This window comes from Molothrus aeneus, chromosome 30, assembly GCF_037042795.1.
Source record: "Molothrus aeneus isolate 106 chromosome 30, BPBGC_Maene_1.0, whole genome shotgun sequence".
In the NCBI taxonomy this organism is placed as follows: Eukaryota; Metazoa; Chordata; class Aves; order Passeriformes; family Icteridae; genus Molothrus; species Molothrus aeneus.
The window spans coordinates 2,999,812-3,068,946 of NC_089675.1; the positions used below are offsets into that span (position 1 = coordinate 2,999,812).

The 69,135-nt window shown below is 55.5% G+C and overlaps 3 protein-coding genes across 3 annotated transcripts in view; 2 read left to right on the top strand and 1 right to left on the bottom strand.

The window, feature by feature from the left end:
- The first annotated feature begins 1,034 nt into the window (after positions 1-1,034).
- FAIM2 (Fas apoptotic inhibitory molecule 2) lies at positions 1,035-28,627 on the top strand. Its single transcript, XM_066567590.1, has 12 exons — positions 1,035-1,820; positions 3,756-3,936; positions 7,985-8,088; positions 8,203-8,267; positions 8,883-8,936; positions 12,683-12,733; positions 14,159-14,198; positions 15,288-15,325; positions 16,720-16,807; positions 19,870-19,965; positions 22,501-22,554; positions 24,587-28,627. Exons 1-12 carry the CDS (start codon positions 1,806-1,808, stop codon positions 24,734-24,736), a joined length of 936 nt encoding a protein of 311 aa, XP_066423687.1. The 5' UTR covers positions 1,035-1,805; the 3' UTR covers positions 24,737-28,627.
- A 6,565-nt stretch (positions 28,628-35,192) lies between these two features.
- On the top strand, positions 35,193-39,565 carry BCDIN3D (BCDIN3 domain containing RNA methyltransferase). Its single transcript, XM_066567659.1, has 2 exons — positions 35,193-35,378; positions 37,623-39,565. The coding sequence occupies exons 1-2, from the start codon at positions 35,193-35,195 to the stop codon at positions 38,217-38,219; spliced, it is 783 nt and encodes a 260-aa protein (XP_066423756.1). The 3' UTR covers positions 38,220-39,565.
- A 26,833-nt stretch (positions 39,566-66,398) lies between these two features.
- Positions 66,399-69,135, bottom strand: part of KRT80 (keratin 80) — an 18,773-nt gene continuing 16,036 nt past the window's right edge. The window contains exons 6-9 of the mRNA XM_066567873.1: positions 69,038-69,135; positions 68,326-68,546; positions 67,833-67,888; positions 66,399-67,758 (exon numbers count right to left, since the gene is read on the bottom strand). The exon at positions 69,038-69,135 is cut by the window's right edge and continues 28 nt beyond it. Coding sequence (XP_066423970.1) covers positions 67,589-67,758; positions 67,833-67,888; positions 68,326-68,546; positions 69,038-69,135 — 545 coding nt within the window. The 3' untranslated portion in view covers positions 66,399-67,588. The remainder of the gene's footprint in view (positions 67,759-67,832; positions 67,889-68,325; positions 68,547-69,037) is intronic.

Consider the following 69,135-nt stretch of genomic DNA (forward strand, 5'->3'; position numbering starts at 1 on the left):
GACCTGGCAAACTCAGGAGTGACTCAAAGGGGCTGGGGAGGGCCAGGAGGGGGGATGGAGGCTCCCAGCCCCAAATTGTCTCATTTTGGGGGAACAGAGAGAGCAGCTGCTCTGCTGAGAGCTCCCATTCCTCTCCAGCCCCTCTCCTGGGCTCCAGGTGGAGCCTGGGCTGTGTTTCCTCTGTCCTGGGCCTGTGGGAACCACTTCACCCTTCAAAAGGGACAATTTCCCCCATGTCCTGTGGCACAAGAGCAGATGTCCCCATCTCCCTGTGCCCTGAGGTTGTATTTCCCCCCCAGGCTCTGTCAAAGCAGTGAAAACCCCGATTCCCTCAGCGCCCCTTTCCCTGGGCTGGGAGGTCCCCATTGTCCCCCTGCCCATGGGCTTGGATCAATAGCACTGATCAATGATCTGCTCCAGACCCTCCCTGTGCCCCCTGGGGCTGCAGAGAGGGGACAAGGGTGGGACCCAGGAGCTGTCCAGTGTGGGATTCCTCCCTCCTGCCCTCTGCCCCAGCCTGGCTCAGGCCGTCCCCTCTTGTCCCACTGGAGCCTCCAGCCCCCAGAGCACCCCCAGGATATTTGGGAGCTGCTGGGTTTGAGGCTGCAGCAGAGAAAGGCTCCTCAGAGCCTCCCTCCCTTTGTAAATCCCAGTGCCGAGGTTCAGAAGCTCTGGGGCATCTGATCCCAGCCCTGGAGTGGGACCCTGAATCCCCACATCCTCCCTAACCCTGGATTATCCCAATCCCCACATCCTCCTCATCCCTGCACCCTCCCCATTCCTGACCCCAACCCTTCACCCTCCTGGGTGCTGTGTCTGTCCATTCTCCCCATCCAACCCTGCATCCTCCCCATCCCTTTATCCTCCCAGGCTCTGCATCCCTGCATCCTCCCCATCCCATCCCATCCCATCCCATCCCATCCCATCCCATCCCATCCCATCCCATCCCATCCCATCCCATCCCATCCCATCCCTGCATGCTCCCCATCCCATTCTCCCAGGCTCTGCATTCCTGCATCCTCCCTAACCCTGCATCTTCCCCATCCCATCCCTGCATCCTCCTCATCACTCCAACTCTGTATCCTCTCCATCCCTAAGCCCATCCCTGCATCCCCCCCATCCTGGTCCTCTCTCCATCCCTCCCATCCTGATCCTTTCTCCATCCCGACCCTCTCTGCATCCCTCTCCCATCCCTCTCCCATCCCTCTCCCATCCCTCTCCCATCCCGACCCTCTCCCATCCCTCTCCCATCCCATCCCTCTCCCATCCCTCTCCCATCCCATCCCTCTCCCGTCCCGACCCTCTCCCATCCCTCTCCCATCCCTCTCCCATCCCTTTCCCATCCCTCTCTCCATCCTGACCCTCTCCCATCCCATCCCTCTCCCATCCCATCCCTCTCCCATCCCTCTCCCATCCCATCCCTCTCCCATCCCTCTCCCATCCCTCTCCCATCCCATCCCTCTCCCATCCCTCTCCCATCCCATCCCTCTCCCATCCCTCTCCCATCCCTCTCCCATCCCATCCCTCTCCCATCCCTCTCCCATCCCATCCCTCTCCCATCCCTCTCCCATCCCCGTCCCTGTCTCCCCTCGCGGCTCCCCTGCTCGGCGGGCTGGCAGTGGTACATCCCTGCCTCCCTGCCTCCCTCCCTCCCTGCCTGCATTGCCCGCTGCTCGGGGACGCTGCTGGCAGCGAGGGCAGCGCTGCGGGGGCTGCGGCGGCCGCGTGCAGCCCCACACCCGCGGGAGAAGGGCTGGAAGGGCCCCCAGATCCATCCCGATCCGTGCCCGGGGCAGGCAGCAGCCATGACCCAGGGGAAGGTACGAGCGAGGCCGGGCCGGGCAGGGCGAGCCCGTCCCTGTTGCGTAACGGCGCCTTCGGAGCGGAGAGAGCGGCGCAGGGAAGGGGTTTAGGAGCACCGAGGGATTTAGGAACAGAGCGATGGGTGCAAGGGGAGCGGGGCACCCGTGCACGGTGCCTGCCATGGGGGCGGAAGGGGCTGGGGGCTGGTTTGGGGGTTGGGGGCTGGTTTAGGGATGGTTTGGGGATTGGAGGCTGGTTTGGGGTTGGTTTGGGGATCGGGCTGGTTTAGGGGTGATGGATGCACAGCTCAAACCCCGTTGGACCGGACCTGTGGCCGTTTTACCCCCTGTGCCCCCCAAATCCCGGGTGTGGGGGGGCTCCGTGAGCTGTTTGTGCTGTCCCACCCCTGTCCCCATCTGGCAGCACCTCCTGCCCGGCCCGGGGGCTCAGGATTTTGGGGGTTTGGGGGATTTTGGGGCTCTCCAGTGCTCTCAGACCGAGGAGGGGGGGTTGTGGATCCTCTGCCAGCTCATGCACCATCGCCATGGCAACGCTCTGGATGCAGCTCCATCCCTCTGGATCTCCTTGGATATTCGGGGGGGTGGGGAGGGGGCTCGCAGGATCTCGGCCCCCTAAACCCAAGGGACAGGGAAGGACAGGGAAGGACAGTCCCTGGGGCTGCCAGGGGAGGTGGCATCTGCCCGTGGGACTCATCCCAGCCTGGCCCTGCTGTGTTTTCAGGGCCCGTGGCCCCTTCAGCTGGAGCTCTCCTCACTCTGCTCTGTTCAAGCCCCCCTGTTTTGGGGTTCATTGCCTCTGCAGCCCCCCCGAGCTGTGGAGCTGCTGCTCCTGGGCTGAGCTGGCTCCTCCGAGGGCAGCAGAGTTATCCTGGCAGTTCATCTACCCCAGCCCAGCTGGGAGGTTAAAGGGATCATGTTCCCAAGGAGAGGAGAGTGCTCAGGTGGCCCCAGGTTGGCTCCTTGCTGCAGCCCCGGGTCCTTGGAATGCTGGGAAGCAGCAGAGCTGAGCCTCCACACGGGCACAGGGGAGAAAATTCTGGAGGGCCAAACCAGAGCATTCCTGGGAGCAGCTGAGCCCAAATGAGGTAAACAGGAATGAAGAGTTCAGGATTTTCTGCCCAGGATCTGAAAGCTCTTTTTAAGGAGCAATGTAGGAAGTTTGATGAGAAGCAGAGAATTCCTTGGATGTTTTTGGTGTCACGTTGAGCCCGGAGCACTGCGGGGGCTCCGGGTCTCCCCTCAGACCTCCCTGCCTGGAACTTCTCATCCCAACGAGCACCTCCGGGGCTTTCCCATCGCCCCTCAGCCATGGGTGCCCTTCCCAGGGTGCAGGGATGGGCTCGTGCCCAGCCCCCAGGAATGGCTGGGGGGCTCCCAGTTCCCGTGGCTCCCAGTTCCTTTGGCTCCCAGTTCCCGTGGCTCCCAGTTCCTTTGGCTCCCAGTTCCCGTGGCTCCCAGTTCCCAGAGCTCCCAGTTCCCAGAGCTCCCAGTTCCCGTGGCTCCCAGTTCCCAGAGCTCCCAGTTCCCAGAGCTCCCAGTTCCCGTGGCTCCCAGTTCCCAGAGCTCCCAGTTCCCAGAGCTCCCAGTTCCTTTGGCTCCCAGTTCCCAGAGCTCCCAGTTTCCGTGGCTCCCAGTTCCTGGTGCTCCCAGTTCCTGGTGCTCCCAGTTCCCGTGGCTCCCAGTTCCCATGGCTCCCAGTTCCCAGGGCTCCCAGTTCCCAGAGCTCCCAGTTTCCATGGCTCCCAGTTTCTGGGGCTCCCAGTTCCCATCTCTCCCAGTTCCCATCTCTCCCAGTTCCCATCTCTCCCAGTTCCCATGGCTCCCAGTTCCTGACCCCTTTCCCAGAGCCCATCCGTGCCAGTTTCTCATCCAGGGCGGTTTCTGGGATGCTTTTACTCATCTCTCTCTCTCTCTTTGCCCCTCTCTGTGCAGCTCTCTGTGAACAGCAAACCCCCCAGCTCTGAGGGGCAGGGGGACAAGAAGGACAATGCCACAGCCCCCCCGGCTCCCCCGTCCTACGAGGAGGCCACAGCGGGGGAAGGGATCAAAGCCGGGGCTTTTCCTGCCCCGCCCGCGGCCCCGCTCCACCCCAGCTGGGCGTACGTGGATCCCAGTAAGTCCTTCCATGGATGGGCTGGGTGAGCCCTGGGAGAGGGGCAGAGATCCCCCAGCATGGAGAGGAGAGGGGGAACCAGGATAAGAGGGGGAGCAGGGATGAGAGCAGGAGCAGGGAGAAGAGGGGGAGCAGGATAAGAGGAGCAGGGATAAGATGGGGAGCAGGAGAAGAAGAGGAGCAGGGACAAGAGAGGGGACCAGGATAAGAGGAGCAGCAGGGATGAGAGGGGAACCAGGGATGTGCTGCTCAGTTTGGCCCAGGGCAGAGCTGCAGCCATGAGCTGTGAGCCTCTGTCTGCACAGGAGAGTCTCTATCTACGTGTAAAAGTCTCCATCTACACATAAAACTCTCCATCTGCAGATAAAAGTCCATATCTGTGAATAAAAGCCATTCCAGCCATCCCAGAGACCTCACGAGGGAGTAAACTCCTTCCCAGTGGGAGAAATCCCCATTCCCAGCTCGCTGCCCTGGGAGATCCCAGCTCCTGGGGCTAGAGAAAAGTCCTGGATCAGCTGCAGGGATCCCCCCACCCCCTCCTGCAGCTCCTGCTCAGCCCCAGCTCTCAGAGCAGCTGAGGTGGCACAATTGGTGTCACAAGTGGTGTCACAGCCCCCAGTGTGGCTGTTGGCAGCTGCTGGCAGAGCCAGGGAGGCTGGGACACGGCTGGGGCCAAAGGCTGGATTGTTCCAGCATCCTCGTGGCCATTCCTGGGCAAACCAGCGATTTTTCCAACACCCAGAAGCTCCCTGGAGCTGCTGCTGGGTTGTAGCAAAGGACAGAGCCCTGGCTGTGCCCAGGGAATGGCTGCAGGCTTGGAACCGGGGATGGAGCCTGGGAAGTGACCCTGGGGGTGGCCAAGTGCTCACTCAGCACAGTTCCAGCCAGAGAAAACACTGGGATTATGGGATTTAGGGACTCCTGAGCTCTTGGCCTGCTCCATCCTTTGCTGCCTGTTCTGTCCAGCTGCAGGGATGGGATGCTTGGGGAAGGGGAAGGAGTGAAAACCTCCCCTGCTGTGTCTGTGCTGCACATTCTGATGGTTTCTCAGCCTTTGCCCTGAGGAACAGGATAAATCCCCCAGGTGCCTCTGGGCATCATCTGGATTTTTCTGCTGTTGCAATGAATTAGGGGGGGTGAGGCCTAAATGGGGTGGGATGGGGTATTTGGGGTTTAGGGGGTGGGATGGGGTATTTGGGGTTTAGGGGTGGGATGGGTTATTTGGGGTTTATGGAGTGGGATGGGGTATTTGGGGTTTAGGGGGTGGGATGGGGTATTTGGGGTTTAGGGGGTGGGATGGGGTATTTGGGGTTTATGGAGTGGGATGGGGTGTTTGGGGTTTAGGGGGTGGGATGGGGTATTTGGGGTTTATGGAGTGGGATGGGGTATTTGGGGTTTAGGGGGTGGGATGGGGTATTTGGGGTTTAGGGGTGGGATGGGGTATTTGGGGTTTATGGAGTGGGATGGGGTATTTGGGGTTTAGGGGGTGGGATGGGGTATTTGGGGTTTAGGGGTGGGATGGGGTATTTTGAGGTTTAGGGGTGGGATGGGGTATTTGGGGTCTCCAGGTGGGAAGCCAAACCCACTCTATGGGATGTCTCACACCTGACTGGGAGCACCTGGAGAGAAGGGATGTGGGTTTGGGGCTGTTTTTGTGACCATGAGCTCAGGACACACCGTCCTGCTGTGGCCTTGGACGGGGGGACAGATGGGGGGACACCAGGAGGGAGGAGGATGGAACCCTCTGGATGCTGGCAGGGAGGGAGGGAGGGAGGGAGGGAGGAGGGTAAAACCCTTCAGTTCCTCAGGGCATTGAGGTGCCAGCTGGGGGTTTAGGGGCCAGCTGGGGGTTTAGGGGCCAATTTGGTGTTTAGGGGCCAATTTGGTGTTTAGGGGCCAGTTGGGTGTTTAGGGGCCAATTTGGTGTTTAGGGGCCAATTTGGTTTTAGAGAACAATTTGGTGTTTAGGGGCCAGCTGGGGGTTTAGGGGCCAATTTGGTGTTTAGGGGCCAGTTGGGTGTTTAGGGGCCAGTTGGGTGTTTAGAGGCCAGCTGGGGGTTTAGGGGCCAATTTGGTGTTTAGGGGCTGGGATTGCTTTGGTGCAGGAGGCCTCGAATTCCCAGGAATTCTCCCTGCCCAGGTACTCTGGGGTTGATGCAGGATCCAGGAGAACACGCAGGAGGTTCAGCTCCACTGGGGCAGGAAGGAAGGACCAAGGGATTTACTGACAACAGAACAGCACCAGGGACTTATTTCCTGATGGGAGCACCTAAGTGAAGCTCCTGCATTTTGAATGAGTAACTTTAACCAGGAAAACAGGAGAAAATCAGGATCAGGACCTTGAATTTGGCTCTCCCGGAGTTTGCTCTGAGATTGAGAGGGTCTTTGCTCCATCTCCTGAAGGATTTTGGTATCCCTGAGCTCAGAAGCTTTAGGAGGAGGGGAGGAATCTGTGGACCAGGCAGAGACAGGAATGTAAAGCAGGAAAATCACACAAAAATCCTTCTGTGAAACCCAGCAGGGGAGACTTAGGTGACACAGGAGAGGAGCACAGAGGGCACAGAATGGTCATGGAATCATGGAATGGTTTGGGTGGGATGGGAGCTTTAAGCCCATCCAGGGCCACCCCTGCCAAGGCTGCTCCAAGCCCTGTTCAGCCTGGCCTGGGACACTGCCAGGGATGGGGAAAGGAAAACCAGCAACAGCAGCTTCTGTTCCAGTTTTGGCCCAGCAGAGGTGACTTGTGTGGGGATTTGAGGGTTTGGGGGAAGGTTTTTCTCACTGGTAGCATTGGAGGTGTTTCCTCCTTTTTCAGGCTCGGTGCTTAACTGTTTCCTGAGTCCCTGCATGGAAATAGGTCTGTGGGATGGAGCTCAGGGAGCTGCCAGGAGCTGCTCTCAGAGCAGGGACGTTGTTGACAAAGCCAGGATGCAAACACAGCTCAGGAGAGCAGCGAGAGACTCCTCCTGTTCCCTGGGAATGCTGAGTCACAGCTGCTCCCCTGGGAATGCTGAGCACAGCTGCTCTGGGGGTGCTTTAGCATCCAGTGAAAGGAGAGCAAGGGATGATCCCAGCCCTCCCATTGCTGTGGAAGGTTTGGTGTTTGCTCAGACAAGGACTCAGCCTGGTGTTGGGATGGTTTGTGGGAATGTTCCCCCTCTGCTCCCAGGGATGGTCCTAAGGAGCAGCAGGAGTGGGAAGGGAGCAGAGGAACTTTTGTGTTTGCTGGGAAATGTCCCAACGAAGGCAGGAATGATGAATCTGACTCCATGTTCTCAGAAGGCTAATTTATTACTTTATTATACTATAGTATATTAAAGAATACTATAATATAATATGTAATATACTAAAGAATAATATATGTAACATTCTTTAATATTAATATTCTTATAATAATATTCTTTAATATATTATATTAAAGAATACTATACTTTAATATAATCTATAATATAACTATACTAAAGAATACAGAAAGGATACTTAATAAATGCTAAAAAGATTATAATGAAAACTCGTGACTCTTTCCAGAGCCCTGACACAGCTTGGGCCTGATTGGCCAAAGAGTGAAAACAATTCACATTAAACCACTGTAACAATCACCTGTGGGTAAACAATCTCCAAACACATTGCACATGAGCAAAACACAGGAGAAGCAAATGAGATAAGAATTGTTTTCCTTTTCTCTGAAGCTCCTCAGCTTCCCAGGAGAACAATCCTGGGCAAAGGGATTTTTTCAGAGAATGTGAATGGCACAAGGAACCTCTGGGGATTTGGGGCACCAGACTGAGCTGTGATGGCTCCCTGGGCTCAGGTCCCAAGGCTGGGGGGATTTGGGATTTGGCCACAAGGAACCTCTGGGGATTTGGGGCACCAGACTGAGCTGTGATGGCTCCCTGGGCTCAGGTCCCAAGGCTGGGGGGATTTGGGATTTGGCCACAAGGAACCTCTGGGGATTTGGGGCACCAGACTGAGCTGTGATGGCTCCCTGGGCTCAGGTCCCACAGCTGAGGGGGTTTGGGTGGCAGCTGCTCCTTTGGCCTCTCTGCAGGCACCAGCCCCAGCTACGGCAGCGCGGGGTACCCGGGGGACACGGAGCTGCTCACCACCTTCAGCTGGGACGACCGCAACGTGCGCAGGGTGTTCATCAGGAAGGTGAGGCCGGGACACGGCCCTCACCCTCGGGGCTGGCAGAGCTGGACCCCCGGCCCCTGGAGGGCCTGGCTCTGCTGGATTCTGGGATCCATGGATCACCACCTCTCCCTGCAGGTTTACGCCATCCTGATGGTCCAGCTCCTGGTCACCGTTGTCATCGTGGCTTTCTTCACCTTCTGGTGGGTGCTGGATGTGTCCTGGGCTATCTGGGAGCGGGCCCTGGGCAGGTTCCTGGGGCTTGTGTCACACCTGGATTCTTTCTGAGTATTCCAAGAGAAAAGCACAGCTGAGGGAACACTCAGAGGTCCCTCAGTCCTCTTTGCCCCCATTCCCACCCACGCTCAGGTTTGGATCCCCCATGCTGGATGATCCCCATGGCCGCTGCCCTTGGCAGTGGCTGCTGGGTTTTCCCTGTGGGAGTTACCAGATCCCAGCTCCAGGAGCTGCCTTCCCTCCCCTGCTCATCCCCCTCTCCAGCTCGGATGACCGAGCGCTCTGGGTGTGTGTGGCTCATGTTGCCTCCAGAATAAATAATGGATCAATGCCAGCCTGAGGATTTGGGCTCCCTAATCCCCTGTGGGAGCCATTCCCAGCCAGCTGCGGTGTGGAACTGGGGGAGCAGCGCCTCCCTTCCCACCTGGCAGCTGGAATTCCTCTCCACAGGCTCAGGCTGCCGAGAGGATTCACCCAGGGCTGGGTTTCAAATCCCCTGCTCGGGCTGTTGCCGGGTTCATTGAGCAGGGAGCTCGGAGGGACTGGGTTCGTCCTGCTCAGGATCTTTCCTTGTCTTGCAGTGAACCAGTCAAGGGCTACATCCAGACCCACTCTGCCTGGTACTGGGCTTCCTAGTGAGTATCCCTGGCTTTTCCTGCGGCCTTGTGTGCTCCAGACAGCCTGGGTGGGGATGTGGGGATGTGGGAAGAGCCTCCAACACTTCCCAAACACTGTCCTGCATGTGAAGCATCACTCTAAAGTGTCGAGGGGCAACCGGGGAAGGTCATGGAATGGGTTGGGTTGGGTTGGGTTGGGTTGGGAGGGACCTCAAAGCCCACCCAGTGCCACCTCTGCCATGGCAGGGACCCCTCCCACCATCCCAGGCTGGGCAGGGACCCCTCCCACCATCCCAGCTGCTCCCAGCCCCACTGTCCAGCCTGGCCTTGGGCACTGCCAGGGACCCAGGGGCAGCCCCAGCTGCTCTGGGCACCAATCCATGGGTGAGCCTGAGGTGAGCAGGTGGAAAATCTCACCTGAATGAGCAAGAGACCCCAAACACCTCCCCAAAAATGGCTCGAGAAACCAGGGTTGAAATAAATACCTGAGTATTTCCTGCAGAAAGCCAGAGAGAACTGGGGAGTTTCCAGGGAAACAGAAACTCCTAATGAGACCTAAAGGGATGTCCAGGGTACCTTAGAGGGTTGATTTTGGGAAGGTCCCCTGGGAAGCTCCAGAGGCCTCCTTGCAGAGCAATCAGGAAAACACTGCAGAGCCCCATGTCTGACACCTGGAAGGATGTTCAGGGCACCGTGGAGGCTGAACTTTGGGGTTTCCCCTTGGAAGCCAGGTGGTTGTTGTGGTTTCCATTACATAACATCCAGTGGGGTGGATTTGGAGGTGTTGGGATGTTCCTGGCCATGTCTGGGTGGGGCTGTCACTCCTGGGGCTCCATCCCAGAGCCCCAAAGTTGGGGTTCCGTTCCTTGGTTCCTCCAGCCAGCCCAGAATGGAGCTCCCAGGTGCTGGCATCTCCTGGCTCCATGGTTTCCAGGCTGCTGGCGGGGTCAGTGCTGCTCATTCAGTGTGAGGTGAACTCAGCTTTAATCAGTTCACACCCAAATCAGCAGATGAGACACCGGCTTTATGTAACCTGGGAGAACCCTGCAAACAGCAGCCATGGGAGCTCCGGGGCACCAGGAGGGAACCAGAGGTGCTCCAGAGGGCAGCTGGGCTTGGAGAGGCACTGTCACCTCCCAGGGGACAGGGGGAGGAGGCTCAGCCCTGCTCAGGTCCCCACCTTGGCCTCTGGGGTCACCTCTCCAGCTCCCTGCCCAGATGGGGTTTATTCCCTCCTGTTTCCCAGCTGGAACACCCTGGGACAGCTGGGGGGGTTCTGTCCTGGAGGGATTTCCCCCCTGGTCATTGTCCCCCTGTGCTCAGGTCAGACCCCACCTGCAGAGCTGCCCCAGCCCTGGGCTCCCGCACAGGGAGGATGAGGAGAGAGCCCAGAGGGGGCCCCGGAGCTGCTCCAGGGCTGGAGCCCCTCTGGAGCCAGGCTGGGAGAGCTGGGGGTGCTCAGCTCACTGCAGGGAGAGCTCAGAGCCCCTGCCAGGGCCCAAAGGGGCTCCAGGAGAGCTGGAGAGGGGCTGGGGCCAAGGGATGGAGGGACAGGACACAGGGAATGGCTTCCAGAGGGCAGGGATGGATGGGACATTGGGCAGGAATTGTTCCCTGGGAGGGTGGGGAGGCCCTGGAATGGATTTCCCAGAGCAGCTGAGGCAGCCCCTGGATCCCTGGCAGTGCCCAAGGCCAGGTTGGACAGGGCTTGGAGCAACCTAGGATAGTGGGAGGTGTCCCTGCCATGGCAGGGATGGGATGGGATGGGATGGGATGGATTTTAAGCTCCCTTCCCACCCAGGCCATTCCATGCCTTTAATTTTGTCTGTTTTTTCACTGCTCAGTGAGCCAAGCCCTTCCCTTCATTCCAGTGTCTCCAAATGTTTTTCCTGCTCTGTGCCTGGGTCTCCTTCCCAACCAGAGACCTCTGTAATAAAACCTGGGAGCCCCAGGATGTTTCCCACTGCTGGGATGGCCCTCCAGTGGGAATAAACCCAGAGCAGACAGGGGATGGAGGGCCCTGCTGGCTCTGTGCTCCCCACAGTCTCTTCCCAGCTGCTCAGCCGTGTCCAGGCTGCTCCCACTGGGCTTTCCTGGTTTCCCAGTGGGAGAGCTGGGCCTGGGTTTATCTCTGTGCCCTCGTGGCCCTGGGCTCTGCCATCACCTCCCTGCCCTGGCTGAGGGTCAGTGGCTATCGGGAGCCATCAGCACGCCCGGAACTGCTGCCCTGGGGGGAGCAGCTCCCAGAGCCTGGAAAAACACCCAGCTGAGGGCAGGAGAGCCTCCTGCAGCTCTGGGGCTGCTGGGCTTGCACAGGCTCAAATGCTGGGAGGTAAAACCTAAAACCTGCCAGGAGCTGGGTGGGGCTGGGCAGCCACTGCACCTTGGGCTCCTGTGAGCCAGGAGGATCCTCCTGGCCTGGGCTTGTCCCTGAGCCCTGTTCTGAATGGATCCTCCTGCCCTGAGCCCTTCCCTGAGCCCTGTTCTGAATGGATCCTCCTGCCCTGAGCCCTTCCCTGAGCCCTGTTCTGAATGGATCCTCCTGCCCTGAGCCCTTCCCTGAGCCCTGTTCTGAATGGATCCTCCTGCCCTGAGCCCTGTTCTGAATGGATCCTCCTGCCCTGAGCCCTGTTCTGAATGGATCCTCCTGCCCTGTGCTTGTCCCTGAGCCCTGTTCTGAATGGATCCTCCTGCCCTGAGCCCTTCCCTGCCCTGGGCTCTTCCTCAAGCACTCCAGGAGTGGAATCCAGGAATGGGTTGTGTTGGAGGAACCCTCAAGTCCACCCCGTGCCACCCCTGCCATGGGCAGGGACACTTTCCACTGTCCCAGGTCTCTCCAATCTCTGTCCAGCCTGGCCTTGCACACTTCCAGGAGTGGAAAGCCCAAAAATTCCCATTCCTGGTGGGATGTACCCCGGGAGCAGCTCCCTCCTCCAGCACAGCCCTTCCAGCCCTGCCTGAGCCCGGCCACTTTGCCAGCCCTTGGTTTAAGAACCTCCAGCCTTGACACCCCCAGGCTGGAAAGGGTTTGGAAACGAGGGGCAAAGCCTGGCACCTCCATGTGAGAAACTCCCAGAACCAAGGAATCCTGGAATAATGAAGGTGGGAAAAGCCCCTGGAGCCCAACCACCAAACCTCCCCTCACCACTGACCAAGTGTCCTGGGTTGATAAGTGAGTTTTTTGGGAGGTTGTGGTCAAACCAATCAGTGCTCAGATCTGAATGTCCCCCAGTGCCACTTCCAAAGGCTTTTGGACACTTCCAAGGATGGGATTCCACCACTGCCTGGGCAGCCCCTCCCAATGCCCGACCTCCCTTTCCATGAAGGAACATTTCCTCAGAGCCAACACAAACCCTGTTCTGCCCTGTTTGTCATTTGGGTGCTCTGCTCCAGATGCTGCCCTCAGCTTCTCCAGGGATGTTTTGTCCCACCCTGGGGACGGGCGCAGGCAGAGGAGGCTCCTGAGGGCAGGAAGGAGCTCGGTGAGAGGGACCAGGGGTGGGAACCACCCTGATCCAGCCTGCTGGGTGTTTGCATTTCCAACATCCCCATCCCAGGCTGCTTTTCCAGGCAATTCCATCCCAGGGAATTCCACCATGCCTGGCTGCTTTTCCAGGCAATTCCATCCCAGGCTGGTTCTCCAGGCAATTCCATCCCAGGCTGGCTTTCCAGGGAATTTCACCCCAGGGAATTCCCCCCTGCTCCACCCTCCCAGGCTGTTTTTCCCCCCTGAACTCTCCCTTTCTCTCTCTCTCTCCTTGCAGCGCCGTTTTCTTCGTCACCTACCTGATCCTGGCCTGCTGCTCCGGGCCCAGGTGAGGAGGGGATGCTTTGGGGTCTGGGACAGCCTGGGGAAGGCAGCAGGAATGTTTTCCTCAGGTTTCCAGCCCTGCTGTGGGGCAGGGATGCAGCTGCTGTGTTTCCATGGGATCATGGAATGGTTTGGGTTGGAAAGGGCCTTAAATCCCACCCAGTGCCATGGCAGGGACACCTCCCACCGTCCCAGGCTGCTCCCAGTCCCATCCAACCTGGCCTTGGGCACTGCCAGGGATCCAGGGGCAGCCACAGCTGTTCCAGATGCTGGAAACAGCTGTTCCAGGCCTGGGGTTGCTGCAGCTCAGGAGTCCAATTGCAGCTGGGACTTCCAGCAGGAACTGCCCTATGGCAATGCTGTGAGGGCCCCAACAAAGGAGGAATGATGCACCTGACTCCATGGATAGCAGAAGGCTAATTAATCACTTTATTATACTGTACTATGTAGATTTCATCTAAACTGAATCTGCCAAGCACTCACTCTGCACACCCTGCACAGAATCTTGTGACTGTCACAGTCACACACACACACACCTGGCCCTGGTAGGCCAAGGAAACAAAACATCCTCCCTTTGGGTAAACAATCCCCATGTTGCATTCTACACAGGCACAGCAAGTGAGAAGAGTTGTGTTTTCCCTTTCTCTGAGGTTCAGAGAATGCGAATCTCAGAAATCCTTGGGAAGAATTGTGCCTTGCTTTTCTCTGTGAAGAGAAATGTGGCAGCGCCTCCCCGTTTGCAGCTCTGGGTTCTGGGAATGAAACATCCCAGAGGATGCTCTTGCTGGGTTCTGGGAATGAAACATTCCAGAGGATGCTCTTGCTGGGTTCTGGGAATGAAACATCCCAGAGGATGCTCTTGCTGGGTTCTGGGAATGAAACATTCCAGAGGATGCTCTTGCTGGGTTCTGGGAATGAAACATCCCAGAGGATGCTCTTGCTGGATTCTGGGAATGAAACATCCCAGAGGATGCTCTTGCTAGATTCTGGGAATTAAACATCCCAGAGGATGCTCTTGCTGGATTCTGGGAATGAAACGTTCCAGAGGATGCTCTTGCTGGGTTCTGGGAATGAAACATTCCAGAGGATGCTCTTGCTGGGTTCTGGGAATGAAACATTCCAGAGGATGCTCTTGCTGGGTTCTGGGAATGAAATGTCCCAGAGGATGCTCTTGCTGGGTTCTGGGAATGAAATGTCCCAGAGGATGCTCTTGCCAGCTCCCAGGGGAGCAGGAATGTCCTGGGGATCTCTGTCCTGGGGCTCCCAGCAGGGTGACTGTGCCCTGCACTGCCCCAGCACTGGTGCACCGGGCACTAATTACCAGCAGGGTCATTAATGGCCATTAATTACCCTCACAGTCCCTAATAACCCTCATGGTCAGGGATTCCCTGGCACAGCCCTGGCTGACTGACCCCTGTTTGCTTTGCAGGAGATACTTCCCATGGAATCTGATCCTGCTCAGCATCTTTGTGAGTGGCACATCTGGCCAACATCTGCCCTGGGGGCAGAGTGGCTCCCAGGACAAGGCTGGAATTCCTGGGGAAAATTCCTTCTTGTCCTGGGCTTGGGCTGAGGAGCTGTGGTTGCACTGGGATGGGAAAAGGTGGAAAGAAAGGGAGCCTCTGTTTGTTAAAAAATTGCAAAAAATAATCTGTGAAGTGTGGTGGGAACTGGGATTGGAGCTGGGGGGAGAACTGGGATGGGAACTGGGATGGGAACCGGGATGGGAACTGGGATGGGAACCGGGATGGGAACCGGGATGGGACCTGGGATGGGAGCTGGGATGGGAACTGGGATGTGGGATGGGATGTGGGATGGGAGCTGGGATGTGGGATGGGAGCTGGGATGGGAGCTGGGGTGGGAACTGGAGTGTGGAACAGGAGCTGGGATGGGAGCTGAGATGGGAGCTGGGATGTGGGATGGGAGCTGGGATGGGAGCTGGAACAGGAGCTGGGATGGGAACTGGAGTGTGGAACAGGAGCTGGGATGGGAGCTGGAATTGGAGCTGGGGTGGGAACTGGAGTGTGGAACAGGAGCTGGGATGGGAGCTGGGATGGGAGCTGGAGTGTGGAACAGGAGCTGGGATGGGAGCTGGAGTGTGGAACAGGAGCTGGGATGGGAGCTGGAGTGTGGAACAGGAGCTGGGATGGGAGCTGGGGTGGGAACTGGAGTGTGGAACAGGAGATGGGATGGGAGCTGGGGTGGGAACTGGAGTGTGGAACAGGAGATGGGATGGGAACTGGAGTGTGGAACAGGAGCTGGGGTGGGAACTGGAGTGTGGAACAGGAGCTGGGATGGGAGCTGGAGTGTGGAACAGGAGCTGGGATGGGAGCTGGCTCCTGCGAGGGAGGGATGCAGGAGCAGCGACTCCTCCCGTGCTGTTTGCCCTCCCTCTGCCCTCTCCTGTGCCCATCAGTCCCTGGAGGGTTCCAAACGCTGCCCCAGCTCCTTCTCCTGAGAGTCTGGGGCCTCCCCTGCCCCTTTCTCTGGGACGGAGGGATTTCCTGTGGTGCCTGCTCGGGGCAGGGGGGCACTAACCAGGCTGTGTTTTCCCCCAGACCCTGTCCATGGCCTATCTCACTGCCATGCTCTCCAGGTGGGTTGGGCACTGCCCTGTGTCCTGTCTCTTCCTGAAAGCATTCCCTGTTCCTGAGGTACCTGAGCTGCCTGGGGCTCCCAGCAGCCACACAAAGCTCGAGCTTCCCTGGGGATACTTCCCAAGGAAAGGTTCCCAAGGCCTGTCCCTGTGCCAAGGGAGGCAGCACTGGGGGATTCCCACATCCCAAATCCTGCAGGAGAGCCCTGGAGGGGCAGCACCTGGAGGGGCTGGAGGTGACCACTCAGTGATCCCACACTTCTCACTGGGCAGGTCTCAGGCAGGTGGGGCTGCAGCGAGCCAAGGGATTTGTTCCAGCAGTTTCAGGAATTTGTATCCCAGCCTGTTCCCTTCTGCTCACGTGCACCAGGAAATCTGAAATCTGCTCCTGGCTCGTGTGGGAGCCTGGAGAGAGGGCCATGAGCCAGGCTGGGTGATGGATGGGGACAAAGAAATCCCTGGCCTCAGCAGCTCCAGGGGGAAAACTCCAGAGGCTCCACACAAATCCCCCAGGGAGAGCAGGACTGGCTTTTCCAAGGGCTGAGCCTGGCACTGCAGCCAAAATCCTGATCCAGCCTGGAAACCATTCCTGAGCCTGCAGCCCCCTGTCCCTGCTCCAACCCCTCCTTTTCCTAACGCCAGGCTGGGCAGGAGCCCGGGGCTGCTCCTTTGCTTTCCCCTCATGCTGTGGTGACTTTTGTCACCCTGGTTTTGTTACCTCCCAGTCAGGACCTTCCCCATTCCCTGTCTGTCCGTGGACACTGGGATTGATGGACTTGGAGCTGCTCTGGGAGGCCCAGATGGACCCTCCTGCCTTCCCTCCATCCTTCAAAACAGCAGGAAAACTGCGATGGTGTTCACAGGGGTTCTTGGATTGGGGAAGAGACGAGGATCTGACTCCATGTTTGATTTATTACTTTTTGATATATATTACACTAAAACTGTACTAAAAGAATAGAAGAAAAGGTTTTATCAGAAGGCTGGCTAAGAATAGAATAGGAAAAAATGATAACAAAGGCTTGTGGCTCGGGCTCTGTGTCCGAGCCAGCTGGGCTGTGATTGGCCATTAATTAGAAACATCCAACATGGACCAATCCCAGATGCACCTGTTGCATTCCACAGCAGCAGATAACCATTGGTTACATTTTGTTCCTGAGGCCTCTCAGCTTCTCAGGAGGAAAAATCTTAAGGAAAGGATTTTCCATAAAAGATGTCCATGACAGAAAACCCATCCAAGCTTTTTTCTATCCTTCCTTATCCAACATTAGTGTAGAATATTGGTAATTCCAGCGCTGTTTGTGCCCCTAGGATTCCTTGCCCAGCTCCTGCCTGTCCGAATCCCCTTTCCCATCCCTGGCAATGACCCTAATTTGATTTTCCTGGTCATTTTGCAGCTACTACAACACCAAGTCAGTGCTGCTGTGCCTGGGGATCACGGCCCTGGTCTGTCTGTCTGTCACCATCTTCAGCTTCCAGAGCAAGGTGGGGACGTCCCTCGGGAAGGGGACACTGGGGCAGGACAGGGGGGAACGGGGGCTGTCTGGAAACAGCACCAGCCCCAGGGATGTGGGGATGGCACGAGGAGGTCGGAGTGGATCAGGACACGTGCGAGGGAGGGACGTGGCTGGGATGGAAGTGGGGCTAGAAAATGGTGATAAATGGGAATAAAATGAGATTTTTTTGTGGATTGGGGGCTAGAAGATGCTGATATGTGGGAAAAAAAGATTTTTTGTAGATTGGGGTGAGGGCTAGAAGATGCTGATAAGTGGGAATAAAATGAGATTTTTTTTAATGGATTGGGATGGGGGCTAGAGGATAGTGATATATGGGAATAAAATGAGATTTTTTTTTGTGGTTTGGGGGCTAGAGGATAGTGATATATGGGAATAAAATGAGATTTTTTTGTGGTTTGGGGGCTAGAAGATGCTGATATATGGGAATTAAAGGAGATTTTTTTCTGGATTGGGGTGGGGGCTAGAAGATGCTGATATATGGGAATAAAATGAGATTTTTTGTAGATTGGGGTGGGGGCTTGAAGATGGTGATAAATGGGAATAAAATGTGATTTTTTTTTGTGGATTGGGGGCTAGAAGATGCTGATATATGGGAATAAAATGAGATCTTTTTTAATGGATTGGGGTGGGGGCTAGAAGATGCTGATAAATGGGAATAAAATGATATTTTTTTAATGGATTGAGATGGGGGCTAGAAGATGGTGATATATGGGAATAAAATGGGATTTTTTTGTGGATTGGAGTGGGGGCTAGAAGATGGTGATATATAGGAATAAAATGAGATTTTTTTGTGGATTAGGGTGGGGGCTAGAAGATGCTGGTATGTATATAATAAATTAAATGAGATTTTTTTGTGGATTGGGGTAAGGGCTAGAATATGGTGATATATGGGAATTAAATTAGGTTTTTTTTGTGGATTAGAGTGGGGGCTAGAAGATGCTGATACACTTGAATAAAATGAGATTTTTTTGTAGGTTGGGGCGAGGGCTAGAATATGCTGATATATGGGAATAAAATGAGATTTTTTATTGGATTGGGATGGGGGCTAGAGGATGGTAATATATGGGAATAAAATGAGATTTTTTGTGGATTGGGGGCTCGAAGATGCTGATTTATAGAAATAAAATGAGATTTTTTTTATTGGGGTGGGGGCAAGAAGATGCTGATTTTTTGTGGATTGGGGGCTAGAAGAAGCTGATATATGGGACTAAAATGAGATTTTGTTATAGATTGGGGTGAGGGCTAGAAGATGCTGATAAGTGGGAATAAAATGGGATTTTTTTGTGGATTGGAGTGTGCCACAGGTGCACGTGGTCCTGGAAGACGCTGATGTGTGGGAATAATCTGGGATTTTTGGAGGGCTGGGATGTGCCAGGGATGTCAGAGGGGCTGGCAGGGGCTGCAGGGTGGTAAACTGGGAGTTTCAGAGGGTTGTGCTGTGGGACACAGGAGGACACGGGTGTGTGGTGGGTTTGGGATTCCTTTGGCGGGACCCGAGCCCTTCCCTGTGGCACCGAGGGGATTTGGGGGCGCTGGCTCAGGGCAGGGGGTGCGGGCTGGGAGGGGGAGGCAGAACCAGCCCCGGGTGGGTCCTCGGGGGCTGCAGCAGCGTCAAAGCCAGCACTGAACCACGTCCCTGAAGTACCAAGGTCTGGGGCTCTGAGGCCTTGCAGGGTCCTGGGTTGTGTCAGCCTCAGTTTTGGAGAAATCCAGCAAAATTTGCCAATTTCTAGCTTGGCACCGTATTATTGGCAAGTACGAGTGGCACAAACAGAGGCCATTTTCCATGGGGAAAAGAAGTCATTTCCCCAGGATCCTGGGGTCAGATGAAAGGTGATAATTGGGGATCTAAGGCCTTGCAGGGTCCTAGCTGCTGGCATGTTTAGTTTTGGAGAAATCCAGCAAAAATTTGCCAATTTCTAGCTTGGCACCGTATTATTGGCAAGTACGAGTGGCACAAACAGAGGCCATTTTCCATGGGGAAAAGAAGTCATTTCCCCAAGGTCTGGGTATCAGATGAAAGGTGGTGTTTGGGGCTCTAAGGGTTTGCAGGGTCCTCCTTGATGGCAGCTTTAGTTTTGGAGAAACCCAGAAAAGTTTGCCAGTTTCCAGCTTGGCACCGCCGCCCTGTTGGCCAGGGCGAGTGGCCACAGAGGGAGACCATTTTCCATGGGGAAAAGAAGTCATTTCCCCAGGATCCTGGGGTCAGATGAAAGGTGATAATTGGGGATCTAAGGCCTTGCAGGGTCCTAGCTGCTGGCATGTTTAGTTTTGGAGAAATCCAGCAAAATTTGCCAATTTCTAGCTTGGCACCGTATTATTGGCAATTACGAGTGGCACAAACAGAGGCCATTTTCCATGGGAAAAAGAAGTCATTTCCCCAGGATCCTGGGATCAGATGAAAGGTGACAATTGGGGCTCCAAGGCCTTGCAGGGTCCTAGCTGCTGGCATGTTTAGTTTTGGAGAAATCCAGCAAAGTTTGCAAATTTCTTGCTTGGCATTGTATTATTGGCAAGGGCGAGTGGCCGCAAACAGCGGCCATTTTCTATGAGATACCCATTTCCCCAAGGTCTGGGTATCAGATTAAAGGTGCTGTTTGGGGCTCTAAGGATTTGCAGGGTCCTAGTTGCTGGCAGCTTTAGTTTTGGAGAAATCCAGAAAAGTTAACAAATTTCTCGCTTTGCACTGTATTGTTGGCAAGTGTGAGGGCTGCAAACTGAGGCCATTTTCCATGGGAAAAAGGAAGTCATTTCCCCAGGGTCTGGGTATCAGCTCAGAGGTGGCCTTTAGGGCTCTAAGGACTAGCAGGGTCCTAGTTGCTGTCACCTTTAGTTTTGGAGAAATCCAGCAAAGTTTGCCAGTTTCTACCTTGGCACTGTATTATTGGCAAGGGCGAGGGGCCGCAGTTGGAGGCCGTTTTCCAGGGAAAGGGAAATCCTTTCTCAGGGACTGGGTATCAGCTCAGGGGGGCATCTGGGGCTCCCCCCAGTGCAGCCCCTGGAACAGAAACCCCTCCCTGTCCTCTGCAGTTCGACTTCACCTCGTACCAGGGCGTTCTCTTCGTGCTGCTCATGGTGCTGTTCCTGGGGGGGCTGGTCCTGGCTGTCATCCTGCCCTACCAATACGTGAGTGATAACTGGGACAAACTGGGCCAAACTGGGCGGGCTGGGAGGTGGGGGGCAGCTCCCTGACAATGGGTGGGAACTGCAAGGAGGGATGGGAGAGCAGGGTCATTCCCTGGGATGGACTGTGGGATACAAGGATGGAGCTGGCCCAGGGCTGGGGATGTTTCCTGCTGTTCCTGGTGGTGGAATCGTCGAATGATTTTGGTCAGGAGGGACCTCAAAGCCCATCCCATCCCATCCCATCCCATCCCATCCCATCCCATCCCATCCCATCCCATCCCATCCCATCCCATCCCATCCCATCCCTGTGACCGTGTTCACAGGGGTCTCAGGTTGAGGGAAGAGACGAGGATTTGACTCCATGTTTCAGAAGGCTTGATTTATTATTTTATGATATATATTACATTAAAACTATACTAAAAGAATAGAAGAAAGGATTTCATCAGAAGGCTGGCTAAGAATAGAACAGCAAAGAATCATAACAAAGGCTTCGTCTGGGACTCTCTCCGAGCCAGCTGACTGTGATTGGCCATTAATTAGAAACATCTAACATGGACCAATCCCAGATGCACCTGTTGCATTCCACAGCAGCAGATAACCATTGTTTGCATTTTGTTCCTGAAGCCTCTCAGCTTCTCAGGAGGAAAAATCCTAAGGAAAGGATTTTCCATAAAAGATGTCTGTGACACATCCCATCCCATCCCACCCCTGCCATGGCAGGGACACCTCCCACTGTCCCAGGCTGCTCCAGCCTGGCCTTGGGCACAGCCAGGGATCCAGGGGCAGCCCCAGCTGCTCTGGGAAATCCATTCCAGGACCTCCCCACCCTCACAGGGAGGAATTCCTGCCCAATCTCCCATCCATCCCTGCCCTCTGGCAGTGAGAAGCCATTCCCTGTGTCCTGTCCCTCCATCCCTTGTCCCTCTCCAGCTCTCCTGGAGCCCCTTCAGGCCCTGCCAGGGGCTCTGAGCTCTCCCTGGACCCTTCTCCTGTCCAGGTGAGCACCCCCAGCTCTCCCAGCCTGGCTCCAGCCCTGGAGCAGCTCCATGGCCCCCTTTGGACTCATCCCAACATATCCATGCTCCCCCTATGCTGGGACCCCCATGGGTGCCAATGGGGTCTCACCTGAGCACAGCTGCCTCAGTTTCCCTCAGTAAAGCAGGGAAATGAGCACATTAAACTCTGTCCCAAGCCCAGGGCAGGACTTGGACTCAGAACTAACACCCAGCACCTGCAGAGCTCAAATCTTGAGGCCTCCTGGTTCCTCTGGGCACAGCAGGGGCTGAGCTTTGCTCCCAGTTCCAGTGAAATTCCCCCTGTGACTCCCTCTGATGAATATATTTAAATTGTGCTTGTTTAATTTGAATCACGGAGTGTCCTAAGGGGGAAGGGACACACCAGGGTCATCCCCAACTCCTGGCCCTGCCCAGGACATCCCAACAGTCCCACCTGGTGCCTGGGCACTGTGCAAATGCTCCTGGAGCTCTGGCAGCCCTGGGAAGCTGTTCCAGTGGAGGAAGAACCTTTTCCCAATATCCAACCCAACCTCCCCTGACACAGATCCAGCTGTTCCCTCAGGCCAGTTAAAGCTCTTGGTGTTTCTTCCAGTGGGATCAGCTCTGTTTGGGTAAATAAATCCCTTCTGGGAGTGCTCCAAAGTGTTCTATGATGAGAGTGCTGGGACTGGGACAGGGGGGCTTCCCATCCCTGGAAGTGCCCAAGGCCAGGCTGGACAGGGCTTGGAGCAGCCTGGGGTAGTGGGATGGGATGGGATGGGATGGGATGGGATGGGATGGGATGGGATGGGATGGGATGGGATGGGATGGGATGGGATGAGATGGGATGGGATGAGATGGGATGAGATGGGATGAGATGGGATGGGATGGGATGGGATGGGATGGGATGGGATGGGATGGGATGGGATGAGATGGGATGAGATGGGATGGGAGGGGATGGGATGGGATGGGATGGGATGGGATGGGATGGGATGAGATGGGATGGGATGGGATGGGATGGGATGGGATGGGCTTTAAGGTCCCTTCCCACCCAAACCATTCCAGGATCCCATGATTTCCACAGGACAGGTGCTGGGCCAAGGGCTGTTTGCAATGAGGAGCAGCTGATGGAGAAATTCAGGAGCTAAATGGACACAAGGGCTCAGGGAGGGAGGGCCCAAGGCCCCGTGCCCTGTGCTGTGCCACACAAACATTCCCAGGGAGCTGCACCAGCTGGAAGTGCTGCAAACCCAGCCTGGGCTTTTGGGGCATCTCCCACCTTTCCCCTCCAGCTGGGAGCCAGGGACCTGGGCAGGGAAGTCCTGGGTAGCCCAGTCTGTGCAGCTCTGACAGCTGTGTCCGTGTGTCCCTGTCCGTGTGTCCATGTCCATGTATCCCTGTCTGTGTCTGTGTGTCCCTGTCCATGTGTCCCTGTGTCCCTGTGTCCCTGTATCCCTGTCCCTGTGTCCCTGTGTCCCTGTCCCTGTGTCCCTGTCCATGTGTCACTGTGTCCCCCTGTCCCTGTCTGTGTGTCCTGCAGGTCCCGTGGCTCCACGCGATCTACGCTCTGCTCGGGGCTGGGATCTTCACCATGGTGAGTGGCTGCTCCTGGGACCCGGCGGGGAAAGGAGCTGGGGAAGCAGCGGGGAAAGGAGCTGGGGCCTGGAGGGGAAAACAGTGGGGAAAGGAGCTGGGGCCTGGCGGGGAGCCGGGGCAGGGGCTGAAGCCTCGCAGGGGGCCGGGGAAAGGAGCTGGAGCCGGGGCAGGGATGGAGCCGGGGCAGGGATGGAGCCGGGGCAGGGATTGCAGAGCTCGGGCGGTCCCGGAGCAGCGATCCCGGCGGGAGGGGCCGCAGATGTGCCCGTGCTGGTGCCGGTGCGGGTGCTGGTGCCCGTGCTGGTGCTGATGCCCGTGCCAGTGCCAGTGCCTGTGCTGATGCCTGTGCCAGTGCCGGTGCCTGTGCCCGTGCCGGTGCTGGTGCCCGTGCTGGTGCTGATGCCCGTGCCAGTGCCAGTGCCTGTGCCCGTGCTGATGCCTGTGCCAGTGCCGGTGCCTGTGCCCGTGCTGATGCCTGTGCTGATGCCGGTGCCAGTGCCCGTGCCGGTGCTGGTGCTGATGCCCGTGCTGATGCCCGTGCTGATGCCCGTGACCATGCCAGTGCCAGTGCCCGTGCCGGTGCCAGTGCCCGTGCCGGTGCTGGTGCCTGTGCCGGTGCCCGTGCCGGTGCCAGCGCAGGGCATGGTGTGAGTGCCAAGCTGTGCGGGGTGAGCAGTCCTGGCTGGGTTGCTCTGCAGGGATCAGGGACAGGCCAGAGGTGCCTCTGAAGTGGAGCAGGCAGAGCTGAGCTCGGCAGAGCCCCGGGAGCGAGGGGATGCAGGGATGAGGCTGCACGGTCGAGTCGGGGCTGGTCCAGTGACAGCGAGCCAAGATTCAGGATGAGTTTGGCTCACAGAGGTGCAGAAAACCGGGGAAGGCTGAGGCTCTGGGGATTAGGAGGCATTAGGAGGGTTTACACAGGCGGGAAAAGCCACGGAGCTGGGCAGCTCCTCCAAGGAAAGGCTTGGCTTGCTCCCGGTGGTCCATCCCCAGAGCCCCTTCCCGAGCGGGTCCCGGTCCCTGTGCTGGGATCCAGCCGGGGATCAGGTGCCTGTGGAGGTGCCCGGTGCTCCCGGTGCTCCTGGGCCGGGGCTCAGCCCGGGGGTGACCGATGCTCCGGGGGCCGGGGCAGTGCCTGCGGAATTCCCGGTGCTCCCGGGGCAGTGCCATGGGTACCCGGTGCTCCCGGGGCAGTGCCTGGGGAGGTGCCAGGTGCTCCCAGTGCTCCCGGTGCTCCCGGGGCCGGGGCTCAGCCCGGGGCTGCCCTGGCTCCGAGGCGGTGCCCATTGGGCACGTTGGGAATGGGAGCAGTTGAGCAATTGCCTTTATCACCCATAAAAGTCACTCCAAGGGAGCGCGGGGAGCTCGGCGCTGATTCATGGCTCAAGATCCCTCTGTAAAATACAAGGAGGCTTCAACATCTGATAATTACCCCATAAACATCAGTCAGAGCCTGGGCCTGGCCCTGCCAGGGCAGCTGGGCTGGGATTTGTTCTGGGAGGATAAAAGAGCATCTCTGGAGGATGGTGCAGCCCTGGAGAGCTCTGGGCCCCTGAGGGGCAGCAGGATGGCAGAAGGAGGAAAGGGAGGGAGGAGAATGGTGGATTTCAGTCACACCTGGGATTTCTGGCGGTGCTGCTCCATATCCTGTTGGGGCCAGGCCACCCTGTGACCACCTCCTTCCCTGGCAGGTGTTTCCCACCTGAGGGAAGCGTGGGAATAACAAGTTATGGGCTCTGGGATGAGGAGGGAGGGTGGCTCCAGAGTTGGCCTTGGGATGGAGGAAGCCTGAGGGAAGAGGGCCTGGAGTGGGAGCTGCACTCGGGGTTTGATTGTCAGAGGGGAAATGAGGGAAGGGGAAAGTTGCAGCTCATTCAGTGCTGTGTTCTGAGCTCTTAAATTGTGGCTACAGCACATAAAAAGGGGCTGCACCCCAATCCAGGGGATTTCTCCTGTCATCAGAGCCCTTCTTGCCTCCCTGAGCCAAACCTCCCTGTCACTGTCCTGGGTTTTCCTCCCTTCCCTTCCAGTTCCTGGCCCTGGACACGCAGATGCTGATGGGGAACCGCCGGTACTCGCTGAGCCCCGAGGAATACATCTTTGGAGCCCTCAACATCTACCTGGACATCATCTACATCTTCTCCTTCTTCCTGCAGTTCTTTGGCTCCAGCCAGGAGTGAGGGCAGCGGGGCAGGATGCTCCCCGTGCTGGCAAATGCGAGGGGTTAAATTGAAAAGCAGAGGTGAAAGGGTTCAAACCCGCCAGCCTGACCCAATCCCTCCCTTTCTGGTCCATCTGAGGGGCCCCAGGCCCCTCCTGCAGCTTTGTACATTTGCTGCCAGGCCTTTGTGACCCAGAGAGCAAAGCAGGGCTTCAGTGTCATGTCCCTTCTGCTCCCCCCAGCCCCACCCAGCCCAGCCCAGCCCAGTCCAGAGGCTGGGGCAGGAGCTGGGACCTTCCTGGCCCCAGGGGCTGCTGGAGGTGCCCTCTGAGTGCTGCCCATCATGGGGTGAAAGTGCTGTGACCAAACAGCAGAGAGGGCAACAGAGCAGGGAGTTTGGTGAGATCCTGGCAGGAAAAGCAGCTGAGCCGAGGGAAAAGCCTTGGGGAATCCTGGCATTGCCCTGTTCCCCACAATCCATGGGAGCTTGGTGGCCTCTGTGCTATTCCTGGTGACTCCTGCTGTTGGAAAGATGGAGTGTGGGATCACGTAGCTGGATTTCAGTGCTCCAGGCACAGGGAACCTGTTTGTTCAGGACGTGCAGCTCTCTGAGGTCATCCCTGGTCCCTCTGCAGGAAAAATTCCCCTGGATCACTTGCATCCGGCTGAGTGTCCTTCCCTTCCCTTCCCTTCCCTTCCCTTCCCTTCCCTTCCCTTCCCTTCCCTTCCCTTCCCTTCCCTTCCCTTCCCTTCCCTTCCCTTCCCTTCCCTTCCCTTCCCTTCCCTTCCCTTCCCTTCCCTTCCCTTCCCTTCCCTTCCCTTCCCTTCCCTTCCCTTCCCTTCCCTTCCCTTCCCTTCCCTGATCCATGGCTCCCACCCTGGGGAATGTGCTGGTTCTTTTTGCACTGTGGCTCCTCACAGGGGGATTTGGGATCCCAGGGAAGGAATATTTCAGGAAATGGCAGAGAAGAGCTGGAGGAGGCTGAGTTTCCATGCTGGGAAATGCCATTCCATGTGGGAAATGGGCTGGGATCCTGTGACCCACCCTGAGGCTCTGACACCCTCGCAGAACTGTCCTGGTTGCTCCAGATTTGGGTTCCTAAGGGGTTCTTTCCAGGGGCTGAGGCCATTGGAGCAGCAAGGTTCCTCTCCATGGCTGTTTTCCATTTCTCCTCTCCCAAACGGGAATGTCAGCGCGGGCTCTGGATGTGCTCAGGTAACTTTCCACCGTGCCCCGCTCACATTCCCTGTTTGGGGCTCAGCTGGCTGATCTGGGGCTGTAAAGCTCCCCAGGGAGATAAGGGCCCTTTTGCTCTCATTCCAAGGGTGATCCCTGCTGCAGATAGGAGCTGGTATCTCCCATCTCGCTGGGAATGCCGCGAGTGCTGCGTCAGGGAGCTGCCTCCAGCAATTCCTGCTGCACAGAGGCTCTGCCAGAACGCTGGAACGTTCCTGCCCCTTCTGCCCTGGGTTTTACCCCACACATGTCCTGTCCTCCTGCCACACGTGTCCAGGGAAAGTTACTGGGCAGGGAATGGAAATGCTCCGGCCCCTCTGTGGCTGCAGTGATGAGCAGAAGTGATGCCTTCCCCTTGTCTTCCTTCCTTCTAAAACAACCTCCAAAAAAACCCCAACCAGAACAAAAATCACCAATCAGACACAAAAAAACCCCAACCAGACCAAAAAACCCCAGTCAGACACAAACACCCCCAACTAGACCAAAAAATCTCTGACCGGACAAAAAAAAAACCAAAAAAAAACCCAACCAGACCAGAAAAATTCTCATCCAGATCAAAAAACCCCAGTCAGACAAAAAACTCCAACCAGACCAAAAAATCTCAACCAGATCAAAAAACCCCCAACCAGAATAAAAAACCCCAGTCAGACACAAAAAACCCCAACCAGACAAAAAAATTCTCATCCAGATTAAAAAACCCCAGTCAGACAAAAAACTCCAACCAGACCAAAAAATTCTCATCCAGATTAAAAAACCCCAGTCAGACACAAAAAACCCCAACCAGACCAAAAAATTCTCATCCAGATCAAAAAACCCCAGTCAGACAAAAAACTCCAACCAGACCAAAAAATCTCAACCAGATCAAAAAACCCCCAACCAGAATAAAAAACCCCAGTCAGACACAAAAAACCCCAACCAGACAAAAAAATTCTCATCCAGATTAAAAAACCCCAGTCAGACAAAAAACTCCAACCAGACCAAAAAATTCTCATCCAGATTAAAAAACCCCAGTCAGACACAAAAAACCCCAACCAGACCAAAAAAATTCTCATCCAGATCAAAAAACCCCAGTCAGACCAAAAATCTCCAACCAGACCAAAAAATCTCAACCAGATCAAAAAACCCCCAACCAGAATAAAAAACCCCAGTCAGACACAAAAAACTCCAACCAGACCAAAAAAATTCTCATCCAGATTAAAAAACCCCAGTCAGACACAAAAAACCCCAACCAGACCAAAGAAATTCTCATCCAGATTAAAAAACCCCAGTCAGACACAAAAAACCCCAGTCAGACACAAAAAACCCCAACCAGACCAAAAAAATTCTCATCCAGACTAAAAAACCCCAGTCAGACCAAAAATCTCCAAGCAGACCAAAAAATCTCAACCAGATCAAAAAAACCCCAACCAGAATAAAAAACCCCAGTCAGACACAAAAACCCGAACCGGACCAAAAAAATTCTCATCCAGATTAAAAAACCCCAGTCAGACACAAAAATCTCCAAGCAGACCAAAAAATCTCAACCAGATCAAAGAAGCCCCAACCAGACCAAAAAACCCCAGTCAGATACAAAAAACCCCAGATCAAAATCTCAACTAGATCAAAAAACCCCCAACCAGACAAGAAAACGCCAGCCAGACCAAAAACCCCAACCAGACCAAAAAACCCAGTCAGACACAAAAATCTCCAACCAGATAAAAAATCCCCAAACAGACCAAAAAACCCCAACCAGACAAAAAACCCCAACCAGATAAAAAACCCCAACCAAAACCAAATTCTTTTTGGGATGAAGGACAGCACGAGCTGATGGCAGCAGGAAGTTCATGTCCTGCTGGTTCCTGCTGAGGGGAACCAAACCCTTGGATTGCTGAGCAGGCAGGACTGGGAATGGCACAGGAGGAACCCTAAAAATGGATGGAATTGGAGTTCCAGGAGGGATTTTCCCAGCCCTCAGCAACCTTTCCTTGCTCACAGTGATTTCCTGTAGGGATTTGTGCTTTCCAGGCTTGGAGGGAGGAGTGTGGAGCTCCATGATGAGCTAGGGCTCTGAAATAGTCCCAAAACTCCTCCAAAATGCCCTGCTGGGAGCTGGGGAGGAACACAGGGACCTGCAGCCCCCTCTGGAATTGTTCTTTTTCCTTCTGCTGTGGAGTAACTTTGCTGCTGCTGCATCCTGGCTTTCCTGCTGATATATCCTGGCTTTCCTGCTGATATATCTTGGCTTTCCTGCTGATATATCTTGGCTTTTCTGCTGATATATCCTGGCTTTCTTGCTGATATATCTTGGCTTTTCTGCTGATATATCCTGGCTTTTCTGCTCCTATTAGGAACACCTGGCATGACCCTGCTCCAGGCACCTGGCTAGGGGGTATTTCTACCCTCCTGTGTCCCTTGCACATGTCCTGGTCCCTTTTCCACACTGATCCCACCCAGCCAGCCCTGGTGGATGCTGAGCACTGTCCTGCTCGGGGAGCTGGAGCTCCTCAGGAGGGTGAGGGATGCAGGATTTGGGGTGGGATGTGGAGGGCTGCTCCCCCTCCTCCTGTGTCCTCCACCCCAAGTCCTCATCCAGCTCCAAATCCAAACCTTTGGAGAGGTCATTCCTATGATTTCACTGTAAATAGGATTTTGTATCTTCTCTGACTATTGCTAATAAATGGTTGCAAAACTGTTCCTGTGCCTGTTCCTGCTCTGGTTGTGCAGGTGCTGCTTCACCCCTTCAGATGTAAACAAGGTCCTGGCATGGCCCAGAGGTTTAACGGAGCCAGAGTCACCTCTTCCCTGGTTATGAGTAAAGAAAACATCCCACACACAGCAATAAAAGCACAAGGATCTGGAACAGGTGTCATGGGTGAGGAGCAGCTGGGAACTGAGGGCCAGAGGACTCCTGGAATGAGGGATTTGCTCCCTTTCCCACAGGATTCCAAATTCAGTGAGTGGGGATAAGTTGTGGGAGGGCTGCAGCTCCAAGGGAATTTTCTACCATGCTGGAGAGCAGCTGGAGCTTTCCCAAGAGTAAATGGAGGAAAAAAAATCCTCCAGGGACAATTCACCACCACAGAGCAATAAAAGCACAAGGATCTGGAACAGGTGTCATGGGTGAGGAACAGCTGAGAGCTGAGGGCCAAAGGGCTCCTGGAACGAGGGATTTGCTCCCTTTCCCACTCAGTTTATGTGGCCACAGGATTCAAAATTCAGTGAGTGGGAGAGGGCTCCAGCTCCAAGGGAATTTTCTGCCAGCTGTAGCTTTCCCAAGAGTAAATGGAGGGAAAAAAATTCCTCCAGGGACAATTTACCACCCAAAATGAGAGGTAAACTCCCACCTGGGAGAGGTAAACTGCAAACTGCACTGGGAGGGACAAACTCCCATCTCACTCCCTCAGCTCTGAAGGGATGGATGTCCAGGACAGAAATCCCAGTGCAGCAGGGATTGGATCCTTCCCAAAAGCAGTCTGTGCTTTTAGGAAAGAGTCAAACCCAAAATGTGGGAAATGTGGCTCCTGGGAAGTGATGCTGGACAGCCAGGAGGGATTTCCCTGCATTTTCTGTATGAAAAAAGGGACTGAATTATTCTGGAACATTCCCACACAGATAATGAGGTGTCCAAGAGCAGGTGGATGAGGCATCATCCAAGTTCCCTGAAATGACCACAGACATGATGAAAGGCTGATGATTCCATCAAATTTCAGCACTGGGCTTTTGGATGCTCAGGCAAAAAATGGGATTAATCAGGCTGGAACCATGAAAGGAAGGATGGAGGGATGCAGGATAAGGGGAAGTTTGGGCAGGGTGTGAGGGATGCTGGAGGGAGGAAGGGATGGAGCTGCTTCCCATGCCTGTTGAAGACAGAAATTTGGGGGTCCTAAATCCAGCCAGAGAGAGTCAGAGGAGACTTCAAACCCCTGAATTCCATTGCCTAGAGGAGGGGGGAAATTGTATTTGGTTTTGCACCTTTTTTCTACCTTTCTTCTGTGGCCAGGGGTCCCAGCACAGGGAGGATGAGGAGCTGCTGGAGAGAGCCCAGAGGAGGCCACAGAGCCCCTCTGGAGCCAGGCTGGGAGAGCTGGGGGTGCTCACCTGGAGAGGAGAAGGGAAAGGAGACCCTGGAGCCCCTGGCAGGGCCTGAAGGGGCTCCAGGAGAGCTGGAGAGGGACTGGGGACAAGGGATGGTGTCACAGACATATTTTCTGAAAAATCCTTTCACTAGGATCTTTTCTCCTGAGAAGCTGGGAAGCTTCATCTTCTCCATGTTTTGCTCCTTTGGAATATGATGAGGAGAATTAATTGTTAAGCCAGCATGTGAACTGTCTTTACTTGATGGCCAATGGCAGCCAGCTGTGTGGAGGCTGTGAGCAGTCCAGGCAGGGAGGTTAGGCCTGCACTTAGAACTTCTGTTAATTTAATAAAACCTTTTAAAGCCATGGCCCCATTATCCATGTCAAAAACCAAGTATATGGTGCCATTTCAATTTCAAATGAAATTATACTCTATATTTTTTTTTGTTCTTGAGCAGTCACAAGAATTTATTATTCCTTTCTTTGCTTGCCTTCTGATGAAATCCTTTCTCTTTCTTTAGAGTAGCTTTAGTATAGCATTTTAAATACAATATATATCATAAAATAATAAATCAGCCTTCTGAAACATGGAGTCAAGATTCTCATCTCTTCCCTTGTTGGGGTTGCCTGCAAATTCCACAGGATGGAGGGACAGGACACAGGGAATGGCTCCCAGTGCCAGAGGGCAGGGATGGATGGGATATTGGGAATTAGGAATTGTTCCTTGGGAGGGTGGGGAGGGGCTGGGATGGATTTCCCAGAGCACCTGGGGCTGCCCCTGGATCCCTGGAAGTGCCCAAGGCCAGGTTGGACAAGGCTTGGAGCAACCTGGGACAGTGGGAGGTGTCCCTGCCATGGCAGGGATGGGATGGGATGGGATGGGATGGGATGGGATTTATGGGATTGATGGGACGGGATGGGATGGGATGGGGTGGGATGGGATGGGATGGGATGGGATGGGATTTATGGGATGGGATGGGATGGGATGGGATAGGATGGGATGGATGGGATGGGTGAGATGGGATTTATGGGATTGATGGGAGGGGTTGGGATGGGATGGGACGGGATGGGATGGGATGGGATTTATGGGATGGGATAGGATGGGATAGGATGGGATGGATGGGATGGGTAGGATGTGATTGATGGGACGGGATGGGATGGGATGGGATGGGATGGGATGGGATGGGATTGATGGGACGGGATGGGATGGGATGGGATGGGATGGGATGGGATGGGATTTATGGGATTTATGGGATGGATTTTAAGGTCCTTTCCCACCCAAACCATTCCCGTGAAAACACAGAAGGGCCGATGCAGGGAGCCGGAGCCTTTCACCTGCACTTGTGAGCTCCAGGCGCCCCCTGCTCTCCACGCTGTGCTTGAAACCAGCAGCAAACGAAACCCAGCTGGCTGCGCCAGCTTAACTGTGAAAAACGCCAATCACTCGTTTTTAAAATTTTAAAAGTTTAATAGGAATAAAATGGTTATAAAAATAGAAAGACAATTAGAGTAATAATAATTTGGACAATTTGGATTAGGACAATTTGAGACAATAAAAGCAAAGAGTTACAGACAGTCCGGGTGCCTCTTTCTGGGCAAAATAAGCCCAAAAAAGGACCCACATTAACAGAGGATTAACCCTTAAAAGCAACAGCCTGTTGCATATTCATACACCTCATCCATGATGCATAAATTCCATTCAAACACAGGATTCTGTCTGGGCAGTGTCAGCTTCTTCCTCTGAATCCTGACAGCACCTTCAGTTGGGAAGAAGTTAATTTCTCCTGATAATGGAGCAATAAATTCTCTTTGAAAGATTCAGGTGTCCTGTGGCTGCTATCTCAGTGCGAGTCCTTTCTTTAGGAAAAAACATAGCATAGTTTCTATTTTAACATTTTGTTATAACTTAAAACTATATTTAACACACTACTTAAGAGAATTAATACAGCATCATTTTCTAACACAACACATACAATATTCATTTGAATATTTGCGAAAAGCCAATCATAAAATACACATTTTTCACATTAACCCTAAACCTTTGCCAGGGCCTTTTACCTGAACCTCCCCTCCTCTTAAACTCCCCTTTAACTGGAACTTTCATTTTCTTCTGCTGTAAAACCTCTCTCAGCTGCAGCCTGTGGGGTCCTGGGCATCCCCAGTGTAACCAGGTGTTTAATTGTGATTTAAATAACTTTTATTTGTTATTGATGTGTATATGGTATATTATTATATTACTTTATTATTTTATTATTTTATATTTATAAAATTTTGTTTTTATTTATAATTATTTTTATTTATTTTTAAATTTACATATTATTTTATATTTTATATTTTTATTTCATTATTTTATTAATTCTATTTTTATTTATTTTTATTACTTTATTTTTATTTTTATTTATAAATAGCTATTTTATTATTATTTAATTTATTACTATATTACTATTTAATTTATTATTATATTACTATATTGTACTATATATTATTATATAATATTATATACAGTATATTTATACAGTATTTATTTTATAACATCAGTTAGTATTATTCCAATATTCTTTCAATAATGCTGACATAAGTAGCCTTTACACACTATTTATTTGAACAAAATTAATATGTTTTATGTGATAAAATGTGATTTTTATATTAATTATTTAACATGTATGTGTCATTTAAACCCCTGAACCCTGCCAAGGCCTGAGACCACTGCCATGGCAATGCAGGGTGAGCATTCAAAGGGGACACAGGGTGGCTGTCACCGTCCCTCTGCAGCCTGGCAGGGCCAGACAGGGCTGTGAAAAACAGAATTCACTGCTTAGGGTTTTTAAAAGTTTAAACATTAAAATAAAATAAAATAAAATAAAATAAAATAAAATAAAATAAAATAAAATAAAATAAAATAAAATAAAATAAAATAATGAAAGTAAATAACAATAACAATAACAATAACAATAACAATAACAATAACAATAACAATAACAATAACAATAACAATAACAATATAAAGGACAAAATTTCCAGCGCTGGGGTGCTCCTGACCAACAGCCAAAGAACACTCCGGTGTACACAGACAGTGTTATCTTTATACTGTTACATTGCTGAGGTAAATGCATATTCATGTGTTTCATGCATTATTCAAACGTTCTTTTGAACTTTCTGATGTTTTGGGAACTCCTTTGTTTGACTACTTCACACTCTGGTTTATCTGCATGACATCCTGGGTGTCAGGTCAATATATTTTATTTCTTCTTGTGTCTCCATCCTGCTGTTTTACATTCTCTGATAAGGATTTCGTATGTCCTCCTTAATTTTAGCGTGCTATTCTCTAATTGTCCTCCAGTGCTCTAGTTGGTGTCACGGTTATTGTGAAAAACGCCCATCGCTTGTTTTTAAAATTTTAAAAGTTTAATAGGAATAAAATGGTTATAAAAATAGTAAGACAATTAGAGTAATAATAATTTGGACAATTTGGATTAGGACAATTTGAGACAATAAAAACAAAGAGTTACAGACAGTCCTGGTGCCTCTTTCTGGGCAAAATAAGCCCAAAAAAGGACCCAGATTAACCCTTAAAAGCAACAGCCTGTTGCATATTCATACATCTCATCTATGATGCATAAATTCCATTCAAACACAGGATTCTGTCTGGGCAGTGTCAGCTTCTTCCTCTGAATCCTGACGGCATCATCCTGCCCGAACGAGGCAGGAAGAAGTTCATTTCTTTCTGATAATGGAGCAATAAATTCTCTTTCTCTGAAAGATTCAGGTGTCCTGTGGCTGCTATCTCTCTGCAAGTCCTTTCTTTAGGAAAAAAGTATCTTACATAGCATAGGTTCTATTTTAACATTTTGTTATAACCTAAAACTATATTTAACACACTACTTAAGAGAATTAATACAGCATCACTTTCTAACACAACACATACAATATTCATTTGAATATTTGCAAAAAGCCAATCATAAAATACACATTTTTTACAGCATCTTATGTTTTGCTAAGGCCTATAACACAGCACATTCATCACACTGTTATTTCCATAATGATACACAGACGTTATATTCATTACACACAGGTGCAAATCAGAGCATACTTAAACTGATAGATTATATTACACCAACAGGCACTGAAAGGAGTGATAATTGATTCTATTTCTAAATAGTTATAATCACTAACAATAAGCATAGGCTAATACCTAAATGCAAAAGCCAATATTATCTGGTCATTTTTCACAGGGTTGTGAAAAATGTGTATTTTATGATTGGCTTTTTGCAAATATTCAAATGAATATTGTATGTGTTGTGTTAGAAAGTGATGCTGTATTAATTCTCTTAAGTACTGTGTTAAATATAGTTTTAGGTTATAACAAAATGTTAAAATAGAAACTCTGCTATGTGGGATACTTTTCTCCTAAAGAAAGGACTCGCACTGAGATAGCAGCCATAGGACACCTGAATCTTTCAGAGAAAGAGAATTTATTGCTCCATTATCAGAAAGAAATGAACTTCTTCCTGCCTTGTTCGGGCAGGATGACGCCGTCAGGACTCAGAGGAAGAAGCTGACACTGCCCAGACACAATCCTGTGTTTGAATGGAATTTATGCATCATGGATGAGCTGTATGAATATGCAGCACGGTATTGCTTTTAAGGGTTAATCCTCTGTTAACATGGGGCCTTTTGGGGGCTCATGTTGCCCAGAAAAGGTACCAGGACATCTGTAACTCTTTGTTTTTATTGTCTCAAATTGTCCAAATCCAAATTGTTCAAATTATTATGACTCTAATTGTCTTACTATTTTTATAACAATTTAATAACTATTAAACTTTTAAAATTTTAAAAACAAGTGATGGGCGCTTTTCACAGGGTTCTTTACACAAAATGTCTAAAGACTCTTCCCCTCCAAGGGGCTGTGGCTGCCCTGGTGGCCCTGTCCCTGCCCCTGTCCCCTGTCCCTGTCCCTGTCCTTTTCCCTGTCCCTGTCCCTTGTCCCTGCCCCTGTCCCCTGTCCCTTGTCCCTGTCCCCTGTCCCTGTCCTTTTCCCTGTCCCTGTCCTTTTCCCTGTCCCTGTCCCTTGTCCCTGTCCCTGTCCCCTGTCCCCTGTCCCTTGTCCCTGCCCCGGAACGTTTCTGCCCCGGAACGTTTCTCTCCGGTTGCGGTTCCCGCCCGGCGCGGGGAGCGGTGCCAAGATGGCGGCGCCCATCAGCCGCAGCGGCCGCGAGCCCGGCGCGGCTCCCTACGGGAACTTTCCGAATTATTCCCGGTTCCACCCGCCCGAGGGCCGCATCAGCCTCCTGCCCCAAGGGCTCCTGCGCAGCCTCTTCCCCGCGGCCACCCGCCCGCTCCTGGGGCTCGATGTGGGCTGCAACTCCGGGGTGAGGGGGCCACACGCAGGCGGGTTTGGGGCACCTCGGGGGGACGAGGTGCGGGCGACACCCCAGTTTGGGGTGTTGGGGACACTTGGACAGACTGGGAAGTCCTGGCGTGAGGTCCTGGGGGGCGGTGGTACAGACTGGTGTAGGGTACTGGGGCATACTGGGAGGCACTGGTGGGGGCACTGGGGACACTGGGGCAGACTGGCAGTCCCCTGGTACTGGGGGCACTGGGACGGCACTGCTAGGGGGCACGAATTGGCACTGGGACACACTGGGGGGCACTGCTAGGGGGCACGAATTGGCACTGGGACACACTGCTGGGGGACACGAATTGGCACTGGGACAGACTGGGGGGCACTGGGGGACAATCCAGTTGCTGTGTCAACCCTAAACCTGCACCAGAGCCCTTAACCTGAACTTCCCCTCCTCTTAAACTCCCCTTTAACTGGGAACTTTCATTTTCTTCTGCTTTAAAATCTCTCTCAGCTGCAGCCTGTGGGGTCCTGGGCACTCCCAGTGTAACCATGGAGAAGGCTGGGGATGAGGCACTGGTCTGGGGTGGGGCAGACTGGGAACACTGGTGGGGAACGAGGGAGGGCAATGGGACAAACTGGGAGCGCAGGGAAAGGCAGGGGCTGGGAGAGGTGGAGGAGCCCAGGGAGGCAGATGGGAATGGTGGGGGGGCACTGGTGGGGGGTGCTGGGAGCACTGGGAGAGATGGGGAGCACTGATGGGGAGTACTGGGAACACTGGGAGGGATGGGGGGCACTGGTGGGGAGTGCTGGGAGCACTGGGAGAGGTGGGGGGCACTGGTGGGGAGTGCTGGGAGCACTGGGAGAGATGGGGGGCACTGGTGGGGAGTGCTGGGAGCACTGGGAGGGATGGGGAGCACTGGGGCCGGCAGTGCCCAGCGTGTGGGAGAACTGGGAACACTGGGACAGTCACCTCCATGGGATGCTGGGAGGAGTGGGGCAGACTGGGAAGAAACGTTGTCCTGGGTCTGTAATTCCCTCTGGGAATGGGGATTCCTCCCCTACCCAGCCCTTTCCATGAGGAATTTTCCCTAAAATGGAACCTAAACCTCCCCTGGATCTGCTTCCTCTCATTCTGCTCCTGGGAACAGATCCCACCCCTCCTGCAGCACCTCCTGTCTGGGTTGGAGAGTGAGGAGGTCCCACATGAGAGCCCAGCTCCCTCAGGGGTTTCCAGCTCTGGCTGCTGCTCCAGCCCTTTCCCAGCTCCATTCCCAGCTCCACACACATTCCAGTCCTGCCCTGGATCCAGGTGTGGCCTCACCTGGCCCAGCCAAGGTGAATTATTGATCCCACCCTGCTGGGACAGTGCTGCTGCTCCTGGGGGTTGGAATTCCCCTGAGGCATTACCAAAGGGACAATTCCAGGTCCCATTCCGGGTGAGCTGGTGGAGCAGGTCAGTGAGAAGCACCTGTCACCACCAGAGGACATTCCCAGCCTGTCCTGTGCCTGCAGCTCCAGGAGCTCCATGGGATCTCCTTTAATTAAGGATTAATTCACTTTCCACCAGTGTGCACTGTGGAAAGAGATTCCAGGCTGGGGGACCTGGACATTCCAGGGGCTTGGATCCACCTGCTGTTGTGGAAGGTGTCCCATGGCAGGGCTGGAGGGGGTGAGCTGGGTTCCTCCAGCCCAGAGCATTCCAGGATTCCCTGGTTTCTGGAGCAGGCCCTCTGTGCTGTGTGGCCCTCAGCACAGGTGGGGTCCCCTGTAATAATAACTGTAATAAGTTACACAGACTCCATGCATTCACAGAAGGTTAAAGATCCATTTCTTTATATATTCATTTATTTCTATTTTCATTTCTTTATAGTTTCATTTATTTCTTTATTAAGAAACCCATTGCTTTTTTATACCCTACTTCACTACAGGTGGACCTAACTGGTCCTCTAATTAAAACACCATCACCATTGGTTAATTAAGAAACCACCCTTTGGTAAACAAATCTCCACAACATATTGCACATGTTCACACCACCAGGTACAGCGAGTGAAGATAAGAATTGTTTCTTATTCTGTTCTCTGAGCTTCTCACAGCCTTTCCCATGCCTGGGAAGGTTGTGCCTCTCTCTGTGGCCACAGAGCTGCTGCCCCACGGGGGATCCACTCCAGGTGCTCAGGGCTCCCAGGACAGATCTTGGTCAGATTTTCCTTTGGACACCCACGAGAGGCAGCTCTGGGGAGCTCCCTGAATCCCTGTTTTCCTCCTGCAGGAGCTCAGCGTGGCTCTGTACCAGCACCTGCTGGGCCTCCAGGACAGCAGTTCCAGCCCAGAGCCACCAGGAGCCGACAAGGAGCTGAAGCTGCTGTGCTGTGACATCGACCCCGAGCTGATCCGGAGGGCCCAGCAGAGCAGCCCCTTCCCTGCCTCCATCTCCTTTGCCAGCCTGGACATCATGGACTCGGGGGCCAGGGAGCCCTTCCTGAGCTCCTTCCTGCAGCGCTTCGGCCGCTCCTCCTTCGACATCGGCTTCTGCATGTCCGTGACCATGTGGATCCACCTGAACCACGGCGACAGGGGCCTGCTGGAGTTCCTGGCCCTGCTGGCCTCGCTCTGCACCTTCCTGCTGGTGGAGCCCCAGCCCTGGAGGTGCTACCGGGCGGCCGCGCGCCGGCTGCGCAGGCTGGGCCGGGACGACTTCGAGCATTTCCGATCGCTGCGGATCAACGGGGACATGGCCGAGAGCATCACCCGCATCCTGACCCAGGAGTGCGCCATGGAGCTCGTCTGCTCCTTCGGGAGCACCTCCTGGGACAGGAGCCTGCTGCTCTTCAGATCCACCACTGCCCGTCCCCGGGGCTCTGACTGAGGAGCGGCCTCACGCAGCCCTGGCTTCACGGGCACGAGGCAGAGCTGGCAATTCCTGAATCCCTGCTGGGACCAGGCCTTGGCTTCCCGTGCGAGTCCAGGGCATGGAATGGCTGGGACTGATTTGTTGGGACAGTTAATGAGGAAAGCACCCTTTGATAAACTAATCTCCACAACACATTCCACATGGAGCAGCCTGGGAGAGTGGAAGTGTCCCTGGGGATGGGATTGGATAGGATGGGATGGATTTTAAGGTCCCTTCCCACCCAAACCATTCCACATGTTCACGACACCAGGTGCAGCAAGTGGAGATAAGAATTGTTTCTCATTCTTTTCTCTGATCTTCTCACAGCCTTCCCCAGAACCATGCCTGGGAAGGTTGTGCCTCTCTCTGTGGCCACAGAGCTGCTGCCACAGGGGGGATCCACTCCAGGTGCTCAGGGAGCACCAATTTTGTGGGGTGGGAGGTTGTTCAAGGAAGTGCTCTTGGAATCCAAGTTCCTACATGTGCTTTCCACGTGTATCAAGAATATCCCCTGGAATTCCAGTCCCTCAGAGGCCTGCCCTGGATCCAGGTGTGGCCTCACCTGGCCCAGCAAAGGTGAATTATTGATCCCACCTGAAACCCACCCTGCCAGGACAGACTGCTGTTCCTGGAATACCAGGGAACATCCCCTAGGGAATGTGGAATGTCCTGATTGGAACAGCCTCACAAGGATCCTCCAGTCTAGCTCCTGGCCCTGCACAAGACATCCCAAAAAATCCCACTAATCCCAAAATCCTGATGCCCAAGTTGTCCAGACATTCCTAGACCTCCAGAATCATGGAATATCCAGAGCTAAAAGGGACCTGTGAGGATCACAGAGTCATGGAACATCCAGAGTTCCAAGGAACCCACCTGGATCATCAAGTCCAAGTCCTGGCCCCGCACAGGACATCCCAAAATCCCAGCCAGTGCCTGAGAGTGTTGTCCAAGCTCTCCCTGACCTCCAGAATTATGGAATAATCAGAGTTGAAAGGGACCCACAAGGATCCCTTGTGAGTACCCTGAATTGGAAGGGACCAGCTCCAGCTCTTGGCCCAGGACACCCCAAAAATCCCACTGATCCCACAATCCCAGCTGGGGCTGTCACCATTCCCTGGGGAGCTGTTCCCCTCTGGATGAGGAACCTTTTCCCAAAGTGCACCCAAAACTCCCCCAGGGCTGGGCTGAGGCACCTGCAGGACAATTCCCTCCCTGGCCCCAGCAGCCCAGGCTGAGCTCTCCCAGGCAGGGGTTCATCCCTAACGGTGAGTGATCTTGGGAATGAAATCCTTGGAATAAAAATCACTGAATTTTATCCCAAATTCCGTGTTGGGGTTTTTAATCCCCTTTTTATTGCCATCCCTTTCAGCACCTGAGGGGTGCCAGGGACCTGAGCTGGTAATTCTATTGTACTTCCACCTTGCCTTGCTGCAGTGGGAGCGAGGGAAGGCCAGGGGTGTCCCGAGCCTTGTTCCAGGTGAGCTCCATTCCAGAGGGAAGGAGGTGGCACCTCCAGGAGGTGGTGCTCGAGTGTCACTGCTGCTGCCCAGGTGAGCAGGGGAACACCCGGATGGATTTGTCCTTGTCCTTCCTGGGAATTCCTTGTTCCCTTCTGTGGAGAGAGTGAGGGAAGGGAAGGGAAGGGAAGGGAAGGGAAGGGAAGGGAAGGGAAGGGAAGGGAAGGGAAAGGAAAGGAAGGGAAGGGAAACCTTGGAGCCCCTTCTGGTGCATAAAGGGGCTCCAGGAGAGCTGGAGAGGGACTGGGAAGAAGGGATGGAGGGACAGGACCCAGGGAATGGCTTCCCACTGCAGGAGGGCAGGGATGGATGGGATATTGGGCAGGAGTTCCCCCCTGTGAGGGTGGTCAGGGCTGGAATGGATTTCCCAGAGCAGCTGGGGCTGACCCTGGATCTGGAAGTGTCCCAGGCCAGGCTGGACAGGGCTTGGAGCAGCCTGGGAGAGTGGAAGGTGTCCCTGCCCATGGGATGGGATGGGATGGATTTTAAGGTCCCTTCCCACCCAAACCATTCCATGATCCCGGGGGTTTTGGGATGCTGAGCAGGATTGCAGGAAAACTTTGAGGTCCTTCCCATAAATGCAGCTTCCCAGGGATCCTGCAGCTCCTCCAGCACGTGAATCCCTTTGGGAACTGAGCAGCTCCCTGGCATTCCAGGAGCTCTGGGGCAGCTCTGCTGACTCTGGGCTGTCACTCCTAGCCTGTTTTCCTCCCTTTGCTCCTGCTCAGCTGCTCTTTCCCAGCTGGGGGCACTGGAGGATCATGCATCCCACACCCTTCCCCCCCTGGAATGTTTCCCTTCCCTTGTGTCAATATTTGGTGCTGTTTTCTTTCACCTTTGAAACGTTTCTGAACTAAGGCCAGCTCTGTCCCTGCTCCCAGATAAAGGGGGAAGAATTTCTGCCTTTCTTTTTCCTTTCGGGATTTTCGTGCTTCCCTGTGAAAAATTCTAGGAAGAGTTGCTAGGAAGGTGCCTCCCAAATTGTTGTCCCTGCACCTGGCTGGAAGGATCTTCTCCTTCCCAGAGACCCTGGTTCATGTTCCTTATTTCCTTATTTACTGGGAATCCCCCCAGGATGTGCCTGGGGAATCCTCCTGGGCTGCTCTTTGAGTGTGGGTTGGAGTCGATAATTCCTATTTAATTTTTGTGGAGTCCATAATTCCTATTTCATTTTTATGGAGTTGATAGTTCCTATTTTATTTCTGTGGAGTTTATACTTCCTCTTTTTCCGGCTTTTCCATGCTGTCCATGCGTGGTGTGTCTGTAACTGCACAGTGGTTCCTTATCTCTCATTCCTGGACTTTGGAATTGCTGATAAGGCTCAGGAGTGGCCCAGCTCCAGAATTGCCTCTGCTTGGCTTTGGCACAGCCAAATCCTTTGAGTTTGCCACAAATACAGCTCAGAATAATCAAAACGAGTCCCTGTGCTCAGCCTGGAGAAAAGGAGGCTTAGGAGGGACCCTCTCCCTCTCCTCAATTCCCTGACAGAGCCCTGGGGGAGCCAGGGGGGATTTGGGATCTGCTACCAGGGAACAAGGGAAAAACGGCCTCGAGTTGCACCAGGGGAAGTTTGGGATGGATATTGAGAGAATTCCTTCCTGGAAAGGGTTGTAAAGCACTGGAAGGGGCTGCTCAGGGCAGTGGGGAGTCCCCATCCCTGGGAATGTCCAAGAAAAGTGTGGATGTGGCACCTGGGGACATGGTCAGGGATGAGCAGGGTGGTGCTGTGTTGATGGTTGGACTCGGTCATCTGAGGGCTTTTCCAGCTGAGCAATTCCAGGGTTCTGTGATCCCAGGAGACTGCAGAGCTCAGCATGGAGTCAGTCCTTCAGCAAAGAGGAGGAAAGATCACTTTGATTTTCCTTTCAGCTCCTGCTGTCCAGGAAGGTGTTGGCACTGGAGAGGTGGGAACAGCTCTGGGATGCAGCCATGGCAGAGCCTGTAGGAGATCCCAGGGATCCCAGCTGCAGTAAGGATCTGGAGAATTCTGTGTTTAACACTCTGCATTTCCCATATCTCTAACATGTGTTCCCAGTTTTCCTGAGGGTGGGACAGAGGGAAGCTCCAGCTGGGGTTAAACCCACATCTGCTCCTTGGCCAGCAGCAAAGCTCTGTGCTGGTTCCTCCTGGAGAAGGAGAGGGGAGATGGAGGTCCTGGACTCGGGGAAGGCTTTGGCTGGGAAGGGACTCCAAATATCCCCATCCCACCCCTGCCATGGCAGGGACACCCCCCCCTGTCCCAGGCTGCTCCCAGCCCCATCCAGCCTGGCCTGGACACTTCCATGGATCCAGGGGCAGCCCCAGCTGCTCTGGGCAACCTGACTCGGTTTCCTTGGGCCTCCAGGATCCAGGACACCTGGAGCAGGGCAGGAGAGGGATGTCCCTGACCCCAGGATGGGCCTGCCAGCGCTGGCTGCTGCTGCTGAGGGAGCAGGAGCTTCCCTGGGAGTGCAGAGCTCCCCTGGAGCATCTGGCTGTGCCTTGGGAAGCTCCTGAGCTCCGAGCTTTGGGATTGTTCCTGAGCTTTGGGATTGTTCTTGAGCTTTGGGATTGTTCCTGAGCTTTGGGATTGTTCCCAAGCTTTGGGATTGTTCCCAAGCTTTGGGATTGTTCCTGAGCTTTGGGATTGTTCCCAAGCTTTGGGATTGTTCCTGAGCTCCGAGCTTTGGGATTGTTTCTGAGCTTTGGGATTGTTCCTGAGCTTTGGGATTGTTCCTGAGCTTTGGGATTGTTCCCAAGCTTTGGGATTGTTCCTGAGCTCCGAGCTTTGGGATTGTTCCTGAGCTTTGGGATTGTTCCCAAGCTTTGGGATTGTTCCTGAGCTCCGAGTTTTGGGATTGTTCCTGAGCTTTGGGATTGTTCCTGAGCTTTGGGATTGTTCCCAAGCTCTGGGATTGTTCCTGAGCTTTGGGATTGTTCCTGAGCTCTGAGTTTTGGGATTGTTCCTGAGCTCTGGGATTGTTCCTGAGCTCTGAGCTCTGGGATTGTTCCCAAGCTTTGGGATTGTTCCTGAGCTCTGAGCTTTGGGATTGTTCCTGAGCTCTGGGATTGTTCCTGAGCTCTGGGATTGTTCCTGAGCTCTGAGCTTTGGGATTGTTCCTGAGCTCTGAGCTCTGGGATTGTTCCTGAGCTTTGGGATTGTTCCTGAGCTCTGAGCTTTGGGATTGTTCCTGAGCTCTGGGATTGCTCCTGAGCTCTGAGCTTTGGGATTGTTCCTGAGCTCTGAGCTTTGGGATTGTTCCTGAGCTCTGGGATTGTTCCTGAGCTCTGGGATTGTTCCTGAGCTCTGAGCTCTGGGATTGTTCCTGAGCTCTGAGCTTTGGGATTGTTCCTGAGCTCTGGGATTGTTCCTGAGCTCTGAGCTCTGGGATTGTTCCCAAGCTTTGGGATTGTTCCTGAGCTCTGAGCTTTGGGATTGTTCCTGAGCTCTGGGATTGTTCCTGAGCTCTGGGATTGTTCCTGAGCTCTGAGCTCTGGGATTGTTCCCAAGCTTTGGGATTGTTCCTGAGCTCTGAGCTTTGGGATTGTTCCTGAGCTCTGGGATTGTTCCTGAGCTCTGAGCTTTGGGATTGCTCCTGAGCTCTGGGATTGTTCCTGAGCTCTGAGCTTTGGGATTGTTCCCAGCCTCCAGCCCAGTTTGCCTCTGTTTTTCCGTCCCCAGAATGGGTTTGATGCCCTGATGGGGAATCTTGCCTGTGTGATTGCACAGCGCTTTTGGGATGGAGAACTGAGCCTGGGCTCAGAGCTGTGCCCTGTTCCCAATAACCCCTGCAGGGATTAATTAGTGCCCTGCCAAGTGCTGGGACTCATGAAGGCTCCCCCTGCTGTGAGGAGGGCACTCTCCCCTTCCTTGCATGGAAGAATCGAGGCAGGGGAGCTGAAGCATCAAAATTCAGATGTTGGAGCTCCCACTTTCCAGGTGGTTCTGCAGGTGCTTCCAGCCCTTGGGGGAAGTGCAATCGGGTTGGAGTTGATGAGATCCCTTTTTTAATTTTTGTTGGATTTCTCTTTCCCGTCACTCTTGTGGCACTCAATGTCACTTCCTCCAAGGGACACTTTGCTGTCTCCCAGATTCTCGTGCTGAGTGAGCACAAAGGACACATTCCCAGGGAAAGATGGAGTGTGGAACTCTGGGCCCAGGCAGGAACAGGAGAGTGGCCAGAGGAAACAACCTGAGAGCACCAAATATCCTGGAGCTGCTCCCTTTTCCTGACACAGCTGGAGAGGGAGTCCCCAGCCCTGGAGGGATTTCACAGCTGTGTGGATGTGGCACTTGGGGACGTGGCCAGGGGTGGCCTTGGCTGTGCTGGGGCGTGGTTGGGCTCCATGGTCTCAGAGGGCTTTTCCAAGCCAAGCCATTCCATGATTCTGTGTCATTGTGCCATTTCCACGGCTGCTTTTCCTGAGCCCTTGGAGCAGAAGGAATTCTTCAGACTCCTCGGCTCAGCTGGGATTCCTTCCCATTGCCCCAGCCCTGGCCCTGGAAGGGACGAGCTCCCCCAGCAGCCCCTTTCCTGAGCTCATCCAGGTTTTCATTCTCTACTTCCCCAATTTACCATATTTAGAAGTTTCTGTGAGCTCCCCCTTCCTAGAATTGGGTTGGACTTCAGCAAATGGAGTTGCATTTCCTCAAAGGGACTCTCCAAACCAGAGCTGGAACATATCCAAAAAGGCTTTCTCAGAGTTTGTTCAGCTGTGTTTGGCTTTGGTGCTGAGGGATGGACAACTCCCACCCCTGGCAATTCCTGGCTGGGAAAATGGAGGATAATTCTGTCAATGTTAAATCATGGCTGCCCCATCCTGGGAGGTGTTCAAGGCCCAGCTGGACAGGGCTTGGAGCACCTTGGGATAGTGGGAGGTGCCCCTGGGGACATTAAAGCCCACCCTGGGACTGGGTGGTTTTAATGCCCCTTCCCACCCAGGCCATCCCACGATTTCTCACTGGGGACATGGCAAAAAATGGATGAATTCAATTTCCAGTTTAATCCAAGCAGCCCAGGAGTGCAGGGACCCACCTCAGGAGCTGGGAGTTGGCAGCAGCTTCCTGGGCCCAGGAACTTGTCCCTGCAGGTCCCAGGGCAGAGGTTTGGACTCCCTTGGCTCAGCTCAGGGCAGGTTCCTTCTTGCTCCTCCTGTCACTTTGGAATTACAGCAGAAAAGGGAGAGGTGGCAACCTGTGGGTATCTGGGAATCTGATTGTGGGGAGCTGGGAAAAGAGCAGTCCCAACCCAAACACACTCTGGGAGTTTGGCTTTTCCCTCCCAGTGTCGCCAGTTGTGGGGCAAAGGTTGGACTGGGGGGGTGAACTGGGAGGGGAGCAGAGCCCTGGTGGGAAAACCAACCACAAATCCAAGGGTGAGGCTGGGGTCACTCTGGGCGTTTGTCCAGAGCAGCTGTGGCTGCCCCATGGGGCTGGAAGCAGCCTGGGGTAGTGGGAGGTGTCCCTGCCCATGGCAGGGGTGGGATGGGATGGATTTTAAGGTCCCTTCCCACCCAAACCATTCCAGGATTCCCTGATGTGCTGCAGGCAGGTCCTGCTCCGTTGGATTACACACAGGGAGAGTTTGGCTGTTCCCTTCCTCAGGCTGTCAGTGCTGGAAATGGAAGTGCCTTGGCCATGGACCCTCAGGTTTAAATTCCAGGTGGGAAGGGTTCCTTGGGGTCCCCAAGGCTTTATCCCCACTGGGCCTGGTGGAGAAGCTGGCCCAATGTGGAAGCTCCTCATTGAGCTCCTTCATCCCTCTCTGGGATTTTCTATCAACACCTCAGGTTTCCCATTTTATTCACTTATGGAACAAACTGAGGCAGGTTTGTTTTCCCCTTGGCACAGAAGTCCCTTGGATCATTATGGACATAATCTTTGCCATCATTCCTTAAGTCAGGCTCAAGTTCCTTGGAATGAGTTAATTTGGAGCATCCTGGTTCTTCTGGAGCTGGGACCACTGGAAGGGGCTGGAGTCGTGATGCAGGGTGGGGATCAGCTTCCAGGGAGTATAAAATGCTCTCAGACCTTATCTCTTCTGACCTGACAATCCCAGTTCAATCAAGATCATAAAATGCTTCTTATCAGGCCCCTGGAATTTCGTCCTGATGTTTAACAAAGCTGCTCCGTCCTTGGATCCTCCCCAAGCCAGTTTTATTGGGAGTGAGAAAGCTCTGAGGCCAGAGCTGCCTAAACTCGTGTGGGGACCCTGCTGTGGAACAGGGGAGCTCAGGAGGGATCTGCTCCACGTCTCCATGGCAGGACACACACGGGATCATTGATCAAACCCCCATCATGTGTGGGTCAGGGATCAGACCCAGCCCTGTGAGGTGGCACCAGCATCCCAGAATAACCCATTCTGCTGGATTGTTGGGTTGGAACTGCTGGGAAGGACGGGGGAGCTGATGCTGAGGGGGTCTCTCTGTGTCACTTGGCATCTCTGCTCTGCCCCAGGGCCAGTCCCAGCCTCTGGAAGCTGCTGAGGTGCAGCTTTGTTCCCGCAGGAATCCGGGAGCAGTCGTGCTGGAACAGGCCCTGCTGCCAGGCTGACGCATCAAAGCAGCTCCTGGGATCCTCCATGGATCAAACAGAGGGAACAGGGAGGGAACAGGGAGGCTCCCAAACCTGCCAGCCCTGCGATGGCTCAGCTCTGGCTCTGCATCTCCATTAACTCTGGGAACATCCCTGCTGGACACCCCTGCTCCAGGCACTCCCAGCTGGGATTCAAAGGCTGGAGCCCCTCTGGAGCCAGGCTGGGAGAGCTGGGGGTGCTCACCTCACTCCAGGGAGAGCTTGGAGCCCCTTCCAGGGCCCAAAGGGGCTCCAGTAGAACTGGAGAGGGACTGGGGACAAGGGATGGAGGGACAGGACAAGGGGGAATTCCTCCCTGTGAGGGTGGTGAGGCCCTGGGATGGATTTCCCAGAGCAGCTGTGGCTGCCCCTGGATCCCTGGCAGAGCGCAGGGCCAGGCTGGACAGGGCTTGGAGCAGCCTGGGACAGTGGGAGGTGTCTCTTGATGGGCTTTAATGTCCCATCCCACCCAAACCATTCCATGGATCTGTGTGAGATGGAGCTGGGAAAAGCCCCTGGATCCTTGCTGGCATTTTGGGCAGAGTTCCCGTTCCCTGTGTGAGGAAAACAGGCAGGAGGGTGAAGGTTTTATGGGAAAAACTCTAATTCAGCCAGTCTTGGTGTCCCTCAGAGCCGATGACACAGCCTGAGCCAGGAATGATGGAATTGTTCAGGAAAAGCCCTCAGAGATCAAGTCCAACCTAGTGCCAGCAAGGTCACCCCTGCCCGTGCCACATCCACACATTTCTGGGACACTTTCTGGGATGGGGACTCTGCCCCTGCCCTGGGGCAGCCTTTTAGGGCTGGACAACCCTTCTATGAAGGATTTTCCCCAAATCTCTAATAAATGTGTGCAAATAAGGAATATCTCCTCCAAAGGCCCTGGGAGCTGCTCTGGCTCCGTGTCCACCTGGAGAAGATCCATCCAGGAACATCCTCTGCAGGTGTCCCCAGGGGTGGCCAGTGCATGGACACAGGGGAATGTGGAAGTTGTGAGGGCTCCTCTGGAATGTGTGGTGGCTTCTCTGCAAGGCTTGGGGATCTCCTGGGAATGATCTGAGGCAGTGACTGCTGTTTTGTCTGGCTGGACATTGCCAGCCTGACCAGTGCCAGCTCCTGAGGGATAACGGGGGCAGATCCCAAAGGATTTCCTGAAGCAGGAAAGGGACCTGCAGCCCATTCCTCAGGTGGGGCTTTACCTCCACCCCTGCCCCATTGCTGACACAGGTGGGGCTCGGTCCTTTCCTCAGAATTCCCACAGGATGAACCCCTGAGAGCTGCCTTTGGCTTGCCCCAATCCCATTGTGGCTCCCAGCTGTTGACAGCCTTGTCCTTGGACCCAGCAACCATGGGGACCTGGAAAGGCCCCATTTCCACTCAGCCTCATCCCACCTGGTTTGGCTTCTCCCAGGACAGCTTGTTCAGTGCTCAGGGCAGGTGGGAAAGGTGTCCAGGTTTCCATGGAAAAGCCAGGAGAGACCACAGGAGTGTGCAGGGAAGGTCTGAGTGGAAAAGGTGGTTAGGGAGAGGGAACAGGGATCCCGTGGGATTTGTGAGCCTGGGAGTTGCTTGGGAGAGCAGCGAGGGAGGAAAGGAGGGTGACTGGATGAGAATTGAGAATCAAATTAGACATTCCTGGAGTATCTCCTGAGCTTGGAACATGGATGAGGTTTGGGAATCAGGTATTCCTGCAGTGCCTCCTGGGCCTTGTGTTCACGAGCTCCATTCTCCTGAAGATTGAGGCTGGACGTGGGAATCTCACCTGAGCTTGGCCAGCCTGGATGAGGCTTGGGAATGGACCCAGGAGTTCTTGGGGTTCCTTCTGGCTGTGCCCTCCTGAGCTCCTTCTCCTGAGGGTCCTGCTGTGGGTGCTGGGGCTGGGATCTCACCTGGCTTGGATGATTCTCAGGGGTCTCTGTGGTCAGGATGATCCCAAGATATATCAGTCTCTTTTTCCCAGCCCGGCAACCAAAGAAGGAGTCAGGATTCTTCTGCTCTGCTTTTTTCAGGGTTGTTTATTTTCTCTTATCTATTTCATTCTTTCTCTGACCTGCTGAGGTGCATCCAGCAGCTCAGTCAGAGGCACTCTGTCCATCCTCAGGGCGGTGTTGTCTTTTTATACTAAAAACTGCATGCACTTTATTTACAGTTATTTTCCAATACCTATCACCTGTGTTAGACAGTCTGTCTCTACCCTAAACCAATCCAAAAGTGCCAGCATCACCCAGAAAATGGAGGCTGGGAAGAAGGAGAAAGAAGGACAAGGCACACCCAAATTCCTCCATCTCGGCTTCTGAACCCCATTCTAAAAACCCCAAAATTCTACTTTTCACCCAGTGACAAACTAACTATCATTCTACTTAAACTCTCGTGGCTTGTAAATCCTCATCTAAGGTTGGTCATTTTTTTCATGGGTCAAAATCAAAGCCTTGGAGCCCCTTCCAGGGCCTGAAGGGGTTCCAGGAGAGCTGGAGAGGGACTGGGGACAATGACCTGGAGTGCCAGGACAAGGGGGAATTCCTCCCTGGGAGGGTGGGGAGGCCCTGGGATGGATTTCCCAGAGCAGCTGTGGCTGCCCCTGGATCCCTGGCAGAGCCTGGGACAGTGGAAGGTGTCCCCCTGCTATGGCAGGGGTGGCACTGGATGAGTTTTCATGTCCCTTCCCACCCAAGACAGGGGTCCTGGGCTCTGTGCCAGGGTTTCTGAGCCCCCTGGCAGGGCTGGAGCCCTCCAGGGCAGCCAGAGGGATGTCCTGGGTTCTGCCAGGTAACCCCAGTGCAGACCTGACCTGGGGGATCCCAAGGGAGCTTGGGGAAGGCTGGGCTGGCTCCAGGTTTCCCAGGAGGCTCTGCCATGTCCCAGGCAGGGCGCTGTGCCTGGGGGGGAGGCAGAGCTGCTCCCTGTTCTGTCCTGCTGGGCGTTTCTGGCGGCTGCTGTCACCAGCACATTCCCCGTGCCCCGTGCCAGCCCGGCAGGTCCCGGCCGGTCCCTCCTGGGGATGTGGCTCCGTTTTTCCAGGCCCAGCTCCAGCTGCTTTGTGGGAAGTGCTGACTCGGGCGTTGTGCAAAGCTGACTCACACAGGGCAGGCTCAGCCAGGAAAGGCTTTGTAAGGAGTTGGAGGATCTGGGCTTCATGGTGGAGCTGGGCTGGTTCCTCTTCGGGCTCCAAAGGAAGAGTTGTAAGGATTTTTGAGGATTTAGAGAGTTGGAAGGTGAAGGAATATTTTAGTGAGAGTGGAAATGCCCATAAAGCCTCTGATCAGGTTGGGGGTGTGGACTCAGGAGCAGAGAATGGGGCAGGGCACCTGGAGGTTCCAGAGGGCCCTGGAAGCTTCCAGGTCCCTCCCAATCCAACTCCTTCTGGGACTCCATGCTTCTCCCCCTGCTCCCTGTGAAATACCCCCAGGATGGCCACAGTTGGTTGATGCAGAACTTGGTTCCTTTGGACTCTGATTTCGGGTGCAGGGTGGGCCTGAATCCGCTGATCCTTGAGGGAACACCTTGTGCAGGAGCATCCCAAGGCTCTGCAAGGCCTGAATCCACTGATCCCTGAGGGAACACCTTGTGCAGGAGCATCCCAAGGCTCTGCAAGGCCTGAATCCACTGATCCCTGAGGGAACACCTTGTGCAGGAGCATCCCAAGGCTCTGCAAGGCCTGAATCCACTGATCCCTGAGGGAACACCTTGTGCAGGAGCATCCCAAGGCTCTGCAAGGCCTGAATCCACTGATCCCCGGGGAAACACCTTGTGCAGGAGCATCCCAAGGCTCTGCAAGGCCTGAATCCACTGATCCCTGGGGGAACACCTTGTGCAGGAGCATCCCAAGGCTCTGCAAGGCCTGAATCCGCTGATCCCTGGGGGAACACCTTGTGCAGGAGCATCCCAAGGCTCTGCAAGGCCTGAATCCACTGATCCCTGGGGGAACACCTTGTGCAGGAGCATCCCAAGGCTCTGCAAGGCCTGAATCCACTGATCCCTGGGGGAACACCTTGTGCAGGAGCATCCCAAGGCTCTGCAAGGCCTGAATCCACTGATCCCTGAGGGAACACCTTGTGCAGGAGCATCCCAAGGCTCTGCAAGGCCTGAATCCACTGATCCCTGAGGGAACACCTTGTGCAGGAGCATCCCAAGGCTCTGCAAGGCTTTGGGAAACCCAGAGGAGCCGTTGTCACTATAGGGCATGAAACAACACGAGCGCACACACCGCTGCTCTCAAGGTGAAAAAAGGGAAGTTTATTTTCTGACTCCAACATTTATAGTTTTCCAAAAGTGACAGTGGATTGGAGGGTGAAAGAGCCACCTTTCCAATGGCACTGGACAAAATATCAGTCTATCAAATTTCTTCTATAAAAGAATGCAAAACAATGAGTTATTTTCAGAAAGTGTATGAGAAAGTTCGTTACAAGAATGTAAATATCAGAAGGCTTAGAAATAAAAAATCAGGGCGACAAGCCATGGGTTCCATTGCAGGGAGGTCCTGCAGAGTGGCTCATCCCAGCCCCTCTGTGATGTCCCATCACAGAAATCCAGGTTTGGGTGGTGGCAGAGCAGGGAAAGGTCCCACTTTGCTCGTGACAGGAGGATGCTTTCCCTGGGCTCTGAGCCGTGGTTCCAGGGTGGTTCCAGGTAGACTGTGGGGACTGGAGGTGGCTGGGCCAGAGGGAAGGGGTGGGAGATTGTGGAATCACAGAACCACCAAGGTTGGAAGAGACCCTCGGGATCATCCAGGCCAAGCCCAGCAGCTCCACCACAGGGACCTTGGGAGGGCCGGAACAGGAGCTGGGCACCTCCACAGGCCCCAGGAGCCCCCCCTTGCCTGGCCTTGGCATTTCTGTGCCAGGCTGGCCGGGCAGGCTCCGCTGCTGCCAATGTGCTGATGTGGGAGCTTTGCATACCGAGATTTGCCTCCTGTGCAAAACCCAGCGAAAGTGGGTTGGGGCTGGAGCCGCGGCGTTCCCAGCCCAGGGCAGGGACGCGGGAGGATCAGAGGGATCGCAGCTCGGGAGGCTCCAGGGACGCGCCCACAGCGGCTCCCGAAGCTGCCCCGGGGCCGGGCGGAGCCTCCCCAGCGCCTTTCCCAGCCAGGTGAGGAAAAACGAGGATCCTTGCTGAAAACAGGGATGTGCACTTGGGTTTTCAGGGATACCCCCCGCACGGTGGGATTCAGGGATGCTCCCACACAGGTGGGATTCAGAGGTGCCCCCCCAGGTGCGTTTTACAGATGCAGGTTTAGCCCCAGATGTTCCATTCGCACACGCAGGGATCTGTGTGTGTGATCCTGGGCCTGACATCCCTGGGTTCCCCCCTGCTCTGGGCAGGGTTTGCTCTCTGAGTCTGTTTTCTCTCAAATTCCAGTCTCTTGACACTCGGAGCTGTGCACGTCGGGCAGCAGGGAGAGGTGAGAGGAGGGAGCTGGGTGGGATCTGGACGTGATCCAGGGCTCCCTGTCAAAACATCCCCACCCCATTCCTGGCATGGTTGGGATGGTTGGTAAAAACCTCCCAGTTCAGAGTAAAACACACAGGAATTGGCACAAAGGGACTGTTAAGGGGGCCCAGCTCCCACAAATTCCACAGGGATTCATCCCATTTGTGCTGGAGCTGGAATTCTGGGTTTAAGCTGGCAGAGAAGGCAACTCTGTCAATGCCTCCTTCAGGTACACCTGGATTAGTCCCAGAATCCCAGGATGGTTTGGGTGGGAAGGGACCTTAAAGCCCATCCCATTCCTGACACCTTCCACAGCCCAAGGTGTTCCAAGCCCCGACCAGCCTGGCCTGGGGATGGGGCAGCAGGATTTGGGATGGGACACCAGGATTTTGGGACGGGACAGCAGGATTGTGGGGGACTGGGAAGCACCATGAGGATGTCTGAGCTGATCCTGCCTTTTCCATGTGCAGCTGCAGCACTGGGATGGTCAAGCACAGGGAGCAGCTGGGGTGGGGGGGGTTGAGTGGAGAATTTGGGGCTCTTTCCTGGTTGGAACAGCTCAGCCTCTTTGGGAAGAAGAGGTGGGAATGCTGCCCCTTCCCAGGATGAAGTGTGAATAATAGGGTGAGCAGTCCAAAGGCAATTCTCAGTTGTGGACTGGGATTTTATGCAGAGCAGGACCTGGAGCCACTCGAGGCCTGTTTTATAAAGCCAAATACAAGGCCCTGAGTTGCCCCTTCCTGCACTCAAGGTGGGCTGAGGAGCTTCCAGCAGCAAGGTGGGAATTCCTGTTCCTGGGGGACATTCGGGCAGTTTGTGTTGGAATTCAGTCCCACCAACCCCTGGATCCCCTGCCCTGCTCCAGGTGGGATCCCTGCCCTGCTCCAGGTGGGATCCCTGCCCTGCTCCAGGTGGGATCTTGTGTTGTAGCCAGGTGGGATCCTGTGCCCTGCTCCAGGTGGGATCCTGTGCCCTGCTCCAGGTGGGATCCCTGCCCTGCTCCAGGTGGGATCCTGTGCCCTGCTCCAGGTGGGACCCCTGCCCTGCTCCAGGTGGGATCCCTGCCCTGCTCCAGGTGGGATCCCTGCCCTGCTCCAGGTGGGACCCTGTGCCCTGCTCCAGGTGGGATCCCTACCCTGCTCCAGGTGGGACCCTGTGCCCTGCTCCAGGTGGGATCTTGTGTTGTAGCCAGGTGGGATCCTGTGCCCTGCTCCAGGTGGGATCCCTGCCCTGCTCCAGGTGGGACCCTGTGCTCCTGCCCAAGCTCTGCCTTGTGTAAGTGCAGAGCTGCTGCCAGCGCCGGGCGTGGGCTGATCCCAAATCCCAGCTCAGGTCAGAGCGTGTCCCGTGGGTGTGGGCCGTGGCAGGAGCTGCTGCTGGGAACTGCCAGGAGCAGGGATGGAGGGAATCCAGCCCCCCATCCACAGGCTCCACTGGTGCTCCCCAAAAGCAGCTGGGGGAGCTCGGACAGGGCTGATCCCGTGGGGGCTCTGAAGAGGGGAAATGTCTCATGCTCCTGAATTTCAGGTTCCCCATGGAAAATCCAAGGCTAGGTGAACTCTGGGGTTTTTTGAGTGTCTTGTGATCCAGATATTTGGATTTATTCTCCCTGGTTCAGTCTGGGTTTGGGGTCCCAGTTTTTGAGGGTTTTCCATTGTTGGTTTGAACAGGAGAGCAGCTGGGATTCCATGAGGTCCTCACTTCAGGAACTGGGATTAACACTGGTGTCACCACTGGGAGTGCTGGGGATGAACTGGTGCAGATCCATCATTCTGGGGAATTATCCAGGGAATGCTGAGGGAGTGCTGGATTTACCCATTGTGGAGGGCAGGGGGGATGTAAATCCAGCGTGGATCCACAGCTGAGGCACTGAGCTGGGGCTGTTTCACTCCTCTCCTTGCAATTCCAAACCCCCAGAGCTCCCAGTGCTCCCCCAAAATCCTGCTGCCCCATCCCAGGCCAGGCTGGTCGGGGCTTGGAACACCTTGGGCTGTGGAAGGTGTCAGGAATGGTTTGGGCTTTAAGGTCCCTTCCCACCCAAACCATCCTGGGATTCTGGGACTAATCCAGGAGCTCAGTGGTGGGGTCCTCATCCCTACTTCCCTTCTCCTGCCCAGAGGAAGGGACAGATCCCTTTGGCTCCATGATGAGGCTCTGGAAGCATGGGAAACAAAGCTCCAGGTGTTTTATATTCCCTTTTATCAAGGGTGAATTGCCTCTCTGTGGGCAGGGGGCCGCTCTTGGTGCTGCACTGGGATTTCAGCAGCCTGAGAAGCGCTGGGATGGAGGAGATTTTGGGACCCTTGGAGCTGGTTCTGAGCCAGATAAAGGTGGGTGTTGGGAAGTTGGGAAGTGCTTGGAGCAGCTTTGCTGCAGCTGAAAACATCCCATGAACTCTGACGGCCCAACATCCCTGGGCAGAGGGGCAGAGGGGCTCCCTGGATCCCTGCCGGGGCTGCCCGACCCTGTCCCCCCATTCCCAGCCCTGTTTGCTTCCTGCGTCAGGGCTGAGTCACCCTGGGATTCCTCAGCTCTGAAGTGGTTCCTGCTCTCCCTGCCCCTCCCCTGCCCAGGTGCTGAGGGTTTTTTTCCGAAGCTCTGAATTTCTGGGTGTGCCCGAGCCTCGCAAGCGCGGCAGGTCCCGGCAGGAGCGGCTCAGCTCCGCTCCCACTGTGCATTCCTGGCGGGGCTCCAGGGGCTGGGCCAGGAGCAGCCCCCGGGAGCTCCTTTCCCTGCTGAGCTGGGGCTTTTCTGCTCCTGCTGGGTCCCTCCGTGGACACAGGCACAGAACTGCATCCCCCAGAGCCCTCTGGCTGCTCCAGACCCTTCTGTGGGCACAGGGCACTGTCCTAAATCCCTGTGGCTGTTCCAAATTCCTCCATGGACACAGGGCACTGTCCCAGATCCCTCTGGCTCCTCCAAATTCCTCCATGGGCACAGGGCACTGTCCCACATCCCCCAGAGCCCTGTGGCTCCTCCAGACCCCTCCATGGACACAGGGCACTGTCCTAAATCCCTGTGGCTGTTCCAAATTCCTCCATGGACACAGGGCACTGTCCTAAATCCCTGTGGCTGTTCCAAATTCCTCCATGGACACAGGGCACTGTCCCAGATCCCCCAGATCCCTCTGTGGATCCCAACTCCCTGAGGTTTGGAGAGTTCCTGGTGAATTTGTGCATCAGAGAGATCCGTGGGGCTGGGAGGGAGCAGGCTGGGAGGAGGGAAGGCTCTGGAGACACCTTGGAGCCTTTTCCAGTGCCCAAAGGGGCTCCAGAAGAGCTGGAGAGGGACTGGGGGCAAAGCCTGGAGTGCCAGGACACAGGGAATGGCTCCCACTGCCAGAGGGAGAGATGGATGGCACATTGGGAAGGAATTCCTCTCTGTGAGGGTGGGCAGGCCCTGGAATGGATTTCCCAGAGGATTCCCCATCCCTGGCAGTTCCCAAGGCCAGGTTGGACAGGGCTTGGAGCAGCCTGGGACAGTGGAAAGTGTCCCTGCCATGGCTGGGTTTGGAATGGGATGAGCTTTGAGATCCCTCACCCCAGCCCATCCCCTGATCCCTGATCCCTCACCCCAGCCCATTCCATGATCCCTCACCCCAGCCCATTCCCTGATCCCTCACCCCAGCCCATCCCCTGATCCCTGATCCCTCACCCCAGCCCATTCCCTGATCCCTGATCCCTCACCCCAGCCCATTCCATGATCCCTCACTCCAGAGCATTCCCTGATCCCTCACCCCAGCCCATTCCCTGATCCCTGATCCCTCACCCCAGCCCATTCCCTGATCCCTGATCCCTCACCCCAGCCCATTCCCTGATCCCTGATCCCTCACTCCAGCCCATTCCATGATCCCTCACCCCAGCCCATTCCCCGACTCCAGGGTGTCCATGCCCAAGCTGTGTCCCACAGGGAACTCGTGCTGTGATCGGGGCTCCTTCCCCTCCTCCTGCCCCGTGGTCTCCAGCTGATCCTGGGCAGGAAGTTCTGGGATGGTGTTCAGTGCCTGAAGGGAGCGGGGAGGACGAGCTGAGCCCAACTCCAGACTCCAGGAACTACCTCTGGTTCTGCTGTCCACAAACCATGGAATTGCTCAGGTTGGAAAAGCCCTCAGAGAGCATCAGGTCCAGCCCAGCACCACCCTGGCCACCCCCTGACCGTGTCCCCAGCTGCCACAGCCACACATTTCTGGACACTTCCAGGGATGGGCACTCTGCCCCTGCCCTGGGCAGCCCCTTCCAGGGCTTCACAACCCTTTCAGTGAGGAATTGCTCCTAAATCCAACTTTAATCATCCCTGGTGCACCTTGAGGCTGTTTTCGTTCCCTGGCAGCAGGTGCCAACCTGACCCTCCTGTCAGGGGTTGTGAGAGGGAGAAGGTCCCCCTGAGCCTCCTTTTCCCCAGCTGAGCCCAGGGAGCAGGTCTGGATAAGGGGGAAGGGAAGGCCCTGGAGCAGGAGCTCAGCCAGTGCCGAGGGGGAGCTGGAAATGGCTCCTGGAATGTTAAAATCTCTTTTCCCAGCCCGGTGCTCGAAGAAGGAGTCAGGATTCCTCAGCTGTGGTTTTCAAGGTTGTTTATTTTCTCTTATCTATCACATTCTTTCTCTGGCCTGCTGAGGTCCATCCAGCAGCTCAGTCAGGGGCATTCTGCCCACCCTTGGGCTGGTGTCAACATTTTATACTAAAAACTACGTGTACTTTATTTACAATTGTTTTCCAATACCTATCACCTACGTAAGACAGCGTGTTCCTACCCTAAACCAATCCAAAAGTGCCAGCATCACCCAGAAGATGGAGGCTGGGAAGAAGGAGAAAGAAGGACAAGGCACACCTAAATTCCTCCATCTTGGCTTCTGAACCCCTATTCAAAAAAACCCCAAAAACCCTAACCCCCCCACCGAAAAACCATAAAAAAACCCCAAAACCCTACCCCCCCAAAAAAAACCACCCTAAAAACCAAAAAAAAAAAAAAAGGCAAAACAAAACTAAAAACCCCAAAATTCTACTTTTCACCCTGTGGCAAACTAACTATCATTCTACTTAAACTCTATTGACTTGTAATTCTTCATATAAAGGTGGTAATTTTTTCCATGGGTCAGAATCAAAGTCACAGGTGTCTTGGGCTCTGTTCCAAGGTCTCTGAACCCCTGGCAGGGGCTGGAGCCATCCGGGGCAGCCAGAGGGATGTCCTGGGTTCTGACACTGGAAGTGTCCAAGGCCAGGCTGCTCCCCCATTGCGGGATCTGCTCAGGTGCAAATCAGACGAACCCCAAATTCCCTGTGTGCCCCAGGCAGGGCTGGTGCTTCCCTGGCTGGAACTGGGGCAGGAATTGGGGCAGGAATTGGGGCAGGGCGGGGCTGCAGCTGCTGCGCTGCAGTGCCCGGCCCGGGGGTGGCACGGGGGGCACTCCCAGCCCCGGGGCTGGGCTGGCACCGCTCCCGCGGGGCTGCGGGCACGGCCCGGCCCGGCCAGCACAGCCGGGCAGCTCAGCCAGGCAGCTCCTCGGCTTTCTGGGAGTCACATTCGAGGTATTAGAAAGTCTTTTATTTTTTTTTTTTTTTTCCCAGAAGAAGTCGAGATTTGTCAGTTTTGCTTTTCAGGGTTGTTTATTTTCTCTTATCTGGTACATTCTTTCTCTGACCTGCTGAGATCTCTCCAGCAGGTCGGGTTGTGGCACAGCCCCTGCCCTCGGGGTGGTGTTAACTTTTTATACCAAAAACCACATGTACTTTATTTACAATAATTTTCTAATACTTACCACTTATGTTAGACAGTTTGTCTCTACTCTAAACTAATTTAAAAGTGTCACTATCTTAGCAGAAGATGGAGGACAAGAAGAAGAAGGACAGGACATGCTTAGATTCTTCTATCTTGCTTCTTGAACCCGCATTCTAAAACCTTAAAATTCTAATTTTCACTTTGTGCCAAATTCACTATCATTCTACATAAACTCTTGTGGTTTGTAAATCCTCACACAAACCTGGTAATTTTTTCTATGGACTAAAATCGAAGGCCCAGGTGGTTTTGACTCTGTGCTAAGGTTTCTGAGCTCTTTGCTGGAGTCTGGAATCACTTAGGGCAGCCAGAGGAATGTCTTGGGTCTCCACAGCAACTCTGCTTTTCCCAAATTCTGGGGCTGGCAGGGACAGACACAGGGACAGTGACAGACCCAGGGACAGTGCCCAGCTGTGCCAGCACCCCGGAGTCCCTCCCGTGTCCCCCCAGCCTGGTGGCACCTTAGGGCTGGGATCCAGGTGAGGTCCCCAGATCCCAGAACCCCTGGGGTTGGAAGGGACCTGTGGAGGTCACCTGGGCCAATCCCCCTGCCCAGGCAGGGCCCCCAGACCCTGGTGCCAGGGCTGGGAGCCCCAGGGCTGGTGCTGGCACATCCCGGGGCCGGCACATCCCTGGGCCGGCACATCCATCCTGGGACTGGCACATCCATCCTGGGCTGGCACATCCATCCCTGGGCTGGCACATCCATCCCTGGGCCGGCACATCCATCCCTGGGCCGGCACATCCATCCCAGGACTAGCACATCCATCCCAGGGCTGGCACATCCATCCCGGGGCTGCCACATTCATCCCTGGGCCGGCACATCCATCCCTGGGCTGGCACACCCATCCCGGGACTGGCACATCCATCCTGGGGCTGGCACATCCATCCCGGGGCCGGCACATCCATCCCTGGGCCGGCACATCCATCCCTGGGCCGGCACATCCATCCTGGGACTGGCACATCCATCCCTGGGCTGGCACATCCATCCCTGGGCCGGCACATCCATCCTGGGACTCGCACATCCATCCCAGGGCTGGCACATCCATCCCGGGACTAGCACATCCATCCCGGGGCCGGCACATCCATCCCAGGGCTGGCACATCCATCCCAGGACTAGCACATCCATCCCAGGACTAGCACATCCATCCCGGGACTGGCACATCCATCCCGGGGCCGGCACATCCATCCCTGGGCCGGCACATCCATCCCGGGGCTGGCACATCCATCCCTGGGCCGGCACATCCATCCCGGGGCCGGCACATCCATCCCAGGGCTGGCACATCCATCCCTGGGCTGGCACATCCATCCCTGGGCCGGCACATCCATCCTGGGACTGGCACATCCATCCTGGGCTGGCACATCCATCCCTGGGCTGGCACATCCATCCCTGGGCCGGCACATCCATCCCTGGGCCGGCACATCCATCCCAGGACTAGCACATCCATCCCAGGGCTGGCACATCCATCCCGGGGCTGCCACATTCATCCCTGGGCCGGCACATCCATCCCTGGGCTGGCACACCCATCCCGGGACTGGCACATCCATCCTGGGGCCGGCACATCCATCCCTGGGCCGGCACATCCATCCCTGGGCCGGCACATCCATCCTGGGACTGGCACATCCATCCCTGGGCTGGCACATCCATCCCTGGGCCGGCACATCCATCCTGGGACTCGCACATCCATCCCAGGGCTGGCACATCCATCCCGGGACTAGCACATCCATCCCGGGGCCGGCACATCCATCCCAGGGCTGGCACATCCATCCCAGGACTAGCACATCCATCCCAGGACTAGCACATCCATCCCGGGACTGGCACATCCATCCCGGGGCCGGCACATCCATCCCTGGGCCGGCACATCCATCCCGGGGCTGGCACATCCATCCCTGGGCCGGCACATCCATCCCGGGGCCGGCACATCCATCCCTGGGCTGGCACATCCCGGGGCTGGCACATCCATCCCGGGGCCGGCACATCCATCCCTGGGCTGGCACATCCATCCCTGGGCCGGCACATCCATCCCAGGGCTGGCACATCCATCCCTGGGCTGGCACATCCATCCCGGGACTGGCACATCCATCCCGGGGCTGGCACATCCATCCCGGGGCCGGCACATCCATCCCAGGACTGGCACATCCATCCCGGGGCCGGCACATCCATCCCGGGGCTGCCGCGATTCCCTGACCCAGAGCCCCCAGATCCTGCTGGGATCAGAGAGAGCAGGGCTGGGGACGCCAGGGAGGGGAATCCTGGTCCTGGATGGGCTCAGGGGGTGAATCCCAATCCCAGCTGGGCACAGAGAGGGTGAATTCCAGTCCCAGGTGGTTTTAGGGGAACAAATCCCAATCCCAGCTGGGCACAGAGAGGGTGAATTGCAATCTCAGCTGGGCACTGAGGGTGAATCCCGATCCCAGGCAGGTTTAGGAGGATGAATCCCAATCCTAGCCGGGCACAGAGAGGGTGAATTGCGATCCCAGCCGGGCTCAGGGGGTGAATCCTGGTCCCAGATGGGTTTAGGGGGATGAATCCCAATCTCAAGTAGGTTTAGGGGGATGAATTCCAATCCTAGCAGGGCACAGAGAGGGTGAATTGTGATCCCAGCCGGGCTCAGGGGGTGAATCCCGGTCCCAGATGGGTTTAGGGGGATGAATCCCAGTCCCAGGCAGGTTTAGGGGGGTGAATTGCGATCCCAGGCGGGCTTAGGGGTGCATCCCGGGCACAGGGGGTGAATCCAAATCCCAGCTGGGTTTAGAGGGGTGAATCCCTGTCCCAGGCAGGCTTAGGGGGGTGAATCGCAATCCCAGCTGGGCTCAGGGGGTGAATCCCGGTCCCAGGCGGTTTTAGGGGGGTGAATTGCGATCCCAGCCGGGCTCGGGGGGGGACAGAGGGAGAACTGTTCCACCTCCCTCTGTGTGAAGAATGGCTGGCAATGGGGGAGGGAAAGGTGCCGTAAAACCGAGCCGGTGTGGCCGCCCTGGGGCCTCGGGGCCATTGTCCCAGGGCGGAATTCCCACCGGACACAGCTGGGCGGGGAGGGAGGGGCTGCAGCTCGGCTCACCTGGGCAGGCTCGGCTCCCCTGGGCGGGGCCGGGCTCAGGTGTTCCCAATTCCTGCCCGGATTGGGCCGGGAGAGCCCAACCTGGCCTTATACGGGCACAGAACAGCGCCGGCCGCTCCCTGGGATGGGCCGATGGGGCCGGGCTCCCTCCCTCCCTCCTCCTCCTCCTCCTCCTCCTCCTCCTCCTCCTCCCCTCCCCTCCCCTCCCTGACACAATGCAGGGATTTGTTTGCTGCCAGCCCGGGGATTTGGGGCTCCCGGAGGGGTTTGGGCACCCAGGGTGGGGCTGGTGATCCCCTCGAACCTGGGGACAGGGACAAATCCCCGCTGAGCCCTTCCCTGCTCTGTCCTGGAGCATTTCAGTAGGAAAACGAAATTATCCCTCCCCAAATCCCATCCTCCCCAAGGCTGCAGGTGAAAAGAGCCAGGAAACTGAGGCACGGTTTGGGCCAGGATGGTGCAGGAAAGGGAAATCCCACCCCTGTCTTTTCCCTGAAGTGGGGGAGCTCCTTTTCCCAATGGCTGATTTCCTGGGGAGAGCCACTTGCATCCCTGCAAACAGCTGTGCCTGGCCAGGAGAGGGCCTGGAGCACCCATCTCCCTCCTCCTGTCCCACTGGAGTCACGCCAGGGGCTGGCTGGAACTGAGGGAGCAGCTGTGGGAGAACTGGGATGGGTGGATTAAACTGGGTTTGGAACTGGAGTGGGAGCCCCGGGCCATCAGTTCCCTGTGCCAGGACATTTCCAGCTCCCTTCCCACACATTTAACCCCTTGGCACACGTCGGGGGGGGGTTTGGCTCCCCTCTGGTGCTGAGCAGGATTCAGCTGGTGCTGGATTTCTCCAGGCTCTGGGAAGGAATGGGACAGGGCCTGGCTGCTCCCAGACTGAGGGTGCATCCCTAAACCCACTGGGGAAGGGAGGAGAGGTGGAAGAAAACCGGGAATGCTCGGACCTGCAGCTGTTTCCCGGGGAGCAGAGGGGCTGTGAGCTGAGATTCCAGATGGGAAAGGGGTTTTTCCCCTGATAAAGATGTTTTGGGTGTGTTCCTGGAGGATTTGGCCCTTAGAGGATAAAAAAGTGGAGTCAGAAAGGACCCGGGGGTATTTCAGCACAGCCAGAGACTGGTGGAGGGGAGCCCAGGGAAGGAAGGTGACAGATCCAGGTGGGATCAGATGCAGGGATGAGTTCCTCACCTTGGGAGCTGTTTCACCATCCCAGAGCGATTGCAGTGAGTCTGGGAGCAATGGAACAGCCAGGCTGGATCCCAGGAATCATTCCCAGCTGGATGGGAGCTCCTGGTGGATGAGAAATGCCCTTTTGGATCACAGAACCATGGAATGGGTCAGGGGGAAGAGACCTTAAAGCAGTGGGCAGGGACAGGTCCCACCATCCCCGGGTGCTCCAAGCCTTGTCCAGGCTGGCCAGGGATGGGGCAGCCACAGCTCCTCTGGGCAGTGGAGACCCATGCAGGGTCCCTGTAGGATCCCCTCTAGGATTCCCTGTAGGATCCCCTCTAGGAACCCCTGTAGGAACCCCTGTAGGAACCCCTGTAGGAACCCCTGTAGGACCCCTGTAGGGTCCCGTGTGGATTCCCCTGTAGGGTCCCCTGTAGTAGGGTCCCCTGTAGGATCTCTTGTAGAGTCCCATGTAGGATCCCCTGTAGGATCCTGTGTAGATCCCCTGTAGGATTGCCCGTAGGGTCTCCTTTAGATCCCCTCTAGGATCCCGTGTAGAACCCCCTGTAGGAGGATCCCCTGTAGGATCCTGTGTAGTTTCCCTGTAGGATCCTGTGTAGTTTCCCTGTAGGATTGCCCGTAGGGTCTCCTTTAGATCCCCTCTAGGATCCTGTGTAGGACCCCATGTAGGAGGATCCCCTGTATGATTCCCTGTAGGGTCCCCTTTATGATCCCCTCTGTTCCTCGCTCCTCGGGAGCCGTTTCCCTTTCTCCGCAGGCCGGGCCTGTGGAAGGAGGCCGGGAACTGTTGGGGATTTTTGGGGAGGCGCTGCAGCAGCGTCACCTGCCCGGCAGAGGGAGCCCGGAGCTCGCTCCTGGCCGCTCCAGGTGCGCAGATCCCGGGATGCGCTCCCCGAGCCCGGAGCTCGCTCCAGGTGTGCAGATCCCGGGATGCGCTCCCGGAGCCCGGAGCTCGCTCCAGGTGTGCAGATCCCGGGATGCGCTCCCCGAGCTCGCTCCTGGCCACTCCAGGTGCGCAGATCCCGGGATGCGCTCCCCGAGCTCGCTCCTGGCCGCTCCAGGTGCGCAGATCCCGGGATGCACTCCCCGAGCCCGGAGCTCGCTCCAGGTGTGCAGATCCCGGGATGCGCTCCCCGAGCCCGGAGCTCGCTCCAGGTGTGCAGATCCCGGGATGCACTCCCCGAGCCCAGAGCTCGCTCCAGGTGCGCAGATCCCGGGATGCGCTCCCCGAGCCCGGAGCTCGCTCCAGGTGTGCAGATCCCGGGATGCTCTCTGGGAGCCCGGAGCTCGCTCCAGGTGCGCAGATCCTGGGATGCGCTCCCCGAGCCCGGAGCTCGCTCCAGGTGCGCAGATCCTGGGATGCGCTCCCTGAGCCCAGAGCTCGCTCCAGGTGTGCAGATCCCAGGATGCGCTCCCCGAGCTCGCTCCTGGCCGCTCCAGGTGTGCAGATCCTGGGATGCGCTCCCCGAGCCCGGAGCTCGCTCCAGGTGCGCAGATCCCGGGATGTGCTCCCCGAGCCCGGAGCTTGCTCCAGGTGTGCAGATCCCGGGATGCACTCCCCGAGCTCGCTCCTGGCCGCTCCAGGTGTGCAGATCCCGGGATGCGCTCCCCGAGCCCGGAGCTCGCTCCAGGTGTGCAGATCCCGGGATGTGCTCCCCGAGCCCGGAGCTCGCTCCAGGTGTGCAGATCCCGGGATGCGCTCCCGGAGCCCGGAGCTCGCTCCAGGTGTGCAGATCCTGGGATGCACTCTCCGAGCCCGGAGCTCGCTCCAGGTGTGCAGATCCTGGGATGCTCTCTGGGAGCCCGGAGCTCGCTCCAGGTGTGCAGATCCCGGGATGCTCTCTGGGAGCCCGGAGCTCGCTCCAGGTGTGCAGATCCCGGGATGCTCTCTGGGAGCCCGGAGCTCGCTCCAGGTGCGCAAATCCCGGGATGCACTCCCCAAGCCCGGAGCTCGCTCCAGGTGTGCAGATCCCGGGATGCGCTCCCCAAGCTCGCTCCTGGCCGCTCCAGGTGTGCAGATCCCGGGATGCGCTCCCCGAGCCCAGAGCTCGCTCCAGGTGTGCAGATCCCGGGATGCTCTCTGGGAGCCCGGAGCTCGCTCCAGGTGTGCAGATCCTGGGATGTGCTCCCCGAGCCCGGAGCTCGCTCCAGGTGTGCAGATCCTGGGATGCGCTCCCTGAGCCGCTTCCCCCCCTGCTTCGGCCTCCGGGACTGATTCCCTGATGCTCTTCCCGGCATCCCCGCAGCCCAGGATTCGCCCCTGGGATGTCTCACGTCCGAGACCTCCAGGACATCTGACGTGTCCGGTCCTGGAGAGGCTCCAGGCAGGGATGGGATCACCCTTGGGAGCGGCTGGAGCTGATACGGCATGGCCTGGAGGGGGCTGGGCCGTGGATTCCTGAGGGGCCTGGAAGATAAGAGGGATAAATATCCCCTGATCCCACAGATGCCCTCAGCAGCTCCCAAATCCCCGTGGGGAATGTGCCCCGGCACCCCAGGGGTGACTGAGTGAAGGGGATCACTGGAACTGGCCATAAAATGCCATTATTGAGCCATAAACACGGGAATGCTGTTAATTATCCCATTTATTAGTTAATTACAATCCCTAACCCTGGTTTTCCCAGCAATCCTCAGGCTGTGATGCATTTTTTACATGGATCTGAGAAGGTGAGTGATGCCTCCACACCCCCAAGCACCCTCTAACCATCACACAACCATCCCTTTTTCCATAAACCTTTTCCATCAACGTCCCCCACCACCACCACCACTCCAACCAAATTCAGGATCCTTTCAGTCCTTAGGAATTTTTAGGAAGCAGCCAGGTGGGATTTTGTGGCATTTTGAGCCAAAACCAGGGACGTGACAATCCTGGGGCTGCCCTTCACCACTGCATCCTTCTCTGTTTCCCCTTTTTTTCACATTCTATCCCTAAATAAAGGTAAATCCAGCGTGTGTTATTCTGGATTGACAGCACTGATCTGGACAACATGGGGGTGCGCCCAGGACCTTTTTTGAAGGGCTGGGGGAGGGATTTTTTTGGGGGGTCCTGAGCTGATGGTGCTGCTTGGATCCTGCAGCAATTCCCTGGGGAATTTACAGCTGGAATTGGGGCTGGTTGTGGCTCTGGGATGAGAACAGCCACGGGAATTTGCCCTGAGGAAGAGGCTGGGTGCCAGTGAGGGAGGGATGGTGGAGGGGGCAGGATGGGCCTCCCAAAGCCAAGGCTCAGCCCAGGCAGAGCTCAGCTCAGCTCCCCTTAATGGAGGGCAGGAATTCTGCTGGGTGGAGCCATTCTCTGGTGCCCTCTGAGGGAGCTGGGGCTGGGAGCTGTGGGACAGGGCAATGCTGGGTTGGGTCTGTCCCAGAACAGGGACCTGAGTCCAGGAGTGCGGCCAAAATCCCAAATCTCAAACCAACCCTTTAATCCCCTGCTGTGGCCTCCTCCCAATCCCATGGGTGGAGAAGGCTCAGAAACAGTAAAAAGATCCCCAAAATCCAAGGTCAGGAAGGAAAAACAGCGGGAAAGTCTCAGCTGAGCCCCTGAGCTCCCCCAGCTGGGGTGTCCCAGGCTCCCATTCCAGCCTCATCCCAGCCCCGCTCCTGCTCCTGTCCTGGGAATGGGGCTGCTCTGAGCACAGAGCCCTTCCCAGCTGCTTTGTTCCTCTGCCTGGGAAGGGCTTTTCCCAAGGGCTCTGCAGGTTCCTGGCTCCAGAGGCAGCCCTGCACTAACCCTGCCCACCTGGGAGCAACTGCAAACTGCTCAGAGTCCTCCCTTCCCCATCCTGCCAGGCTGGGAAACTGGATTGAACTCTTTCCTCTGGTCTGGAATGTCCTTCCCATCCTCTGCCTCCCTTCCCCTGCCCTGGACCTGGAGAGCAGCTCCCAAATTTGGGTTCTCTGCCACCTTGGGGGCACTTTGGACTCCCAGGGGAACAGGGAGCACCTGTGATCCACAAGGGCACCTCTGGAATGAAGGGCTGCAGGAAAATGTGGGTGTCCAGGGTGGACCTGCCCAGGTGTGCAGGAATCCCCCTTTGGAGAGGGACAGGAGGAATTTGGGAAGGGGAAGCTGACCCTGGAAGGGCAGAGTGTCCCCCAGGTGAGCAGCAAACAGCAAAGCTGCTCCCAAATTTGGGTCCTCCAGCACCCCAGGGAACCTGCTCTGGTTTGGATCTCCCAGGGAAGTCCCTGTGGGGGTAAAGGAGCACCAAAAGGAATGAGGGGCTGCAGGGAAATGGGTGCCCAGGTGTGCAGGAATTCCCCTTTGGAGAGGGGCAGGAGTTTGGGAAGGGGAAGCTGAGCAGTGCTGAGTGTGTTCCCCTCATTCCCAGATTTGGTCCCCAAGACCTTGGATCCCACCCCATGTCTGCCTCTCTGGCCCTGTGCCCTTGAATCATGGTTCACCACTTTCTAACTTTGACTAGTTTGAGACCCTTTGTCCATGATTTTGGGTTTTAAGGATTCACCATTCCTCCCGGGGCGGTGCCCTTCCAATCCCTGGGAAGTGATTCCAGCCTCACCTGGAATCACTGCCAGGACCCAGCTGGGTCCCCCCGTCCTGCTGGGAAGGAGCTGCTGCTCCAGTGCCTGTGGTGGGAGGCTGAGAGAAAACCAAGGACAGGAAGGATTCTGAGTGACAGAACTTTATTGTGACAGCCAAACCCCGCGAGCCAGAGCTGTGCTTCCTATCCTACGGGAATGTGGGAATGGGGACCCAGAATCTGGGAATTCGGGGGGGCTGAGTGGCAGTGGCTGGGGCCAGGAAGGAAAACACTGCAGGATTGTGGGTGAGGTTGGGAAGAGGCCACAGCATCCCCCACCTGTGGCCACCTGGCCCTTGCAGGGCTGGCTCTGGGAGCTCTGGAGCATCGGGATTGGGATTGGCCCATGGGGGCAGCGGGGTCAGGTACAAGCTGAGGTCAATAAATACAAAGGCAAGGGAGTTTTCCAGCTTTGGGCTGAAAGAGAGAAGATTTGGATTCGATTTTAGGAAGGAAATTCTTCTCTATGAGGGTAGTGAGGCCCTGAATGGATTTCCCAGAGCAGCCATGGCTGCCCCTGGATCCCTGGAAGATCCCAAGGACAGGCTGGATAGAGCTGGGAGAACCTGGGACAGTGGAAAGTGTCTCTGCCCGTGGCAGGGGTGGGAAGGGATGAGCTTTGAGGTCCCTCCCAACCCCAACCAGGCTGTTCCCAGTGCAGTTAAATAGGAACCAACTTAAACACCCCAACTTTAGGAGCTGGAACTGCTGTGTGGAGCCTGGAGAGAGGGAGGGATTATGGGAGTCAAGAGTTTTGAGGCATTTTAGCTTTGGTGAAGGAATGAGGGGCCCCCCCGAAAGCAGGGGAATGCCCTGAGGTGGCCAAGGGTGCCCCAGGGTGTCACCAGATCTGTCAGTCCTGGTGACAAATCCATCCCTGGGGTTGTTTTCCTCCCTCTGCCCCAGTGTGGAATTTGGATGGTGCTTTCCTTGGAATCCCTGTCAGAGCAAGGAAAGGGTTTGGCAACAGCAGTAAAGGGACCAATGGCAGCTGCTAAAACTGGGGTAGGGACACTTCCCTCGGCTGGGCACATTCCAAGGGGTGACTGCCAATCCCCTGGGAAGGGAGCCCTGGAGAGGAAGGAGAAGGGAATGGGAGAGTCCCTGAAGTGCTGGGGTGGTTCCTGCTGTAACTGGGAGTGGAGCTGTGAACTGGGATGGTGGAAAGCCAGGGGACAGCCTGGACAGGACCCTCATCCTTCATCCCTTGCACGCAGGCTGGAGGTCAGGAGGAGGAGCTTCCCAGGTGCTTGGGATCCGTGTCCATCCCATTCTCCTAGGAGCACTCCCCGGGGGCCCCGGGGCTGAGCTTGGGCCGGGTCCCGGTGTCCGGAGCCCCCGGAGCCCCCGGCACGTCCTGGTCCCTCCTGGGGCCGCCTCCGCTGGGCTCCGTGGGCCCCGAGCCCCGCGCAAAGAGCCGCGAGTTCCGCAGGGTGCTGGCAGAAACTGACACAAGGGGGAGGTTAAAACCCTTCCATCCATTCCCCCGTTCCCTGGGTCAGACGGATCAAAGCACTTACGAGGCCTGGGCCGGGAGTGGACGGCACTGATGATGGTGGGGATGGGCTGCTCCATGCTGGGAAGGGAAGGACACAGAGTGAGGACAGGGCTGGAGCTCTCCCAGAGGGCTGGGAAGGGCTGGGGTTTGGCCTGGGGGGGTTGGGATGGTGGTAGGACCAGGATGGGCTTCAACAGCCCCTGGGCAAAGCACCTGGAGAAGGTCTGGACCCTCAGCCTGGGGAGTCTGAGGAGGACTTGGGAGCAAGAAATGGGATTGAACTGCTGGGAACCACCAGGATTTGCTCCTTTGACCAAACCTTCAGTACCTGACTCAGAACTTGGGATTTGGGCAAGCTGGGCTTTAGGAGGAGTCCCTGTCCATGGAAATGTCCCTGCCCATGGCAGGGGGTGGGACTGTGTTCCAAAGCATTCCATGATTCCTTGATGTCTCCATCCCCCCCAGGTGTCCTGGTGCATCCCTTCCCCAGCTGAGGCAGAGGAATCCTGGCTCACCTGTTCTCCTCCCCTTCCACGAGCTTCCTGTAGGTGAGGATCTCCACGTCCAGGGCCAGTTTGATGTTCATGAGCTCCTGGTACTCGCGGACCAGGTGAGCCATGTGCTCCCTGCTGCGCTGCAGGGCCTCCTCCAGCCCCGCCACCTTGGCCTTGGCGTCCCTCAGGGTCCCCTCCCCCTGCTCGCCAGCCTCGCGGATGTGCTCCTCCAGGTACAGGCACTGGGGTGTGGGAAAGGGAGCTGAGGGGGCTTGGGAGAGGGAATGCCACACCTGTCCTGTTATGCCACCCCAGGACACACCTGTCCTGTTATCCCAGCACACACCTGTCCTGTTATCCCACCCCAGGACACACCTGTCCTGTTATCCCAGCACACACCTGTCCTGTTATCCCACCCCAGCACACACCTGTCCTGTTATCCCACCCCAGCACACACCTGTCCTGTTATCCTACCCCAGCACACATCTGTCTGGTTGTTTCCCCCAGGACACACCTATGCTGTTATCCCACCCCAGGACACACCTGTCCCGTTATCCCATCCCAGAAGACACCGGTCCCATTATCCCACCCAGGACACACCTGTCCTATTATCCCACCCCACACCTGTCCCGTTATCCCATCCCAGGTCACACCTGTCCCATTATCCCATCCCAGGTAACACCTGTCCCATTATCCCAGGTCACACCTGTCCTGTTGCCCCCCCAGGACTCACCTGGCTCTTCTGGGACACGATGCAGGAGCGCAGTTTCTGGATGCGGATGTTCAGATCCGCGATTTCCCGCCGGCTGTCCAGGAGGTGCCCCCCGAAGG

Coding starts and splice junctions, on each gene's coding strand:
- FAIM2 (XM_066567590.1), top strand. Junction 8,089..8,202: donor GCAGGGTGTTCATCAGGAAG/GTGAGGCCGGGA, acceptor CTCTCCCTGCAG/GTTTACGCCATCCTGATGGT. Junction 15,326..16,719: donor CTCACTGCCATGCTCTCCAG/GTGGGTTGGGCA, acceptor GTCATTTTGCAG/CTACTACAACACCAAGTCAG.
- BCDIN3D (XM_066567659.1), top strand. CDS start 35,193: ATGGCGGCGCCCATCAGCCGCAGCGGCCGCGAGCCCGGCGCGGCTCCC. Junction 35,379..37,622: donor ATGTGGGCTGCAACTCCGGG/GTGAGGGGGCCA, acceptor TTCCTCCTGCAG/GAGCTCAGCGTGGCTCTGTA.